Genomic DNA, 72089 nt, shown 5'->3' with positions numbered 1-72089 from the left:
CTCTGCCAACTCAGTATTTAACCAATAAGCCCTAGATCTCAAGCTGCACTGGCATCTACAAGGATGCTGAATCTCAAATGAAGATGTGAACAACAAAAACAACAACAACAAAAACAACAACAAAGTCATGTTGATTTCAAGCTCCATTAGAAACAACACAGGAACAAATCAATGCTTGGCAAACAGAAAAGGACAGAATCAGTTGGGAAGGATATTGCATTCAATAGCGAGTGGAAAGACGGAAGCTATAAAAAGATACCTCAGAGAGCTCTTTCAACACCCATTCCTTTTTTAGTTCCGGTAGAAGCTAATTCCCATTCAAGGGAAGGCTGGACAGCGCTGTAACAAAGCGGATTAGCCAAATACAAGGTTTGTTTGAAAATAATTAAGGTTATTGTGTAGTAATGAGGTTTAGCTAATAGATTTGTGGATTTCAAGGCCTGAAGGGACCATTATGATCAGCTAGTCTGACCTCCTCCATAGCACCTGCCAGAGAACGTCATCCAGTAATTTCTGCACCAAGCCCATATCTTCTGGCTGAGCTGCAGCGTATGTTTTAGAAAGATAACCAGTCTTGATTCAAAGAGAAGTGGTGGTGAGTGGACAGGTGATGGTAAGTTGTTCCAGTGGTTAACTACCTCACTGTTAAAAAGGTGTAGTCTGAATTTGTCTAGCTTCATCTTTTAACCATTGGATCTCATTTTGCCTTTTTCTGTTAAATTAAAGAGCTGTCTAGTGTCAAGTTCATGGAGGATAGGTCTATCAATGGCTATTAGCCAAGATGGTCATGGATGCCATCCTACCCCACAGGTGTCCCTAAGCCACTGACTGCCAGAAGTTTGGACTGGGTCACTTGAAAATGCCCAGTTCTGTTCATTCCCTATGAATCATCCAGCATTGGCCACTGTCGGAAGATAGGCTACTGAGCTAGATGGACCACTGGGCTGTCCCAGTATGGCTGTTCTTATGTTCTTAACTTGCTTCCCCATATAGATACTTGTAGACCGTGATCAAGTCACCTCACATTTCACAGCATTATAATTTAGATCTTCATAACATGACCCCTCCCCTTCTTTTTTACTTGCCTTGATGAGTAATAAAACGTTGATATTTAAAGTATTGTCCCTAGCATCTGAGTTAGCATCCATTGAGGTGACTGGGGCAGTCTAAACCTCAGAACTATTGTTTCAGGCTTTCTGCAAACTCAGGCAAGATGTCTCTGTGTTGGTGACATTCACTTCACGTTTTAAATATTTTTTTTTCCCCCAGCGGTGGCAGATAGAGGTTTACTTTTAAAAGATCAGTGAAGGCTGAGATTCTGCTGAACGATGGAAAAGGCTAGCCTTGCCTTCGTGTCTCCCAAGGGAGTATGCCACCCACTTGGTGAAGCATTGACTTCTAGCAAAGTGTGTTACCCAGTAATAATACTGCTGGAGGTTGAGCGCGATCCAGATCAGCCCCAACGCTTGCAAATGACATGAAACTCACCAATATTTCAAACTCGAACCTGAGACTCTGTTCACTGAAAGATTTGCTAAGGCTCATTAATATTTTGATCCACTCCTTTTAAACAATGCTGGGGCTGATTTACAGCTTTCCTTCCAAAGAAAGTGAAATGTGCCATGTTGGCCAAAACCCGGTGGGTGATACTCATCAGTTTCGCTCTGAGATTTGGGGTTCATTTGAATCCAAATAATCATGAATTGCGGGGGAGGGATTGGGATGTGAGCCAGTGTGTAAATAAACCAATGAAAATGTTTGGGTAAGAACCACTTCTGGGGCTCGCCATTGGTGAATTGAATCTGGGATCTTGCACTGCAAAAGCACGGACCTTGACCATATGAGAAAAAGGAGTAACTCCTTTAGGTGATAGCAGTAGTAGGATGGTATCTTCTTTGTGTGTCAGGCACTGAAATATTGAGCCCGAGTGTCCTGTTGTCATGATCCCAAGTTAAGAAAACCCCCTCAAATTTGGCACAGTTCTGCCTGTTAACTTTGACGATTTGTTACATGATTCATTGTGGCCCAATTCTGCATTTCTTGCACACCCCAGGTGTCCATGGAACATCGGGAGTTCTGCATGTGTGAGAAATGCAGGATCAGGGTATTTTGGTTTGACTGGGTATTTTTAAGTGCTGTGCCAGCAGGCTCTTTACAAGTTTAATTACATAATATTTATTTATTTGACAGCAGAGTTTGAGGGGGGGAAAGTTTGAAGTTCCTAAGCAGGCTGTTTTGCTGCTTTGATTTATCAGCTGTCTGAGTTAATTCATTATTTGTGGGATTTTTTTTTCTTTTTAATTTTATTTTGCCACTGGGTGTTTATCATTTGTGATTGTATGTCTAATTAATTGTTAGGGCGCTTAGAGATTTCTGTATGGGCCTTTAAAATTGTCATTGAAGTAAATAATGAAGTTTATTCCCAAGTAACACAAATATGGGCCTGGTTCTCAAGCGCTAGAGTGCACTCACAACTCCAGTAGAAGTCAGTGGGAGCAACAGGTGCTCAGCACCCTTGAAAATCCTGCCCTCTCTGCCCCTCTCTTTAATCTATCCAGGAGTTTATAAAGCATCCATCACACTTTAAGGTTAATGGCACAGAGATGAGGCACAGTTCATTGCTCATTGCAAGGAATTGGGGAGTGTGTCTATGATCCACTGCCCTCTGCAGGCATGGAATGAGAACTGCGTCACTGTGTGGCGTGGTTGCTGTACTGTTGACAGGCCTGTAGAGAGTCACCAGTCTTCCTTAGTTCAAGTGATTTTGGAGCTGGAGGAAGAGAATTCTATCCCGTGAAGGTCTGAATGGCCAGAGGAAAGTTTTATCTAGACTAGCAAAGGAGGTCAGAATTAGTTAACACATGCTAGCTAACCTCAATCTAACCAGGGCCTTTTCCCTAATGTAGATGCAGTTTAACCTACCCCCTGCCCCTTACTTCAATTTAGCTGACTGAGGTTGATTAGGCTGCGATAACCACACGTTACTGTTCTGGAACCATCATTGGCGACATGCCTAGCCTAGTGTAGTATTGTGTTAGTTAACTCAGGTTAAAAGAAGAGCACAAAACCCCAGCCTAGATAACCCCACGGCTCAGTCCCTATTCAGAAATAGCTCTGGGTACATGTCACTAAAAACAAAGAGAAAAATTAATCTGGGCTATCTGTGGTCTGAAACCTAGCAGGAATAAAAGCTCCGCACTTCCATCTGGAAGTGATCTTTGCCCCTTCTGAGTTTACAGGGACTTTACAGAGATGGTAGAAAGAGAGACTGACTCTTCTTAGATGGGAGCCACTCACCAAATCAGAGCTCTCCCTGTGACACCATTCCCCGCCGCCCCGCCTCCTTCCTTTGTGGGATCTGTCCTAGGCCCAGATACTAGCAATGCCGTAGTAACTTGGCCCACTCTTATATAAGTTGTCATGCTACTAAAGTTCTTGAAATGGCAATGAAAGCATGCAACAACCTTTGGCTGGGAACGGAAAGGCTGCCTGGAACACAGTGACAAATCGCCGGCCACACTTCAGCAGAGGGTGCAGCAAACCAGCCCGGGGCTTGTCCGTGGATGCTGACTCCGCAGACAGACATTTGCAATCAGATCCTGTTCTTGGCACCAGTTTCCAGGGTGGGAGCTGATGTAGTGGCCTAGATGGAGAACATACCTGGAAGTGGCTAAGGTCTGTTCTCGCAAGAGACCAGACACAAAGAGAGAGAGAGAGCAATCCAAAATGCCTGATGACTGATCACTTGGGGTCTTCTCTGCACCATAAGCTGAGAATAGCTGGTGGGGAAGTTAAAACGTGGTACCCAAGTTTATCATAACAACAGGGACAGACTCCAGCTCCGTAAGATCCTAAAGGTGTGACAGATCATCAATCCTTTAGTCAATCAGCAATACAGAGGGCTTCTGCACAGGCAGATAGCTGGATCTCAGTGGAGACAGCGCTACTCTGGGCCTCCATCACATACAGGGATGTTTGTGTGTCCGTTCTGAAGTGACTCAGCTTCGTAGGAACACACGTGTGAATCCTCACGGGTTAGATCCAGCTCTTTATCTCTCTGAAGCAGAGAAATGCGCCACCTTACAGTTGTGGGCATAGGGCAGGGGCGAAGAGGGGAGAAATCACTCAGCTACACCTTTGTAGACACTTAGCCCTTTTCTGCTCTGGGGAGACATTAGTCTGTGGAACTATGGGCTTGAACTAACCATAGGCCAAAAAAGGGTCAATTAGGATCTTCTACTCTGGCTTCCCGCCTAACACAGGCCAGACAATTTCACCCACTAATTCCCACCCATCCCCATCCACCCTGCACTGGATTATGTTTGCCATGGTCCACCCTAGAGGTGACAGCTTTCCAGCAGTTCCCCATGCATGTAGTTTGCAAAGCACCCTGCCGCAAAAGGCGCTATTGAAATGGATGATATTATATTATGCCGATGATTATCACCAGAGGGACAGAAAGGTGAAAAGAAATTGCTCTTTAAAGCATTTCTCACTGGGCTTTTGCAGCTGCTTTTGTTCTGTGAACAGCCCGCAGCAGAGCCCTGTCACTCTGCCTAGGGAGCACATTTGACACTCCTGTCACCGCACGTACGTGGGGTGTATTTGCTGCAGCAGTTGATTACATTACCTCCCGTGTTTATAAACATTTTGAATCAGTGCGGAGTGCAGCGCTGAACAGAATTTTTAAGCTGGCATTGGCTTTATTTTTGCTTTTTCATCTGTAAACACACATAATGTGTCTGCAATGCAGCCAACAGTGAAGGATCAGAGCTGCAAGTGCTTCTGCTCTTGGCTTCTAGCTAGCCTGTTGCAAGCTCTCCCTGTCTCTCTCTCACACACACACACACACACACAGCTTCAGCACCAGAGCCCTGAAAGGACCACACCTCCTGTAGGGAGAGGGCATTTCCATCTCCAGATTCCTTTGCAGCCTGTGGTACTCTAGATGGCTCCATCTAACGGAGCCAAAAGCAACCCTGGGGCGGCTCAAGCAATATTTTTCCTTTCATAACTGGCGTGGCAAGCCCAGAGGGGCCGGGGATCAGCCTGGGCAAGCCCTGGCACAAATTAAGCGCTGCCCAGGGCACACAGAGTTTGAGCCTCGCTGGGAGGGTACCCGGCTAGAAACTGGGAAGTTGGTGGGCCGATTCTGAAGGCAACGTCCCCATCGCTGAGGATGGGATGGTTTCTGAGGCAGAACAGGGGGCACCCAGGAAGCCGGCAGACTGGATGGGTACACTGGCTAGAAAAGGGGTAGGGCAGAGTTGCGGTTTCCCTCCCTCTAAAATCCCCCCACGTTCTTATGGAGAGAAGGCGAGAGCACAGCCACAAGAAGCACAACTGTCTAACGCCATCTAGTGACTGACGGGCAACATCTGTGCTGCTGGATTCACCCAGCCAGGCAGGGCTATCAGGGCTAGGGAGTCATTTATCACAGCAGGGGACAAGCTGCTGTTCACAGGGAGCCAGCAAGGAAGAGAACAGAGCGGCAGGTAATGGAGACGTCCAGAATATCAGGAAGAAATGCTGATTGACACCAGCGGAGGATCTGGCCCCGTCGCCCCCGGGAATGATCTCACTTCTCGGCCCCAAGTGAATTGCTTCTCAATAGTACGTGGCTGGAAGTGCCGAGGTGTGTGTGTTCCCTGTGGAGATGGCAGCTCTCTTCTTCCGGGCGTGCATTCGAACCCGACAAAAGAGTAACGACGTAGGGAATGTAGTTTAGCCGCCTGATGCAAAGAGCTAGTGTTGCCCTTGATGGAGCTGGCACCCCAAGAAAAAGAAGACTTATTTTGTGTGTGCGTGCACACACACACACACACACACACACCCCAGAGCCCTGTGTCAGGCAGAGAACTCAATCGGCTTCCACGGAGGCCCGGGGGACAGACAGAGAAAATATAGAAAGAGAAAACCAAAGAAAAGCTGCTCTCGCCTCGTTTCAAAGGGCATCTATTCCCACGGTAGCTAACAAGGTGCTGCAAAGAAAACACAGCCTTCTTCCCCGCAAGGGTACAGCCTTCAGACACGACACCGAGTCCCACACGCTCTCCAAAGCCAAGGCTTCCCATCCGGCGAGTGTGCAGGACTTAGCGGCGGTTGTACTAGCAAGGAGCATACATTATTGAAGAGCCACTGTATCACGGCCTTCCTGAGAGATTCAACACAACATGTGAGGCTTCAAGGATAGGACACAGAGTCCCTGTGTGGTACCCGGAATAGCCTGCAAGGCGAGAGTTTTTGAAGCTCGTGTGGGCTCACTCCTGTGAGAAAAGGAACTGAGGGTTTGTCTACACTTGGAAATTCACCAGAGTAGCTGTTCCAGAATAATTAGTAGCCTTCAGCTTTCCTCGGACATGAAAACAATCTTGTTTCCTCACAGAGGCTCTGTGATTGAGTGGCTGGATCAGGGGGGACCAGAAGATGGGAGTTGTATTCCCGGCTCATCTGCTGATTCCTTGAACTCAGTGGAGTCACAGGTGCAAAGCTGGAGTCACTGATGGAATCACTGGTGTGAACCTGGAGTGACCCCCATTGAAGTCAGTGGGGATAAATGCGGATTAACTCCAATGGTGTAACTGGTGTAAATCCGGAGTCATTGGAGTCACTGGGACCATTCTGGAGTAACGCCAAAGGAATCACTGCTGAATCTGGAGTAACTCGGGCGGGGTGGGAATGGGGGGGCCGGTCAGTGGAGTCACTGCAGTGAATCCATGGTAACTGCAGTGGGATCGATGCCTTTCCTGCAGCTCTGGGGTCTGGGAGAGCAGAATGCAGCCACGTTCTGTCACCTGCACAAAGCAAATCACCCCCTGCGATGTGCATGGAAATCACCACCCCTGCGGTACAACCAGCTTAACTGTAATCTGCCCACCACTTACTGCCGGGCCATCTCCACTGAGCTCCCTCCTTTCGCTCCCTCCTTCCCCACCCACCTCTTTCCAACAGATAATTAGTTTCTATTTGTCACAAACGAGCTGCCGCTCTGAAGCTTGCTCCGGAGACCCAGATCCCTCTGAGAACCAGGTGTCATCGTTGTCAGAAACTCCTTGATGGACCAAAGGAGGCAAAGCCCTCCCCAGTGAGGCTGATTTATCGTCCCCTCGGCTGTCAGCATAAATACTCGATAAATACAGACATTAATAAACCGGCCTGAGTTTTCCTCCCTGGTGCTAATGAATCTCCCTGTGCTGACGCGCGTGGGCACTGCCGGGCTGGATGGACAGCAGGGAGCGCAGTGGGATATTGTTCCACTGAGCCAGTGTCAGGAGGGATCCAGCGGGTGAGTTTCAGGTGTGTGAGAGCGCTGACCCCAAAGAGTTCAAGGGCCTACCAAGGCCGAGCTGGCCCTAAATTAACAGCATCCCGCAGGTGGCAAACCCATCTCTTCACTGGCTAGTTCCCTTCCCGTCTCTGAGGCCCTAGAGAGAGTGGAGATCTCCCTTCTCCATCCATGCACTTCTCTCCCCCTCCCTGAGATGCTGGTGGCTGGCTGAACTTCTGAGAAGTAGTGAATGAGCTCCTCTTTTAACCTCTATGGCACTGAGAGGATTAGGGACAATGCCGCTACTCTGGGGCACTCGTGGGACAGTTGCTGTCCTCAGTCAGTGGTTCTGTCCCTATCTGATCTACCTAAGGTCCCACGGACCATTCAACCAGCCACTGACCCGGATTCCACCCTCTTTGCACCCCATGCAGCCTTCCCAAGTGACTTCCATGGGCTTGTGCAGGTGTAGCCAGGAGCAGAATGTGGCCCAATCCCTGCAGCGAGAGGGTGACATCCCCAGGTTGTGTCTGCAGGGGCGGCACACCCCTTGTGGCTTGGCTAGAAGTGAAGAAGTTTTATTGTCAGAGAGTTGGGAATGAGACGCTCGGTTTTTCACCTAATCAACCTGCAATGCACCAAATTCAGCACAGAGGAGAGAGCGGCGCTCGCCAAAGGGCAGGTTTGTCATGCAGTAAGGGAGAAGGATGTTGTGGGCAGAGAAGGCAAAATGGTGGCAGTTTGCATGATGGTAAAACACATTGGACTGCATCTTCTGCTGGAGGAAGGCCTCAGCTTTGCAAACTTCCAACCGCAAGTAGGGGTGATTAGTGAGGAGAGTCCAATGGTTAGGGCACTAGCCTGAGATTGGGCAACCCTAGGTTCAGCTCCTTGCTCTGCCACAGACTTCCTGTGTGACCTTGGACAACTCACTTAGGCCCAGATCCTCAAAGGTACGTAGGCACCTGGGTCTCATTGAAATCAGTGGCATCTAAATAGCTCTGAGGATCTGGGCCTTAATTGCTCTGTGCCTCAGTTCCCCGTCTGTAGAACTGAGCTAATATCATTAGTATTATTTATTTGTACCACCTAGGAACCCTGTCATAGATTAGGCCCCCACTGTGCTAGGTGCTGTACAAACACCCAGAACAAAAAGACGGTCCCTGCAAGGCATTTACAATCTAGGACTGCCCTTCCTCCCAGGGTATTGGGGGGGAGGGGTAAATACATTAAAGACTGTGAGGTGTTGAAATAGTACAGTCACGGGGGCCAGACAGGAGCCTTAGATAGACTGACTTAGTGAATCATCTCTTGACAAGCAGGGAGAAAAACAACATATTACATTTTCCTTTGCAAATTTCTGAATGTGAAATTTTATTCCGACACAAAACGACTTCAGATCAAAAATTGTTTGAAAGCCTGAGATTTTAACAGGAGTATTTTTGGTGGAGGCTCTGTGACAGGTGACGTTTCTGGGTTGCAAAACACCCTGATCCAGAGTGACAGAGACACCCATGGCTTGTGTGGAATTTCACTGGGATGCTGTGGCTTTCACAGAGCCAAGAGTGAAGAAGTTCTTCTGAGAAGTTCGGAGCATCTTCCACTCCCATAGAGAAGCAGGGGTGGCCAGTCCATCGGGCACTGGATGGGAATCCAGGACACTGGGATTCTCTTCCTGCCTCTGCCACTGACCTGTGGTGTGACCTTGGGCACTTCCTCTTGCCCCCTTGTCTGTGTTAGATGACAAGCCTTTGGATTTGGAAGCTTTGTAGATTGCGAGCTTCTTGGGACAAAGAACCAAATTACTGTCAGTTAGTCCATCCTCTGCCTCAAAGGGGCCCTGGTCTCAGCTGGGCCTGCTTTGTGCTTGACATAAATAATGCTCACTAGAGCGGTAGGTGCACACCACTTTTTAGGACTTGGCTATCATTGTCTTCTGCAAGGAGTTGTCCTCAGTAAGGAGTGACTAAGCCCTCAGGGCTTGGCCTAGGGAAGTTACAGAGGGAAAAGCCCTGATGGGTCATTGCGGCCAGGCATAGCGCCCCCCGTGAACAAAGGGTTAACCTTAGCTCTCTTTTGCATAGATGCTCTGGGGAAGGGTCTAAGAGTGGCTGGTTGGCAGTGCTCGCTTTGGGGGAAGGCTCCATGCACAGGAGGCTGGGCGGAGCTGCTTCCCTTCCCTTCCCTTCCCGTTACCAAACATTATCCCACGACCACCTGAGCTCTGTGCAACCTTCTAGCCCAGCCCAGCACAAAGTCTCCCTGCCCTGCCCGTGCTCTGCAGCATGACCTTGGGCGAGCCGCTTTCCCTCCCTCTGCCTCGGTTTCCCCTTCTGCCTGGCCTCGTTAGTCTGTGGGCTTTCGGAGGCAGGGCCACCTCTCCTTCTGTTCCCGTGTGGAGCCTGGCCCAACGGGGCCCTGATCTCCCTTGGGGCCTCTCTGTGCCACCTTGAGACCACCCCTGCACTCCCAAAGCCGGGGCAGCTGATGCCACGCACTCCGAAGGCAGGCGAAGAAGCTAGGCTGGAGGCAAAGCGAAAATAAACCTGAGACGAATGGAGCCTGAATGGCCCATATGCGCCAAAACCCTCCGCTCTGTGGGAAGCAGCAGATAAAATTCACCACCGTGCTTCAAGGCAGTTATAAAAAAGGAAGCAAATAGAGTCATTGCGAGGCATAAACAGAGGGCAAGTCAAAGGTATTGCTGAGCATAAGGGCCGTGGCACATTGTAACTTCTCCAGCAGTCCCTGGGCAGGCAATTGTTGATCAGCTGGCTGCCAGCCCCTCCTGCATGTCTCATTGTCCACACACCGATCCCCTGGTCTTCCCTCCCAAGCCCTCTCCACTCCTCCCCACTCTCTGCCGCTTTCGACAGCGCCACCATCCTCCCTGTTGTGCAGGCCGCTGACTCAGGGGTCTCCTTTGATTCTGCCCTTTGTCCCCGCCCTTCACATCCAAATCCTGCTGCTGTTTCCTGCACAGCATCACTGGACTCTGCCCTGTATGCCCTCATCTGGTGGGAAAAAGCTCTCCTCCACGCCCGCCTGGATCACTACCACATGCCCTTCTCCAGCCATTGCCTAATGCTTCCTCCCTCTGGAGCGGGCAAAATGCTACTAAGACCATCATCTCCCTCCAAGTCACATCCTTGAATGGATTCCTCCAATTGCTCCTCCCTCATATCCAGTGCAAGTGCAATCTCCAGGGGAGTGCGTGTTCCAAGTCCCCCTGGGTGCCGGCTCTGCACAGGAGACGGGAGTGTTACAGAACCACCACGGCAGCTTGGTTCTTTAGTTCATGCTTTTAGTGCTGACGGTCCCAGGTCAAGCCCCAGTTTGTTGGCCAAGATGGCAGCCCTCACAGAAGCTTCTTGTCCTCACCTTCAATGCACTTTTCTGCTCTTATCTCCCTGACGCCAGCCTTGATACCCACTTTGTCTGCTTCTTCGAGAGCCATCATTCCAATTTCTTCCCTGCATACGGACCTAACCCCTGCACTAATCCACCAAGCTCTAACCCGCTTCTCCTTCAAATCCCTCCTCAGGAGCCAGTTCATCAGCCAGGCCTGTAATGAATTAGCCAACTAATAAGAGCTTGCTAGAGGAGCAGTTGGAGCTAATTGTGATTTCTGATTTTCAAAAGGGCAATTGCAGGGGGGGGCAGATCGTCCCCTGGTGGGAATTGGTGCAAACCGCAGTGGAAATTCTCAGTCAAATTGCAAAATTCAGAAAACTTGGTCAGCTGCTACCTGAAAGCAATGCACAGCCAAGCAGGGGGAGAAACCTGAGGGTGCAGTTGATGTCATGGCGGTGATATTATTGAACTTACCAAGCCTCAGGAAGCAGGTGAGTTTGGAGTTTATTCAAGGCCTGTAAGGAAGGTTGGTCTAGCGGGAGGTTGGGTGGCCTAGTGGACTCAGGAGTGGGGCTAAGGAAACCTGGGTTCTCTTCCTAGCTTTGCTACTGGCCTGCTGGGTGGCTATGGGCAAGTCACATCACTTCTTCGTGCATCAGTTTCCCCTCCTGTAAAATGGGGAATGACACCAACCTGCTTGGTAAAGTGCTTTGAGATCAACTGCTGGGAAGAGCTGGGTGCTAGAGCTGGTTCAATTCCTGGCTTTGCCTCACGCTCCTTGTGTGACAAGTCACCTGATCTCTCCATGCCTCGGTTTACATCTGTAAAAGGGGGATAATACCCCTGCCTAGCAGGGGTGCTGTGAGGCTAACATCCATCAGGTGCACAGATACTCTGCTGAGGGGGGCCAGAGGAGTAGACAGAGGGTTTCTACTCTGGAACGCTGGGGGAACGCCACACTCCTTTCCAGGTGGGGATCTATGAATCACATGATGGCAGGGGCAAGCCTTAAGAGCTTTCCTATTCCTCTGTGCGTCTCTGGCATTCCTCAGAGCATACAGGAGCAGGCACAATGAACTCACTCGGCTGGCTTGTCAGGTTGAAAAAAAAAATTATTTAAATACTTTTACAGTGTCTGTTAATGAAACTTCTGTGACCCTGCCACTCCTCGGAGAATCCATCTGCTTCTAAGTGATGGAAATGAACTCGTTAATGGCCAGGGTCCGTTCGGTCGCTATTGGAAATCGATTCAGAGTGACGAAGGGCTGCGGGAGAAGGGGCACATGTCCCCGGCAATAGCTAAGTGAATGTCATAGTGATGAATAGCGGGGTAGGGCGGCTGTAATTACTGAAGGAAGGTTGTAGAGCAGCTGGGAACATCCCTAGGCTTTTCTGTTGTCCCTCCCGCCTATCCCTCCCTTTAGTCTGCCTCCCCCTTCCCCCTGGCTCTGTAGTTCAGCACAGAAGATAAAGGATGCGCTAAAATGCAGCCTCTTACCCAGCGATCCAGCCGTCCCGGGGGGATCTGTAGGTAGCTTGTAAACTCTATAAGATTAGATCTCGACGGGAGGGACCATCTTTGCGTTCTGGGTTTGTACAGCACCTAGCACAATGGGGCCTGATCAGAGACTGAGACTCCTAGAGCTGATATGATAATGGAAATAACAATAGTGAAAAAGGCCAGGTGAGGATCCAGAGCTGGAGGAAAGCTGGCTGGCGCTCAATACAGCAGGCAGAGGGATGGCTGGAGGGGACAGATTCCCTGTCCCAAGTTTTAGAGCTCTTTGGAAAATGGCTCCTGCGGCAACTGGAAATTATTGTCTGATGGTTGTTTTGGTGGAAGAATTGGGCCTAGGGAGGCACTAGGGATTTGCAGCCTCATTATCATGAGGGAACATTCCCATCTGACTGCTCATACATCCCACCGGCTACATCCTGCCCTGCTGTACAGCAGTGGCGTGATGCCAGTTTACACCGGCTGAGGTTTTGGCCCCGCCTGCCCATATTACACGATTTGACGAAGCCTCTGCTCTTTCTTTTCATTTGCCCCTAGTCCCCGGAATCTGCTTCATTAACAAGGCTTCCCTAATCGCCACTCCTGAGCAGCTGCCCGTGTTGCCACCTAAGGTACGGCATGAAGCTTCTTCCTGCAGATTGTTTCAGTGAACACTGTGCGCTCCGGGAGCTTCTTTAGTGACTTCTCTCCTCCGCAAGTTGTCAGGGGGATACGGAGCAGCGGCTCTGCCGGGCTCGCTGAGCTGAGCATCTCACGTGGTCCTCTGGACCCTGTTGGTGGAGGTGTCTGAAAAACCTAGAAAGCGTCGTCCTGGTGCAGGAAAAAAGGGGAAACCCAGTTTTGCAAAGAGCAATAGGCAGGAGGCTGAGGTTAGGGCTGGAGGCCTATTGGAGGTGACGGTGGAGAGTTAGCGAACGTCTGAGCAACCTCAGCTCTGCATCAAAGAGCGGTGGCATCTCTCAGCTACCCAAACCTCTGGAGGATTTTGCAACGGCTTCCCGGAGACAGTTTCCTGACCTGGAATTGGTGCTGTCTGGGACACACAACGTGGCAGAGTTCCACCATAGGGACTCCTGCCTTTTGGTCAGAGCATCTGCGAGTAGATGCATCCCATCAGCTGGCGGATTTCTGCCTTGGGGCTTGGAGTGCTTGGTCCAATCCCTGGCAGAATTCTGCCTTGGGCGAAGTGAGGTGGGATTTTCGCGGTGGCTGGACGGCCTAATGACATCAGTGCCCCGCTCTGAGGGGGAGGAACTCAGAGCCCAGGCTCCAGTCCAAACAGGAATGTCTGCATGGCTGTTTTTAGCCCCCTAGCGCAAGCCTGGGCCAGTTGACCTGGGCCCTGAGACCCGCTGCTGTGGGTTTGGTTTGGTTTTTTACAGTGTAGATGTAGCCGGCGATTCAGCGGAAGCCTGTGGAGTTAATCTGGACTGACATCAACCCACCATCTTTTGTCTGTGGCCCCGGATCAGCATTCCCTCACTGAGCCCCTTCTGGGTCTGCCTTCCCACTTCCATAAACGTCTCCTGCGGCCAGTGTAATCCAGGTGGATGCCCTCTGCTCCATTAGTGTCTTTCTTTGCTGCTTCCAGGAATCCCAGCAGCTCCGGCAGGCTACCCGTCTCCTGCTCTCTCTGCCTATTGAGCCTGGGGTCTCTGCAGCTCAAACACCTGCTTGGTTGACCTCTATTCTTCATCACCGTTTCATTAATGTTTGTATGACGGCGGACCGAGAACATACCGCTCCTCCCATCCTGCTAGGTGCTGTGTGGTAATAGTCAGTCCCTGCCTTAAGGAGCTTGCAGTCTAAAATAGACAAGATAGACAAATGACAGGAGAGGAAATTGAGTCACAGAGAAGGAGATGGGGATAGAGCCCAGGACTCCTGAGTCCCAGTCCTGTTCTTAGAATTTAGAACTATCAGCTGGGGGAATCACCGGGGAGGGCGGGATGGGAGATAATATTTTTCTCCTGGCCTGAAGCTGCCTACCCCCATATTTCACTATCCAGGAATCCATTTAAGAAGCGAGAGTAGCCCTGGAGTTTCAATCACCATTAATCTGCAGCGCTTCCTTTCAACGCGTCCTCTCCAAGCCTAGATGCAAATCTATGTGCCAAGATTAATCCCAGCACTTAACTTTGTCTTGGAGGAAGCAAAGTCAAAATGAAATGTACCAGGGAGGGAGGGCGGGAGAGAGGAAATATACCAGGGGCTGAGGAGAAAGAGAATGAGAGAAGCAACTGAGAGAAAGAGCGAGGGGTGAGAATGGAGGGAACTAATGAAGGAAGAGGCTAGATTGGCAAGCGGAGAGGGGGTAGGAGTAGGAGACAGAGAGATGCTGCTGGAGAATGTGACAGCAGGAAAGTGCAGGCCGCGGGATTCTCTATCATTAATTATCATTGTGCTGAAGGCAGTTAGAGGAACAGGAATGAAATGTGTAGGGGAGAGGTTAGGGACAGAAACGTTAATTATGGGGAGCTGCTGCTTTCCCAGAGAGAACCCAAACAGGCTGCATAGCAGCCTAGAATGATTCCGCTTGCAACACACACACAGCTGCAAGCACCAGCCGTGAGAGGTCCTGGGCTTATTCACCAGCCCTGAGAGGTGCCGCCAGGGCAATGTCTTGCAACAGGGTTGCTTCCTGGGCAGACCCCTCGTCCCAGGGAATGCAGCTTCTCTCTGCGCTGCATCCCCCTCACTGACATGGAGGGGACCTGCGCCCTGGGAGGAGTGCATACCCTGGGCTATATTCATCCCAGTGAAGCCATCTGAATTAGGCCCTCCAGATTCATAAGATTCTCAGCTTCCTACCATGTGGCTCCAACAGTGACCACCCCACCCCAAGCCACCTGGATTCAGGGATGTGCTTCTCCCTTGTTGGGCCCTGGGCCGACCTGGTGGAACCAGTTTGTGCTGGGCTGAGAGAGGAATTCAATCCCCTTGTTTAAAAATGGCAAATCCTCCCCTTCCTTCCCCCCTTGACGGCCGATAACCCAGGAAAGCGGGCTTGGTGCGTGGGGATCCCACGGCCGGGGCACGGAGCACAGAACAGCGCTGGGGTTTCTCCCACCTTTTTCTTAAAGCCTCCAGCGTGCGGTGGCATCTGCGGAATATGTGCCAGGCCCTCCCCAATCCCCAGTTGTTCAGAGGCTGGTGGCTGCTGGCTCCACCTGGCTGCAAGGAGCACAGGCAAGACAGGACTAGTCCCAGGGTGCAGCACGGAGATTGCAGTTTGAGACATTCTATTCTGAGGCTGGCATTGTGCCATTTGTTCCAGTTCTAGGAATCCTCCTGCCCCCCTCCTACCCCTCCACCGGCAAGCAGCATTTTGCATTTTGCATTTGGTAGCTGAGCTCTTCACCCCTGTGCAGAAGGCTCAGCGGAGCTGTGAGGAGCTGCCCAGCCTGGCATTTCCAGTGGGTGGCTTGTTTTCCTCCCCCTCCCCCCCAGATGATGATGACTATTTTTTCTTACATGTGCAGAAATAGCTCACATTTGTCGTAAATCACCCAGGCTCCAGATGGTGAGTCACTGGTTGATCAAAGACAAGATTCTGTCCCAGGTCTGCAGGGAAGAGCTGCTATCTCACTAAACCATTAAGAATTGTTGGCAGAGAGAGAGTTTCCTATGAATTGAAACAGAAAATTCTCCTTTTCTCCCCCTTGGCCTGTCTGCTATAAATGGCAAAATCTAGTGACATTGGATGGGGTGATGCATGGTTTAGGGTCGCTGGCCCAGAAGTGCTAGTTCAGACCAGCTTCTTGGACTTCCCAAACAGCGGCAATGGAAGCGGTGGAAGGCAAGTGATTGTCTCAGCCCAACTCCACAGGATACACATGTGTGTCTTTTTTCAGTGACGGTGGGGCTTTCTGGTCACAGGTGGCTGGGTCATGTTGGGTGATGGTGTGTAAAGGTGTGAGTGTATATAAGGCTACGACTGGGTGGGTTTGCAAAATGAGAATACGAAGGACTCGAGAGGTAACATTGCTGCTTCCTCTGTGGTTTTATATTGTACCACTGGGCATGGAAAATAGGCTGGTGATCAATTGTTCTCCATGTCCACTGGCAATCTAAGGGTAGCTGAGCTCTGGAATAGGTTTCATGGAATAGGTTTCATCCCCATCACTGGAGGTTTTTTAGAACAGGTTGGACAAATCCCTGTCAGGGTCGATACAGGTTTACTTGGTCCTGCCTCAGCGCAGGGGGCTGGACTTGGGGACCTCTGCAGTTCACTTTCAGCAAGACGCTGCTATGATTTCGTGTGTTCAATGAATTTTGCACGTCCCTTTCAAACATACAGAAGAGGCAGCAGATGGAGGTGGGACCTGGAAGCCCACTGATCTATTCCAGCGTGTCTAGACTAGGGTGATGGGGTTAGACCTTGGACCCGTGGGTCTGCTCTAGTGGGACCGGAGGACCTGGGATACAGGACTAGACAGACCACAGGTGTGTGGTGATGCGGCACGCGTTGGGATGCAGGGTTGGGTGCTCCATGGGTTGGTTACAATGTGGCAGGAGCAAGGATGTGTGACTACACAGACTGTTCACCCGCTCCAGTGTGGTCAGAGCTGGGCTCTGGATTAACTAGATCGTTGGTCCATTCTGATATGGCAAGAGGCAGAATATCGCACTAGCTAGCCAGATCACCAGCGAGAGGATGAGAGAAAGAGCGAACCACACACGACAGGTGTTAGTCACGTGGCTTAATGCACAACTGGAAGCTGCTCAGATACCATGGTGAGGAGGGAGATGTAAGAGCCTGTATAAAATACGATAGAACTGCTCAGTTACAGGAGGCCGGCATCTCTATCTCTGCACCCCCACATGCCCCTGCAGATCCCCGGCTGGCCTATGTGGGGAGCAGATATCAATGGCTCTTGCGACCCAGCTGGGAGCAGAGCAGATGAAGGATTTACCATCTGAGAACAAGTGCGAGGATTGAATTAGGGAGCATTTAATATTTACAGATCATTAGAAACAGCTGCCCCTTCATTACAAAGGGGGCGAGGGAGAGCAGGGGAGCAGGAGCCTTTTGAAAGACGACATGAGCTACTTGACATGACAGCCAGGGGAGCTTTCCAAGGCGACTTCCACGCGCTCCCCAAGGCTTTGTGTTCATTACGTCCCAGGATCTCCGCCGCCAAGCCCCTCTGTGTGCTATGTGCGTCGCTTTCTTCCCCCCCCCCCCCATGATTCTCTGCAGCTCTCACATTTTAGTGCAGCCTGCTGCCTGCCATGGCGACTTTGGCTGGGCATCCTTTGTTCTGTAGTCAGATATCCAGACGTGGTGCAAGGAGGGGGAGCAGAAGATATGATCTCAGCAGCCAGCGGCTCGCAGCCCCATTCGCGATGCTTGAGTAGCCCACCACTTTAAGGGACGGGGGGGGAGGGGGGTGTTTGTCACACCTGCCCTGACTCGGTTCTCAGGCTAATTGAAGTCTGCAGGCTTCCACCGCCTGGTGTAAGATGTCTCTGCGCTGATGTCCGGGTCGCTGGATAGTAACACAATCGCTTCTGAGCTCTGTGGCATTTTAAGATTTCTCTCCGTGCACGTTGAGCGTAACATGCCTTCCGGAGACTGCATGTTCCGAATGTTAATTCGGGCCCAGGTGCCCCTCTCCCTTCTCCACAGCCAGCGGTGCAACCGGGAGGGGCTGCTGTAAGATACAGCGGGAAGAGAGAGAAAGGGGGGCTGGTTGGGTGTCAGACCCAGTGCTAGATTTCCTCTCCGTTGCAGGGATCTCCTGCAAAAGGCGCGGTGGGGTTTTCTGGTGGGGTTAAGCGTGGGGCTGCAGGCCTCTGGGAGCTTGCTCCGTGAGGGGACGCTCTCAAGCCGGATTCCTCCTGGCCCTGCCCCTTGTGCTGCCTTTCGCACTGGTGCAAAGTGGGTGTGAGGAGCCTGGGGGAGTAGCATCGCTAACCAACACTCCTGTCGTTCGGTGCAATCTGGCCCGTCCCCCGCGGTGCTCTCCAGAGTCAATGCTCACGTCTCCCACGCAACCTCAGGACCGTCTTGGCCCCGATCCTCAGCTGGTGTAAACCAGCTGGTCAACGGAGAGACGCTGATTTACACCAGTTGAGGGTCTGGCTCATCATCTTCACCTTTATCCCCCCTGCACCCTTCCCTGTGTTTGCCCTCTCCTCCGGCTGAGGTCCCCAGTTAGACTGGAAGCTCTCTGGGGCAGGGAACCCTTCTCCAGGTGTGTGCCCCTTTAAGAGGCCAACCACAGCTGTGCCATAATTAATTAGCTGATTCCCAGCCTGAGGGGGAGGGACTAAGGAAGTCAGGTGATGAGGGACATCTGAACCTTTTAAAAGGACTGAGCGTGAGCTCAGCCTATGTTGGAACTACAGGGAGCTGGCTGGTGGACAGACAGATGTGGAGGGGAAAGGGTACTCCAGGGGAACCAGCTAGGGACCAGTGCTCTAGTCCAAAATGGAGGAAGAGATTCTCAAAGGTAGTCCAGAAAGGGACTGGGAACATGGCCCAGAGAACAGGCAGAAGAGAAGTCCCAGAAGGAACTCTTCGTTTGTTTGGACTTCCTTAGCTGGATTTTTGCTATCCCGGAAGGGGTTAGGTTTGTTGGCGGCTTGGCCGAATCGCTCTACCACATCTCCAGCACAGACTGGCGTGGGGAGAGGTGAGAGCCACACCAGGGGAGGAAACTGAGGCAGGCAGTGCCCAGCTGTGCCATGCTTGACCTGCAAGGGTTGCTATGGGTGGCCATGCCTACCTACAACCTCTCTCTAGTGTACCCCGCACAGATGTGGTGCTAAGAAATAAGTGATAGCCGCCTGGCAGGGAAGGGCTGATTCTTATAGGGAAATCCTTCCTCTTGTAGGGTGCCAGAATGTGAACAAGGAAACAAGAACCCCCCTAAGAGTTCACTGTCATTGGCACCCTCCTCTCCTTCCCCATGATGCCTGGCTTTCCCGTAGAAATCCTGGCTATACTGACCCCAGCTTGCATCTGGTTTTTTGACAGCATTAAAAACCTGCTCCCTGGGTCTCCCTTGGACCGCCTGAAGCAAACTCTCCTTTGGCTGGATCTTTAGCTCATCTCCTTCAAGTGCCACCTAAAATAAAGGCCTTGTGACAGAGTGAGACTCTTTCCTCAAAGCGTCGCTGTGCTCCCACTCCATCAGGAAGCTGGTTGGTACAATAGGACAGATGTGTCGGGCTGGCCAGATGTGAACTTATGTCCCTAGGTCGTTCTGGCACCGAGCCGGCTTGGGTCAAACCCATTTGACATTCAGGAGCGAGGTCCCACTGTGGACAGCTCTGGCTTAATTAGAAGCTTTTGGCTGCAGTGGGGATCATTTGAATTCTTGTGTGCGTCAAAGGGAGCGGAGAAAAGACAGTGGCAGTGGTTCTCAGGGAGCCCCATGCTGGAAGGCATTCTGGAGAGCATCTTTGCTTCCTGGACCACAAGGAACCTGTCAGCGGGATGGGGCCCATTACCCCGAGTTCCCCATGCATTTGGGATACAGAAGTTAGAGCAGGGGACTGGTGCCCGGGGCTCTCTGCTCTAGAGAGGAAGGATCATCGGGCAATTTAAATGCTTTCCATCGACTCAGACCTAGGGTCAGTTCTCAGCTCTGCCACGGACCCCACCTGTGACCCTGGGCAAGTCCCTTAATCTCGCTGGGCCACAGCTCCCCCTCTTTAAAATGAGGCTAACAATTCTTTAGCTCGTCCAGGTAGTGGGCGTGCTCCCTGGAGCAGGGAGTGTGTGAACATCATCTAGCCGAGCGGGGCTCCAGGATCAGCTCAAGCCTCTGGGTGCTGCCCTACTCAAGAGTAAGCCTCTGCTAAGGCTATCGCTCTCTGCACTGATGTAAATTGCGGCACCTCTTTCTGTCAGCTGTGCAAGGGGCTAATGATACCGACCTAGGGACCAGCCAGCTCTGGGTGAGCTTCACAGGAAGAGGGGGTGAATTTGCATCAGTGACTGTCCTTGAGCTGTTCTGGATCAGGGGGTGGGCAGAGGGGGTGAAAGGTGCTAGAGAAACACTAACGGGTCACTTGACAGTGCTGAGAAATGGAGCTCGGTCCGGGGCTCTGTCTGTGGACAAGGCAGGGGCAAGGTAGGTATGGCCCATCACCGGTCATTACTGGGGCAGGCCAAGAAGTTTCTGTTGAGATGGTTGACAGAAAATTGCGTTTTCAAGTCAGTGCACTTTCTAGTGGAATGTGTCTAGGGATTTGTGCTCCTTATTCCCACGGGTGCTTTTGAACCTCATCTCCCTTCAGTCCTGCTGCATGTTAGGTGACTGATGGTAGGAAATAAAGTCCGGTCTCTTGTCCACACTCCCGTTGGTCACTCCATTATTGCAATCCTTGCCTACCTCTCAGGGTTGCTGAGAGGCGACTAAATGCATGATTGTGATTTGCTCCATAAATTCAGCACGATGGCCAGTTTCCCAATGGGGAAAAGCACAGAAGTGGGAAACCAATAGCATGTTGCTCACTGAGTCAGAGCCATTTATCTGGAATACCTTTCCTGCCTTCCTCCCCCTCAAACCTCGGCAGTTTGGATAAAGTGGGGCCTGGATCTGAGAGATCTGATTCACTTGGAGTGCATATGATGCTATTCTGATCCACAGCGGCTCTTTCTCCTTCATGTGACTTTGACCCAAGAAGTGATAGAGTGGAAGGGAAATAAACAGAACGTAGGTGTTTGCAGAAGTTGAAGTGTGAGCTCTGTTCATCACTCCAATGCAGCAAGACTCTGCTATTTGTGGACGGATGGTGGAAGCAAGAAGTATATATAGAGGAAAGCTTGATCAGTGTTGGCCACCTCCACTAAAGAACTGATCCTGCACCATTCAAATGGCTGAAAATCTTTCCGTTGATTTGAACAGGACCAGGATCAAGCCCTAAGTTGGAGGCAAATCAGCCTTTTACTTTAAGCACTAGAATGAATTACCACACTGTACACCTTCACTTCCTGTCCTAAACTATTTTGCAACATTGCTGTGTGGTGGTGGAACCAGGCAGCTGTTACACATGACAGGTGTAAAGGCCTTTCAGTGCTGGGAGAAGACTATTTCCTTTATAACTCTCCTTTGGGATGAGAAGTGCTTACAAATATCACACTGGTTGATTTTTTTGTTTTAATCAGAAACGTTTCTGACTAAAAATAGCTTTTTGAACAAAGTGAAAATTTTTACAGAAAAGTTTCACTTTGGTTCAACTTTCTCCCCAAAAAGTAGAAACTGAAACATTTTGGTTTTAAAAAGATCGAGTTTTGGTTAATTTTTTCTCTCTCTTTCTTTTGGTTTGGTATTTGGGTAAAAAAAAAACTTTTTAAAGGAAAGACATTTGCGAGGATCAGTGCTTTTTGATTAAAAACAAAAGATGGTGGGGGGAAATTAAAAAAAAAACAACCCCCCCCCAAATTTTCCCTGAAAAATAACTTGTGTGTAGCGGAGTTATAGACGTGTTGGTCCCAGGATATTAGAGAGATAAGGCAGATGAGGTAATATCTTATATGTGCTGGTGAGAGAGACATAATTTGGAGCTGAGGAAGAGCTGCATGTGTCTCTCACCAACAGAAGTTGGTCCAATGAAAAAAGATTACCTCACTCACCTTGTCTTTTGAATGATAACTGGCATTTTGACCAGCTCTCCCAGTGATTGCATTACAACAGTGGTAAAGAGTTACCAAGAGGTGAATTATTCATAAAGCTGCACTTATTTCCTGGGAAAAGTTGAATTTGATTTGCCAACTTGACCTCTGCCTCCAGGCTCCAGGATGACGTAGCAAAGATGGATCAGCTACTTTCAAGTCCCTGCCCAGTCCCCAGAGCTCTGCACCTGTTTCCACTGTGACACTGATGCAGATTGGACAGTAACCCCTCTGCCCCTGGCATCTGCTGCTCCTATGCCAGGTTATCCTCCCCCAGCTGAATGGAGAAACCTATCTGAGGGGTGCCAACACTGCTGCCCCTTCTTCCCTAGGAGCCCGTCAGCCTACAGCGCTGCCATCCCCTCCAGGGAATTGAGGGCATTTGTGCAACAGAGGTTAGGTTTCTGATAAATGGCAAAGAAACCACAGAGGGCTTCTGTCACTCTGATTTATGTTGGGAAGCACCGTTAGAAACGTGAGGCCACATTCATTCTTCTGCTGAGACCAGGGGAGGCAGCTCCCAGCAAGAGTGGTGCAGCTCCACGGGGCCTCTCCAGGGTCAAGGAGAAGGGAAATCTGGTGGAGGGGAATGGAAAGCAGTCTCCAGCAGCTTGAAGAACTGCACAGGGAGATGAGTCGAGAAGAGGCCATGGGAGAAGAGACTGCAGAGTCCTGGGAAGTGATTCTCACACCGGCCACCTCCTGGAGTCCAGCCCAGCTCCATCTAGGAGACAAGATCAGATACGATGGGTGGGTGATGCAAGTGTGAGGTGACCTGAATTTGGCATCTTCAGCTCCAGAGTCCGACCTGCAAAAAGCGTTTCTGCCCCTCAGAATCTGAATTTTTGGTCCCTCGCTTGGTGGTGGGGAATTGCGGGGCTGGATGAAGATTTCAAGCCAAATTCCTCTCTCAGCTTGGGAACCAGTAGCCTGTCCAGAGCAGAGGTGAGACCGGCCAGTGAAAGGGTGTGTTGTGTGGAGAAAGCTAATGTGTGGGGCTTGATTGGTCATAACTGAGGTGTCTACCCTCTCTCACAGGGGTGTTGTGAGAAGAAACACATTGAAGATCATGAGATGCTCTGACTCCACAGTTATGGGGGCCTTAGAATCCTTAGATGGATAGATGCCATTCAGCTTCCTAGTAATTCACCAGCAGAAAGAAACAGAGCTGATGTTAAAACAAATTTCCTATTGGAATCTGTGGTTTAATTGAAACTTTCCACAAGGAAAACATTTACTTAATGAAATTCTTAGATTTTTTTTCCAGTGGGGAGAACGGAAATGAAAAATCTCATTTCCTATTGAATCAGAGAATGTTTTGGTTAGAAATGTGAAGGGAAATGTGAAGGTCATGTTAACATACCAAATCATTCCATTGTGAGTGAAAACATTGAAATTTTCCATTTTGATGTTTCCAATTCAAAGCTTCTTGACATTTTTTATTTCAAGAATTTTTTTTGAGACGTCGCCTTTTTGTGCCAATTCAGAATGGAAAATAATATTGAAATACGAACATTTCCCATGAAAGGAGCATTCCATTTTTTCCCCTAACACTAAGGGTTCTAGAAATAAGAGCTGGCTGGATTTTTTTTGCTGCTGAAAAGTGTGAAAAAATGAAAAGTTTTGGCCAAAATATTTTGCTTTTTGGATTTTTGGCTTGCTGACAGAAAATCACATTTTCCCAGGAAAGCAGATGTTTTCCAGGAACACTTTTGCAGAGTCAGAAACCCAACTTCCCATTAAAAAAAAAAATGTGACCAGCCCCAATAAATAGCCCCAAATCAGATTAAACATCCTTCCTGTTTCTCTGGAAAGCACTTCTCATGTTGTGATGATACCATAAAATAATTAGAAATGAGGGGAATAGAAATCTTCTGGGCCATAAACCTTAAGTCTCCAGCCCAGAATAGAATGCTTAAGGCTGAAAGAATTCACCATCAGGTATCTTCCTCTGAGAAATAAATATAGGGGAACTGTTGCCCTATGAACGCACCTCAAACCCACACTTCACTGGGCCCTAATGGGCCCCCTTGGTGATGAACTCAGGAGATAAGGCCTGGAAGTGAACTATACAGATTGAACCTCTGTTGTCCTTGGAGGCTGCCATGCTATATGGAATCACATTCCTTAACCAAAAGGCATTTATTAAATGTAACCACAGTTACAAATACAAACAGGCTTCCACACAGCCCGTGTTCCAGCTTTGTGTCTCTTGTTTACCATGGGCCACACCTTGTCAAGCACTCTCTATGGCATCTAGAGACATCTGGTGTCAGATTAACCTAACTACAAGCACATGTTGCAAAGATGGATCCCTCCAGATCAAATGGTGAGGCAGGTTTAGTGGAGAGATGGGTTGTGGGGATGGGAGATGATGTGGGGTCCCTGTTCTGTGACTAAACAGAGGACTTTGGTCACCAGGGAGCATTGATCCTGGATCCTTCAGCGGTGCCAAAGTCACACAAAGGAAGGAAGGAAGGAAACTATCTGTGACCCAACAATGTTGTTTCTTGGAAAACGAGACTGGATGGGAAAGGGCCCTCCTCCGCTACACCTCTTTGGGGCTAACTTATCTCCATCCAGGGGGACACTAACAGCTGCCCCACTCTGCTGGAGAAGGAGCTTGTTTTTTTTAGCAGCGGCTGCACGTGCTCAGCTCTCAGCGGGAAGCGTGAGTAAATGCCTCGGAGGGAGTGTCAGACACAGTTACGGTGACGCATGATATTTATAACAAAGTGTGGGGGAAAGTGTCACATCACATTACACTGAAGCTCTGGCACAGGAGACTCAGGGACACACTGCAGGGTAGAGGTGTGTGTGCGTGGGGGGGCAGAGGGGAGGAAGTCTGCTCCAAAACTATTGATTTTTCTCCAGCGCCCTGGCAGCACTCCAGGAGAGACCGGGCTTCCCCTGGGGAAATGCCCTTGTGGAGCCCATCAGCGCGCTAGCACGGAAGACGGCCGAGCCATTGCCATCAGCCAATGCAGGACAATTGGCTCGCTCCGTCCGGGGCTGCTCCCCCACCACTGAGCGTGCCCTTTCCCTTCGCTCTGTTTCACAGAGGCCTTCCCAAGAGGTGGCACAGTCTAGCGGTTAGAGGAGGTGAGGGGGAGGCAGGGGTGGTGACACCAAATTGACCCATAGCATAAGCAACTCTCTGCACCAAATTCAGGGCTGATGGCAGGGGAACTTAACTGAGATCTCCTGGGTCCTTAACCATACGGCCATTCTTTCTCTCCAGTAGAGAGAGGAGTTTGCTGGACTTTAAATCTCCCTCAGTCCTTCCAGGTAGATCCAAGGAGGAAAAATCCACCTACGTCACACACTCCGTGTCTGTCTAGGATGCCAGTCCTCCTGCCCATCCCTTCTCTTTGAGGCAGTCGAGGCTGCTCTGAGCTCTGATTTCAGCCGTTGCAGCAGGATCATGCCTGAGCTCCCACCCACGCAGCCAGCGACCTGTCAGGGCAGATGAAGCGCCCCCAGAAACGAGGCAGCAGTGAGGAAAGCAGTCTGGAGAGGACCTCTCCTGTCTGGTCCCTGGGAGGTGGGGAAAGGACTGACTGCCACAACTCATGGATATTTCCTAATAGTGAATAATAAGCGGCAGGTGGGGCTGGCCGAGACAAGGAGATCTCCAGCCTCAGTGCTAACGCACTGTGGACCTGCAGTGATTCCTTCACTATCTAATTTATTACACGTGCAAACCTCACAAGCCTACCGAGCAGGGAAAGGTCTGCTCTCACAGGTTCATTGTCTTTTGATCTGATCAGCTTCTGAAGCATTAGAGAGTGCTTGTTCCCCAAGCTTTGTCTTCAGGAACATGAAGGCACAGATTCGCTCTCTCTCCAACCCCGCTGAATCTTTGAATGGAATTTCCACTAATTGGCCAGGTCAGCTGAAGCGTTCCCACAATCCAGCACCAAAGGATGGACTGAGAAACTGACACACACTGATCCCAGCCACACACTTGCAGTGTGCAGCCATGATGGTCCCAACCGTGGACCAAGAGCACGCGTGCCAGTCTCAGGGCAGACTGTTAAAAACCAGGGCACAACCCGCGAATTAGCTGTGAGTTCTAAACTTAGATGTCACCTCCCACGTGCAAGCTCCTCAAGCACTATAACTGCTTAAGCATTTAGCCCTTGGGTATCCTGATCTGTCTTGCCACGCAGGTGTGAGCGTATCTTTGGGATAGATGGCCCCTTACACCAAGAATCACAGCAATATTCTGGTTCCTCCTACTTCCAAAGGACCAGTCATTTACCCCAGGTCAGTTGGGTTTTAGCTCTCACACGGTTACACCAAAGACAATCCTATAGTAAACATTATGAAGATTTATTAAACAGGAAAAGAAAATCAGAGAGTTATTGACAAGGTTAAAGCAAGCAAACATAGACGCATGAATGAGTTACAGGTGTAGGTTTCAAAAAGTAACACCGACTTCTGTAATCGGCAAGCTCTATTTATCCTTTAGGGCTACCCCAGGCTAAGCAGCTAGGGAATCTCTTGCTTATCTGTAGAAACATCTTTGCTCTGCTGCCCCCTTGCCCTTCCCGAGAGGGCAAGCAACATAGGGATACCTAGTGGCTAGTGTCTTTGGGTTTTGTGCCCCTCCATGTGCTTTGAGTGGCAAACTTAGTTGATGGGAGAAGTCTGCTTGCATGACTCATCATTACAGGGAGGAGAGCAGAACAACCATAAAAATCTGGTCCTTTTGTTGCTGGTTTCTCAATCCAGATGTGTGGAGTTTCCAGCTGTAAGATTCAACCTGAGCCCGCCTGGTATCGATGAGTCTCCTCTTTTGAGAAAGGGAGGTAACAATTTTCTGTAGAAGTGCAGCTCTTTATGCTGATTAATGTTGCTCTCCTGTATTATGATTCATACAGTCACTGAGGCTCACAATACAACCACTCAGATATTACATTTCAATATGGAACACGGGTATTATTAGTAAGATTAATGCAGGCAGCAACTCACAAGCATTCAATAGAGACTAAACATTTTCTTACACTTCTAATACCTGTTTTATCAATATTAAGCCACCAGTGAGCCAGCTCGAGTCCAGCCACGTCTGTCAGTGACCTGGGCATGAGTTGGCACCTGGCCTGCCAGCATCGCAGCCGCCAAGAAAGCTCACCCGGAGCAGAGACACAGGCACGCCTGATGCAAACATACGTGTTACTGCCAGTCATGCATTAATAGGCGGGAGGTGGTGTTCACACACACACACGCTCATTCACTGGTAGACAGGGGAACGGTGATAGCTATGCAAACATACGTATGCATTGATAGACCTGGGAGTAGTGGGGGTGGAGAATGTGGGAAATGTCTGTTATTTCTATGGAAAGTATGTCTGCCTCAGTTTCCCCACTCACTTTTGTATTGTTGCTCAATGAGTGTGAAAGGGTTCCTTTATTTTCTGGGGCAGAGGAGAACCAAGGCGGTGAGGGGTGCCATGTCGGGTATGGGGGCGTGGTGGTTTACGAATGGTCTACCAGGAACCAACGTATCCGTCAGATACGATGGAGCCCAGTGACCAGCCACTAACTTTTAACAACTGCCAGCCAAGGGGGGCAGGCTAAGTGACTGGAACTGGAGACCAAGAACTGAGGTGTGAGGAGACGGCAATAAAATCCTGCTGTGCCAGGGGCAAGGCGGGCAGGTCGTGCTGCATGCAAACACCTGCACGTCGGCTTTGCGTCACCATTCTAGCCCGAGGACCGTAAACGCAGTATTCCAGCTGGCTTGTGAGTGAGAGCTCGTTTTGAGAAGTCTGTCTTGTGTCGCTGCAAACACCCGCTGGTTGCAACGCTCCCCAGAGGGGCCATTTCCAGCAGGGGCCCAAGCTCCTTTAGACCTGCTGCAAGAGAGCTGGTGAGAAGCGGAGGCGCTGAAGCCAGGGACCAAGTCTAGGAATAGTGGAGCCGCGAGGCTTCCTCTTACAAAAAGTGGTAGCCTAGGGCCAAGCATTCAGAAGGGTGCACTGCCAGGCAGACTGGAAGGGTTGGAGGCAGAGCACACCCTGTCAATCTGTGTGACGTACACATGCACGGACAGACATGGGAGTTGTGTATGCACACCCTCACAAATACAGATTGGAGTTGTGTGTGTGTATGCATGCTTGCATACATGCACAGATAGACATGGGAGTAGCACTCGTGTGTGCATGCAAACAAACACACACACACACACACTATACTCTCCTGCTCTTTCCCACTGCTCACGCATATCACTGCAGTCTCAGCTCAAAGCTGTGTGCTCATTAACCAGGCTCCCATGGCTAACCGCTCAGGACTAACTTTAGCCATTATTGACAACGTACAATCATCTCTTGGGAGGAGGGTGGGCACATGAGTTGATGCTGCGAGCTACAGCCCAGAGCCCTGCATTGCCCCTGTCCTGAAGTGCTGTTGAGGGGAATTCTCCCTGCAGCTGGAATTGGAAGGCTCCACGGACTGCACATCTCCTCCCAGGCCAGATCCCCATAGTGGTAAATGGAGCCTGCTCTGGGTTTGTATGCTTGTGTGTGCACAGATTGCAGCCTTGCTTTGTGTACGCTGCCGTGCTCTGTGCTTCAGTGTATCTTAGTGCCCTTCTTTCTCTCTCCCCGGCTGTTTTACCATCCCTCTGCCACCTCCTCCGTATGTGGCAAATACAGAAGGTGTCTCTGCCCATTTGGTCCCTTCAGCCCTTCCTGGGGCTGTGCCTGCAGCTCTTGCTGTCTCTACTCCTTGTTCCTCTGACCCCTTCTCTTTCTCCTCCCCGCCCCCCAAGAGATTCCTGCTGCTCCCCTTGTGCAACTTTCAGCTGCCCAGGCTCTGCAGGGACTGATGTCCTTTCGGAGAGCAGTTCCTGGCCGGATGTCAAGTCACAGCTCCATCCAGCAGTGCTTAGTGACTGGCTTTTATTCTCAGTTCTAGCTTCCTCAGTGCCAGCGTTTTGTTCTCCTGGGATCTCAGTGCTGCTGCCTCTTGTTCGCGTGCAGCCTTGGGCACGTGTGACCTTGACCCCATAGCTTGTCCAGACAAGGCAGCTTCCAATCCTCCCTAGCATGAACACATCACAGCATTGAGCAGCTCGAGCGGCAGCTGCTGCCGATGGAACGGGCAGGTTCTGCTGCCGCTCTTTTGGGGAAGGATCCCCTGAAATGGCATAAAATCCTGTCCCTTTCCAATGCCTGCAACCAGAATTTTCACAGGTCCATTACTGAGGGAAGAGACCATTCATTTTCATAGGGAAATAAATGCGGTTCACGTCAACTCCGGCCCCTCGCTGCCTCTCACCTCCCAGGGGGTCCACTTGCCAGCCAGCCTGCCCAGAATAATCGGCAAGCAAACTTGGACAATACCCTCCTTTAGGACAGTGGTCTTCAGCCGGTTTTTCATTTGCAGACCCTAACAAACATCGAATGGACGTGCGGACCCCTTTGGAAATCTTAGATGTAATCCGAGGACACGCAGGGGCCTGTGGACCACAGGTTGAAAACCACCGCTTTAAGATACTGCTAAGGACTGAGCTCACTAACTAAGGGCATGAAACGTGCCGTGCTTGGAAGAACAGAGGAGGGCAGAGGGCTGAGGGCACAGCCCCTCCATAGCTGGACTCTATCACATCCTGGAAAGATGCAGTGCTTTGTCAGCACGGCAGTAAATGCTGCTGAATCTCATGGCTGCTTTCTGAAGCAAAATGGGGTAGTAGGGAAGCTTGAAGCCTTGGCAAATCCAGCCCCATTTGTCCCAACACATTTGTCCCACCCTTGAGAGGTGGCTATGTGCTTCTAACCTGCTGGGTAGACACGTAACAGCGGCAGTGCAGTCCCATGACATCCGTGCGTGCCTGCCCGTGTTGGGGTCTCTCGCTGGCGTAGGTGACGCTTATGCACATGTTTAACGTGCGCATGCCTGGGTGTGATTTGATGTCGATGCATTTGTGTCTACCCGTGTGTGCGCTGTGCGTGTGCACATCCCTACTGGGAGTGCTTGAGATGCCTGCAGCATTCCTGTGTATATGTTTGTAATGGGGAGGTCAGCGTGAGTGGGTCATTGACGTGTTTAAGCGTGTGCATGGCTGGGCACTGGTGTGGCTTGTGTATGGGGGCGACAAACGTGCGCGTGCAAACATGCATGCTGCGATTCTTGCCCCATGTGCTGTGTCTATACACGTGTGTCATGTCTAGCTGTCTGTCTGTAATGTGTTTATGGATGTGTGTGGCTCTGTATTTGTGTCACCTCGAGGGAGGTGTGATATGTATATGAGGGATGAACGTGCATAAGTATGTGTGCATATATGCATGACATCATCATGCCTCGGTATATTATATCTGTGTGTGTGCTGTGTGACTGGCACTTCTGTCTTCTTCTGCATGGTCCTGTGTGTGGATGTGATTGAGTTTGTGTTATGTCTGGGTAGGTGTGTAATGTGTGTTGTGCACATGTGTCCCTGTGAGTGTCCATAAATGTGTGTGTTCTGTGTATTTGTGCATCTAATATATTTATGCATGCATGTGTCCATGTAACGTGTGATGTGTGTGCATGCATATGTGATGGGCATGTATATAGTATGTCTGTATGTACACGTGTGGTGTGAATGTTTGCCCAGTCTAGTGCTCTGTCTCTGTGTCATCTGTGGGCTAGTCTGTGTGCTGTGATGTCGGGTTATCTTGTCTGTAAGGTGGACACCTTTCCCCTGAATATGCAGGCAACTGAAAGAGGGCCTCTCTCCTCCATTTCAGTCTGTGACGCAGGCAGCGTGGCGCTTTCCCAGGATTCATTTGGAGCCACAGTATGCAATTTTTTTCATTTGACTTTCTACCCTTCTTGATTGCTCGGCTCCAGGGCATACAGCGGAGAAGGGACCAATTCTTATTCATTCCGGGGGAGGGAGGGATCGGAGAGAGGGCGGATTCAGGAGCAGATGAAGAAAGCTGGTGACATTCCATAGCGATGCATGAAATGCCTAGGAAACTAAGTGTCCTTTTAATGATTTCATTTGGCTCTTCACAGAGAGGTTTCTCTCTTTGCTCCCCACTGGTGCAGGGTTTCCAGTGTTCCAGTGGGATTGGAACAGCCCAGATTAACTGTGCATCCTCAGCCTCTGATTAGCTCTATTTGCTGTGTTGTTATTGACCTACGCAGGATAGAAAGTAGGTCAAGCCACACAGATGAGGCTGGGTCTGGCACTGTAATGTAAATCAGTATGAATGAGGGCGTCCATTCGCCGAGCCATCCGTGCATGCTCTGGGGCGGGTCGCCTCTCATGTGTCCAGGGGACGTAATTAGTCGGGCGCTTTCCCCTCGGCTGTCAGTTAGAAGAACACAGGGATTAGGAGGTTTTCTGGATTCTGTTCCATATAGGTTCTTTGCCCGGGCTCATCACTGGAGGTGCAGGGAACGCTTAGTGTCTATGGCCAGGGGCACTTTAGTACCGCACACCTAGCGCTTGGCTTCTGGGCGGGTGTTGGTTAGCAACGGCTCCCTACCTATCAGCAACCTCTGTACGAAGCAGAGGCCAGATCTGCCCCAGGCTGTGGGAACAACAGCAGGACCCCACTGGGTCGCAGCCTCTCAGCAACTCGTGCACTCGTTCATTGTCGCCGAACCTTGCTGACGTGGGGGCGGCTTTTGCTGTGCCTGTCTGAGGTCCCATGCAGCTGCCAGGGCCAGCCTTCGCCACCAACACAGCCCGTGGCCAGTTGGGATCCCTGGATCCCTTGCAAATGTTGCAGCTCATGGCTCAGTGGGACCAGAGCAGGAGGCAACTACTTGTGGTGGGATCCACTGCGGACAGCGCCGGGGCTGTGCTTTGGGGTGAAAGGAAGAGGGAGAGGCCTGTAAACTGCAAGCCCACCCTGGCTCCAGTCGCGCTACGAAAAGCTCTTTGCAGAGGCGTAGGCGTCTGGGGATAAAAGTTTCCAGGATGAGACGCAGGGAGCAGCCTCAGCTGGTCTTGTCGTCCGTGTGTCACATGCTCGGAGTGAGATGTCACATCGCATTAGCCTCACTTTCCAGCGGGGCGGACGCGGCAGGCGCTCTCAGCGTGACAGCTGAGGGGGCTGACGGCGCCATCCCAGGAGGAGGAGGATGACATGGAAATGCAAGCAGGGCTGACTTCCGAGCGTGGCGGGAGGGAGGCTGTGTGAGGGGCTGGAGGCAGATGGGGTTGGAGCCCTGAACACGCAGAGCGTGGTTGGCTGTCCAGGCTGATCACAGTCGCCCTAGGACTCGTTCGCATGCCACTGTCGGGTTGGTCGCCAGGCTGGCCAGAGCCACCTCTCTGCTGCATGGAGCGCGAGTCTCTGCTGAAGGGAATCTACAGCCAGCATCACGTGGGGCTTTCGTGCGCCCGGACGCCGCATCGCGGGAAGGGTAGCAGGGGTGGCTCTTGCCCCACTGTGGAAAAGCCCTACGACTCTGGCTGGGGCCACTTTCCAGGTGCCCCAGGTGTCTGGGGCATGGAGCGCTATGTAGGATAAAAGCAGCAAGAATTGGATGCTTTATATGAGCATCCATCAGCACAGAGGGAGTGAGAGCCTGATCCTGCACCACCCACGACGTGCAGAGAGCTCTCGGCCCCTGCCAAAGTCACTGGGGGCTGGGGGATAGTCAGCCCCTGCCGGGGCGTGCCAGGGTCAGGCCCAAATTGCACTGGCCCCTGCCCCCACCACCAGCAAATGATCCCCAAAATGTCCATGATTCCTCCCAACCCAAAGGATCCCAGAGCGGCCGACCCAGTGACGCCCTCTGAAGGGCAGGGCCACCTGCAGCTGACTTGAAGGATCACTAAGTCTGCCAGATGCTGATATGCACCCAGCTCGGGGGTGGTGAAGGAGTGGAGCACACGAATGCTGCCGACCGGGGAGACAAGGACACTCAGGAAACATCAGCTGTTCTGGAGAATGACAGAGCGCACGAAGCCCTGCTCTGCAGGCGACCGGGAAAGCCACAAGGCGAATTGTATGCAACCCAAACGGACGGACGGATGTACGGCTGAGTCAGCCTGGCTGGGCCGCACGCCTGCTGCCCTCGCCTGCAGAGCGCTGAGTTCCCTGTGCTCTCAGCAAGGGCAATGGGAATAGAGGGCGCTTAGCCCCTTGCAGGACAGGACCCCACGATGCACAATCCTGACCCCTCCTATGTCACCTCCAAGCTGGGAGTCCCAGAAAAGCCCCTGTGCAGCCCAGTGCAAAGCTGTGTCTCTGCCAACCGGGAGGCTGTGCGCAGTGGCAGCTCGTTATGAGTGATGGCCCTGGCTTCCCAGCCGCATTTGCATTCCTCTTGCATGCCTTTGTATGGCTGTGATTTACTGACGTCACAGGCGCTGCATCACGGCATTGAATTTACAGGAGGCTGAATTTCTGATTAGAGAAACGAACCCTTCGCCACTTCATGCTTCCCCCTTCCCTCAGCACTCCTCACCCTGCTTCATGATGACTTTGCTGTGCAGGGTGCGATGTGCTTTCCAGGCTCGTGGTCAATATTTTGCCTTTTCATGTTGGAAAGTTCTGAGGCACAGGACTGCAGAAAAAAAACAAAGCTTCCCAGTGAGAGGGTGCTATGCCACGGTTGGAGCAGAAGCCTGGGAGCCAGGATTCCTGAATTCTATTCACATGACTGTCAGGTAGTGTGGTCTAGCGGTTAAAACAGCAGAATGGTAGGCTGGACTCCTGACTTCCATGCCTGCCACTGCAAAGAAGCATGGGTTAGAACAGCAGTCAAGACCACTGGGCTGTAATCCCACCTCTGAGAGACAGCATGATCTAGTGGATAGGGCCTGGGAGCCAGACCACCTGGGTTCGGTATTTATGTCTGTGAAGTGCTTTGTGATGCTTGGATAAAAGAGGCCAGGAAAATGCAAAAGAGTGTTGTTATATTTTTCAAGCACACGAAAGCAAAGCAGGCCCTCTCCGCAACAAGCAGACAAAGAAAGGAAAACAACAGAGCTGGCAAGAATGAAGAGAATCCCCCCGCCCTGAGAAAGAGAGAATACACAATGGTCACTCAAGGTACATCTACTCTTCTGGCGGCACGCGGAGCACAGACACTGCATGCCCAGCTAGCACGTAAATGGCTTATGGGAGCACAGTAGGGTGCCCCACATGCCTGAAGCCCCAAGATACATGCCCTGCATGGCTCTCTACATCCCCAGACCATGCCTCTCATGTCTATACTGCTATGTTTAGCAGGGTAGTGTCTTGCTGCTGGGGCCTTTCCCCACCATTGTTAAAAGCTCTAAGCAGGAGGGAAGCACTGGAGAAAGGCTCTGGTAACAGGGATGCAGCAGGGAAAGGCTCTGGCTGTGTATCGATGCCGTGTGCAGCACCACATTGCAGTGACAAGCATGGAGGCAGCCACTCTTTCACTGTGGCATGTAGACAAGGGCTCAGCTGCAGCTCCTTTGAACTGACGGCTGCACTGCTTCCCAACAGACAAGCAGGGAGATTCATTTGCCCTGCTTCTTCTCCAGCTGGCCTTGATTTGTCCCTGGTGCAAGCTGATTGACTTCCACGGAGTTACTCCCGATTTACATTGGCACAGGTGAGCGCAGAATCAGGCCCATCTCTTTCTCTTGCTGAGGAATACCATTCCAGAGCGGGTGCACAGCCCTGCCCAACTGCAGACAGGACATTGGTTGCAAGTCAGCTGGTGGGTGCTGGACCGACTGGCCGGCACTGGGGTGGTGGTGGGAGAAAACGGAGGGCTTGGGCAGAAAGCCCATGTTGCTGCCGGAAGGAGCAGGGCCCAAACACCAGCCCCAGCGGGTGCCAGTTTTGGGACTCAGGCTGGGACAGCGGGATGCTTTGTAGGGTAAGAGGCTCTACGTTTAACGCTGGGGACTCAGTCCGTCGTGCTGGTGCTGAGCCGGGTGTGTGATGCTTCTAGGGCCCTCTGAACGGCCCCCTGTACTAACTGAGGTTTTGGTGATTTATATCTGAGCGCAGCAGTTGGCAGGGGGGTTAATTCTTGCCTCCCTGCAGGATGTGGAAGGGAAACAAGGGATTGGGGCCTAGTGGGTAGCAGGTGTGGAACCTGAGGACTAGGCTGCCCTCACCTCAGAAGCCAGGATCCAAGATGGGAAAAGGGAAAGTTTCCCCTACTACCAAAGACCTTCTGTGGTTTTTGACGATGCTCTGCCTCTGGTTACTTCACTCAGTGTGTTCCTGTGTTGCCCGTAGTATCTCCTGCAGATTCTCAGCTCTGCAGCCTGGGAATCTGCCATCAATGCCCAAGCCTGCAACATTTCCCCATCTCTCCCCTCTACTTTGAGGTCTCCCAGACTGTTCTCTTTTCCGAAAGGATGGTGGCAGCTGCCTGCCTTCCCTCTGTCTCCGAGGAGCACGCAATACCGTCAGCCAGATGAATATTCCCACAGGAGCTCAATAAAACATTGGTTCAGTCTATTCCCCATCCAAAGGGAAACACACACACATACAACCCAGAGAGAGCAGAGCCCATCCCCCTTTATAGCACTTTGCCTCTGGAGTTTGTGGAATGAGACTCCTCCGGTGCACCAGGAATAGACTGTGCAGGCTGGTGCCTGGGGGAGGAGGTGGGGGACATAGCCTGTTCCTCATAAACACAGGCTTTTGGGATCATCATCTGGTCAATATCCCTGCTGCAGACACCCCCTGCCTCCCGGGAGACCTGGCCTGTGGCCCACCAGGCTTTCTGCCCCGGCTCTTTGCTGCTGTCGGTTTCTGTATGTAAAACCTGCTACTTGGGTTCGAGCACAGGTGCCCAGGGAACCATAGGACTCAGTCCTAGTTTGTTCCTTCACAGGCGGTTCCCCGCTGATCTCTGGACACAGGTGAGCTGAGAGCAGCAGGCCCCAGGTGACTAGCCAGGTGTGACTACAATGTAGGGTGAAGTCTGCCTGGGCACCACAGGCAGGTAAAACAAAAATCCCACACAATCAGAAGCTTTGCATGTGGGGGTTTTGCTGCCGGTATCTGGAATCTGGTAATCTGCCTCCAGACTTTAAAATAAAACCCCCTCATCCATTCAGCACTTGATCCACCCACCCTGCCTCCTCCTCCGAGGCTGTGCTTCCAGACAAACGGGAGTGGAGATCATAACAGAAGGGGGGAAAGCATTTATAGCAGATATTTAGGGCCCACTTGGCATTTTTAAGCAACTGGACCAAATTATCCCAGGTGTAAGAAGACACAATGCCACCGGCTGCAGTGGAGGCCTGCCAGTTTACACCAGCTATGAGTTTGACTCTGGGAGTATTGAAATGTCCCCATCCTCTGGAGCTAATTTAGGATTTCCTCTGCTGTCTGCCTGATTGCCCTGGAGTGATCAAAGCCAGCGAGGAAGCGGTGCCTGTATAGAACACGTCTGGCCATGTCAGATCTTCTGTAAACAGCCTGATGGCTTAATGACTGACAACTCGAAGACATCTTTATCAGGTGTGCTTCAAAAAATCCCCAAGGGAAGGCTGTAGGACTGGCTTCTGTCATCAGAGAGCTGTAGGCTCTGCTTGACTGAGAACCCAGGCTGTTTCTAACAGGGGTTTGAACCAGGCTAGTCCCCAGGCTTGGTAGATGAGCAAGCGGGAGGGCTGTGCTCAAATCGCATTGCAGCACAGATCCAGCCTGTCTGAGCTGAGCAGCTTTGCAGGGGTATGACTGCGAAGGCCCCAGGTGTGTGATAAATAATGGAGGAGGGGAGTGGTCTGAGGGCAGGGGGTTAAGATTAAAGGGGCAGCAAATGTGCATCTTAAAGGGGGCGCTGGGTAGCGGGTTCAGGTGAATAGGGAGAAGTGAGTTAAAGGGGGAGGAAAAAGATGCAAGCCAGGCTTTGCAACCCCAAATGAAATGACTTATCTGTGCTCCAGTCTTTAGCCTGATCCCTGCCATTTGGGTGAGATCCTCTAAGAATCAGAATTTATTTATTTATTTATTTATTTTTGCAATGGGAACATTAGGGGAGAGAGTAACTTTGGAGGGCACCAGCGTTTCACCAGGGCTGTGCTCATTTCTCTCCTCAGACGAATCCAGCCTGCAGGGACAAAAGTCTCAGTTCCATTTGTCCTCCTCTGGAATATCCCAGGATCAGATTCTCCCAGGGATCTGGGCTTCTAACTCCCATTGATTTCAATAGCTTTGAGTCTGTGGGCCCCAGTCCCGCCCAAGATGCCCCAGCGCCCTCTAGCTGAGTGAAACAGACTGAACTAAGTAGGAAATGCACCCAGTGTAAAGGTCTCTGAAACCTAAGGAGCCCTTATTGCAATCATTCTACTTATTGACCTTCTATTCTGCTCCTTCGCAGCGCCGCCATCCCTGGAATAAAGTCTTAAGGAAGTGTAGCAGCACATTCTCAGTGACCGTGTCAGGGCCAAGGAAATCACTCTTTTATTTTCCCCTCCCGTGCGCTGAATTGCTGGTAGCAAAGTGCCGTGCAGGGGTGTGGGTTAGTGGCAACATGGCCTCAGATCCAACTGCCGCCTGGCCCCAGGCAGAGAGGGGAAGCCATGCTGGGAGATGCCCGTCCAGTCTGGTGTCCAAGGTGATGACGGAAGTGATGCTGGCTGGTTGTGAGAAGCAGTCAGGGAGCAGGGTGCACCTGGTGTCTCTTTGTGTGACAGAACTGTTTGCTTCTTAAGGTTATTCTTGAGGGCCCAATTGTTCATGGATTGCCACGTGATTTGAGGGCCAGGAGGGCTGCATTTGGGATCCTTCCTCTCTGATATGCCCCTGGCCTCAGTCACCCATGCTGTTGACATGTCCATGCGGGGTCATTGCAATGAACGATATACGTGGGGCTCTGAATCTTTCTCCAATGCGGTAGCTGGCGGTTAGTCTGCGTTGTGGCAATGGCTGGAGGGAACACATTACACTGGTGCTCTGATGCTTATTCAGGATCAGATTTAGCCTTTGAGCCTTAAAGCCCTACTTGTCCGTCTCTTACCGCTACTAGAGATGAATCAAAGGCCGCATGCAGTCCTGTGCAAGCTGTGAGGGGAGAGAGAAGCCAGGGTCACTATTATTAGTAGGGCTAGGTGCTGTACGTACACAGACTGACGTACACATCCCTGCCTCAGAGAGCTTAGATGCTAAATAGACAAAATGATGGGAGAAGAAACAGAAGTGAAGTGACTTGGCCAAGGTTACCCAGCAGATCAGTGGCAGAGTTGGGACTAGATCCCAAATCTGCAGACGCTCATGCCAGCACCTTAGCCACTAGACCACACTGCCTTCCATGTCCAACCAGAGTAGAGATCAGCCAGGGAGACCTGACATCATCCTGCCTGGCTAAACAAACAATACCAGTTGTTTCTTTGGCCCCGCAGCAAGCCCTGGTTCTTCCATTTTATTTCGACAACGAAGCCACAGCCTGAATTTAGTTTTGCTGACAGTAGGGCTGCGTGGCTGTCTAATTCAGGACAGCAGACAGCTCCATCTCAGCCTTGCTAGCTGGATGGGAAGGAGTGCACATTCCACTGATGTATCATCTCATACAGTTCCTTCCAATGCTTCACAAGTCTGCCCTGGGGGGACGGTAGTTAGGTATAAAACTCAGGGAGTGTTGGATTAAGTACTGTGTATACAATTTGTGCTGAGCTATGGTGATTGCCTTCTTCTGGGCTCTTTGCCACTTTCTGGGCTCTCAGACACCAGAGGGGTTTTCTTCTTCTTCTTTTTATTATTATTCTTTCTTTTTTTTTTTTTTTTTTTTTTTTTAAACACTTCTCACTGCAGCTCACAAGTGCTGTTCACAGAGGAGGGTGAATTGCAGCTTTCGGGCTATGAGAGTTTTCCATCTGCCCAGCCACAGTCCCCAGAGGGAGAACTCTCCATTTGTGCACTCGGGATTCAAATGTGCAAACATCACATTAGCCAAATGGCCCTTGTGGAAGGAGGACGGAGCTGGGAAAGGGTGGCTGAGGAGAGAGGATTTAGCTCCATGATTCACACGCAGAAGAAAACCACAAGCACAGCTACTACACTGGAGGAAGCTTTGCTAAATATTTACACAGAGGCACAGCAGCCTGACAGCAGAGGACGTGGGCCATGTCATCAGCCGTTCATTGTGTCTCCATTGAAAGCAGTGGGCCTAATATTTAATGGAGCTGTGGTGTTTCATACCAGCTGAGGATCAGGCTCACAGATTCCTGAGTTCTAATCCTGGCTCTGCCACTTAATCCATTGTGGCCTGGAGCCAGTCATGTCACCTTTCCGTGCCTCAGTTTCCCCACCTGTAAAACTGGGGTGATCAGAAGAATGGGCTTGATTACGCTCTCACTTATGCTGGTGTAAATCAGGACTAACTCCATTGACTCTCCCTGCCTTGCGCCTTGTGGAGTCATAGACAGCTGTGCAAATGGTCCTCCTCCCAGGTATAAATGCGGCTGTGAGGTGTGGTGGGGAATCATCGCTTAGAACCACGTGAGAATGGTGTAGGCGAGAGAAGAATCAGGCTGTAGCTCTCTGGGATTTTGTGCAGATTAATTAATTAGGGTTTGTACTGCTCCTTGAAGCTGCAAAGTCTGCACAAGTGCTAAGTATTATTATTAAATAGTGATCCATTAGTTTTAATCATTGGCGAAGGCCTCTTGGTGGTGGTTTCATTAGCAACGCATAGGTTCCTTTGGTTGTCCAAACACATTTATTAAGGCGACATGACAGCAAAAAGTTCCTTCCGCAGTTCTTGATTAAGTACTCAGTATTTTTGGGCTACAACTCTGCATTTAGCCGACACAGGGGCATTCAGAGAGATACATTTACAGAGCAGCATCGCCTACACTTGAGTGGGTTAGGAAACACCAGGCCTCATTCTCCTCTCTCTCTCTCTCTCTCTCTCTCTCTCTCTCTCTCTCTCTCTCTCGCACCCGTTTTGCGCCGCTGTAACTGCATTGATGTCACTGGGAATTATTCCCGTGTGACACAAGCATAACTTGGTTTAGGATCAGGCCCCTCCATGGTATGGGATGCTCATCCACTGCGCCATGATTCAAGTCGCCACTGAGCTCCGCTGAGCCCAATAAACCCTCCCTGCTGTGAGTTGTTTGTCTGATCCTCCTGTTACACCAGTTTTACACCAATATAACTCCGCTGGGCCAGAGGCTTGGGATCTGTAGATCCACACCTCTGACATCAACAGAGCTGTGTCAATTTAAACCAGCTGCAGACCTGGTTCATTTATTTCAGAGGGGTAGCTCTCGCTTTACACCAGTGTAAATCAGAACAGAATAAGGCTCATGATGTTGATGTATATACATCTGTGTGGATTTCTGTCTGTGACGGATGGTTTTATTTTTGTAAATGTATTATTTTTAAAAATACCACGGGCTGCAGAAATAGCATTACACAATAAAGCCATAAACATCACACTAAAGAGTAGAGGGAAAAAACCACCAAGAGAACAGAGCAGGCACATTTCACTGTATTTGGCCAATCAAAAACCCAGTGATGGCATCTCTGAAAAAATACAGGAAGCTCCTTCCATTGCAAATGTATTCCAATCAGAAGAAATATAATTTAAGATCTCATAAATTCTAAGTTGAGATTTTTGACATTCAGAAATCACTCATTCATTCATGACGTTTCCTGCTCATGGAACATATCGCACCTGCTTTGGATCACCCATTTCCAGAGAGGCCCGTCTCCTGCCAGAATTGCAGCCTGCTCTATATTAAGGTTGGAAGCCATTCCATTCCTCCAGCATATGCAAAGCCATTCATGAGGTCTTCTCCATCCAGCTTTTGTCGGATCAAACACACAAAGCTGGAGGACAGGTATGGACTCCGGCATACGGAGCAGATGCCCAAGCCACTCCAGCCAGCATTGAATCTCTTGGGAGGACAGAATCCAAAATTAGAAGGATAAAAATTCTTCCAAGTGGTCGTTCCTCAGTTAAAGTTTGAGGAGGGAGCTTTGAAAGCAGGCCCAGGGACTGTCTCTTAGTCGGTCTATAGAGTCCCCAGCACAACCAAACTTTGATCTTAGGGCCTCTGCATGCTACCATCATGCAAGTATAAAAGATCATACTGATACCTGGAGTTGCTTTCCAGATCCTCCCACTATGTCGCAATGCAGCACTGTCTGGTACTTGAATGGATCTGACACCATTGTAGAGCTATGTAAATCATAGAATCATAGAATATTAGAGTTGGAAGGGACCTCAGGAGGTCATCTAGTCCAACCCCCTGCTCAAAGCAGGACTAACCTCAGCTAAATCCAGCTTAATTGGATCTTGATCCTTAGTGATATTGTTTGAATTCTTTCCAAGCCAGTCTACTGAAATGTCTAGCTCTGGAAGTTTAGGAGAACGGTTATCCAACAGTTGATCCATTTTCCTGATAAGATTATAGAAAGAGCTTTTATGTGATATCTTCTTCTTCTGATGCTGAAGAAGTCCAATTTCCAGATAAGAGAACACACCATGTGTATGTGTGTGTGAGAGAGAGATCACTACCTCAGATTACGTGTGTGTGTGTGTGTGTGTGTGTGTTTTCATGAATGCACGTAAGAGCTGAGGACCTGGCCCAGTATGATGCTGTTATTAATTGCATTACAGTAGCACCCAGCCCCCTGTTGAGTTTAGGTACAGTACCGACACATAGTAAGAGACAGTCCCTGTCTCAGGGGGCATACAGTCTAAGTAGCTAAGACAGGGAAAAGATGAGAGAAAGGAACTGCTATTCCCTCCATTGTACAGACGGGTAGCTAAGGTACAGAGGGATTAAATTACATGCCCAAGGTCATGAAGGAGGTCTGCAACAGAGCTGGGAACCGACCTAAACCAATGCCTTCCTTCCTCCCTATGCTGACCCACCCCTCTAGTAGTGCTGACCGGTTTGTGTGTGGATGGAAGAGGGATTTGGTCTCAAACCTGAGTCAGAGCCCTGGTTTTGTGTGCAATGTGGACATATCTCTGTGCTGGCTTTACAGGGGCATTTATCATGGCTGACAAGCTGATCTAGTACATTGATGATTAGGAGTCAGATCCTCCACTGGTGTAAATCAGTGTAGCACAATGCCGACTTACACGATCTGAAGATCTGTCTCTGTACAGGTATCTTGTGTCTTCGTACTGTCAGCTATGTGTTTACAAGTGGGTAGGGGATTGCAGTCTTTCTAGACAGGTTCACACACACATGTGCTTGCAGAGATGTTTGTTAAGCCCATTGCTGGAAACAAGATCTCCTTTGGCTGTGCTCCTGGAGATGCCCTCTGTGCTGGCATGCCAGGCCTCCAATGTAAATACAGGCTGCAGTGAAGTTTACGTTATTTGTCTGAGGAGAAGAGGAATGAATGCACCTCCACCCTCATGTGGAGAGTTAATTCCCTTCTTCTGACTCCCAATCACTGCGTATGCGAGCTTTAATCATTCTGCTCTTTGTACTAAGCAGGGCCCTTATGATCAGTCAGAACTTTGAAGTTTGGTTATAAAAATGTAAATGAATGTATTTCTGAATGAATCCTTTCTTCTCCCTCTAACTCCGTCCATTCCTCCACACATGCACGCGCAGGCACACAAAAAGCACAACACTGGCTGATAAGGCTCCAGATTCCGAGCTGTTTTGTGAACAAGCCGCATGTTTGCCTCCCCTCCACCCCCCGAAATCTGATTGCTGCTTCCGCTCTTCTGCTTTTTTTAAAGCAGCACTGCCCTGGTACATTCCCAGACACTCTGATCGGATCGGCAGACGGAATGTTCTCTTGATTGCGGCTCTAAAAATAAAGATGGAACTCGTGGTGAAAACATTGTTCTCCTGTGGGTTGCATCTCTCTCTCTCTCTCTCTCTTTTTTTTTCCTTTCACAAGTTAATTCTTGGGATATGTCCACGTTGCACACTAAACGTGGGCTCTGACTCAGGTCTGAGACCAAATCCCTCTTCCATCCACACACAAACCGATCAGCAACTTTGCACTCAGGACCTGGGGTCCTAGGACCTACTAGGGGGGTGTGCCGGGAGAACAGGGCACTTGCTATTTGTACAGCACAGAGCTCAATAGTCATAACGAAAGCACGGCGGGGTTACTGGGATGTCTCCGTCTGTCAGACGGGCCGGGAAATCTCAGTAGAGCAAACGCTCCCATGTTATTTCAGCACCTCCCCACTGCAAACCAGTGAAATCCCCACTGCCTTAATCCAGCGTGAGTCCAGTGGAGGAAAGCCATGGTGCATCTGGCCACAGAAGTGGAAGCAACACCCCTTTCAGAGCTTCGCGAGGATTCGTCTGTAGAAAGGAGTAAGGCTTGAGGAGCAGTAGTGGTTGCCACGGGTAGTGGGGGAGAAGAAGAAAGGGTTGTCATTTAATTTCAATCTGTTTCACCCACTTTTGCTTTAAATGTTCCTGTTAGTAACTTCCTGGGAAGCAAGAGCAGCCAAATCCAACAGATGTCTCGAGGAAGCTGACAGCTTTATTAGTCCTTAAACGCTTGCTGTATTTTTTTTTATTTGCATGTGGTGTTTTGCTGATGATTCACTAAAATGCTCCAGTGTCAGAGCTCCTGCGTCTTAGTCACTTCCCCAGCCTGCTTGCCAAGGGCATGAGTGTGCTGCAAGGCACCTCAGTACTACAATGCAAGGCCCCAAGGGACCCCACGGGCTCATGGGAGAGAAACCTGTGGAGTGAGGGAAGCCTGGGGCAGGCTTCCCATAGCACTCGTGCCGCTGGGGTGTGAGGCAGCACTGCATCTGGAACCTGATCCAAAGTCTCCCATGGCCTTCGTTTCAGGCCCAGAGAGAGCGACATCCTGCCCTGACCTAGTGGGGAGTCTCTTCTCCCTCCAGTGCAGTGCAGGGGTAGATTGATCACTAGGTTAAGGGCCCAGTTAACATGCTCTGTGGCTCCACTGCCCCACAGATGTGCATGAGCAGGCTCACAGCCCCATAGGCAGCAGGCAGAAGCAGAGGCTAGGGGTGGGGGACACGCATTTTCCAAGACACTGTAGACCCAATTGCCTCCAGCCTCCTGAGCCCGCCTGCCTAGGCCTGGTGGGATGGCTCCGGGGCTCTCCATTCAGACTAGCAATCTGTCCCTTTGCCTGCCTCTTTGCTGAGCGAGGACCGGTGCATCGGAGGCAAAGACATGGTCCTGAGAGTTCCAGTAGAGCCCACAGCTGGGGGAATTTCCCTCGTGTTACTGAATAAAATGTAATCTGCTGCATGCAGCTACACACAGAATGCACACACGCACTTGCATATGTTCACATTCCTTCCAGACGCACACAGGCCAAATGCACGCACACACACGCTCCCCTGCCATCTTCACACGTACGAACACAGGCATGCACAGCTATGTAAACCTTCCTCACGCTCGCTCTCCTTGTGCTGTCCTGGGCAGTGGGATGCAGTCAACCCCTTTGTGCAATCTCCTTTCAGAAGCTCCTGACCCCATTTGTTCAGACATGCCTGCAATGAGCCCTTGGTGGTAGGAGTCAGCTGCAGGAACCCAGATGCTAGGCAGAAGAACAAGACAAAGATCCTCTCTGAATTTCACTCACCACTGTGCTTTTCCAAAGGGCTAGCGCGACGTCAGGTCAAGTCCCCTGGATTGGACAACGGCAATGCACGGCCTGATGTCTGATCTTTTGCTTAAGCACAAGACACTCCTTTTCTAGCAGAGAGAGCAGCAGGCCGGCTCAATCTTCTGCAAGATGGTTAGGGAAACTAATTGCACCTGTAAAAGTGCTGACAGAGAGAACCTCTGTTCCCCTCACTTGTAATTGGAATTGAGTCAGCACTCCACAACCCGGAGGTGCTCAGCCTCCAAACACAGGATATGTGGTTTCAATTCTGGCCCGGTTTGTCGGCTGCCTGGAGGCAATTTATATTGACGGTTCTTGCCCTCCGCAGAAGCTGTGCTGCTCCCATCAAGGTCTCACCCAGGGTTTTCCTAAGCCATTATCGAAGCGCAAGGAGATGCTGGGGATTAAGTCCAAAGCGTCTGCATTGCAGGGAGCCATTCGCAGGGCTGGGGTAGGTAGAAGGTTTACACGTTAAGCAGTTTCATGAAGAGATAGCGGGGGACTCATAACTTTTTTTTTGCTGTCTCAGCTTTGCTCGTGGTTTAGTGTTGTCTATGCTTCAGGAGCCTGCCGGGTTTTATACGGTGTACAGTATTCTAGAGCTGTACTCAAATTTCCAACAGTGATGTAGGCTGCTCAATGATGTTTGAAAATGGGACTTAGGCACCTTAGTCATTTACACCCAACTGGAATTTTTATCTTTGATCATATACTGGAAGCAGGGTGATGTGACCCATGATGGGTTGGGAGTTGAGCACTTCAGTAGAATCTGGACCAGATCCTAGCTGAGGCTAGTTTGCCATGTTCTAGGACAAGTTATTTGACTGTGTGTTAGATCTGGTTCTTTGTATTCTAGATCAATAGATTAGTACATTCTGCGATGGGTAGTGGAGCACACTCTTGATCAGCCTTCTGCTTTCTAGATCAGATGATTTGTTTTAGAATGCGTACCGTGTGTGTGAGAGCTCTGGTGGTTCACGGATTCTAGATTCTGTAGCGCAGTGGTTTCTGGTCTGTACAATAGATTCTTTTAGATTATAGCTGGTAGTCTATAATTAATAAAACCTAGCTTTTATAAAGTGCTTTTCATCAGTAGATCTTAAAGTACCTCACCAAGGAGGTGGTCATCATCATCCCTATTTTACAGATGGGAAACTGAGGTGCAGAGAGGTGAAATGCTTGACAAGTAACCCAACAGGCTGACGGCAGAGCTCAAACCCTGATCTCTTGAGCCGTAGGCCAGTGCGCCTCATGCTCTGTCTAAAAGGATATGCTTGGGACTAAGCAATTCATTCGCTGGTCGGCTTATGTGGCTTAGTGGTTTATAGCTACGACAGTCAGCATATTCTAAACTAACATCATACTCTACCACAGAGAGTGGGTTGTTTTAGCAGATCCTAGATTAGATTTCTTAGATGCTTATCAGGGTTCTTTGCTGCCACTGCCCCTCCACTTTGGCCACCCCAATCTGATCAACCGGAGGCCTCCTCTCTTTCCAAGTTCACGTCAGTTTCATTAATGGCCAGTTTTTGTTCCCTTTTTTTATTCCCTTCATCCTCTGTATAAATATGCCTGCCTTAGCCTGCACCTCCCCGGCACTCCAAACCAGGTTTCTCTGCACCCCCCCACAACCTGCCTTTCTGTGGAAAGCTCAGGAAAAAGTGCCGCAGATCTGTCAGCAAGATAAGTGTGCTCTAAAGAACGGTGATATCAGTCAACGCGATGGCAGCTGCACAGTAATTCATTTCCATCCTTCCTCCTGCTACGCCCCAGAGAAGCTGAGACAGCACTTTCCCTCTGTGCCCTTGTTTCCTGCGTATTTCATGACACGTCTGTGAGCTACTCCGAGTGAGGGCTAAATGGACGCCCGGGCTACTTGTGTGTTAAAAGACCGGGACCGTAGCGGAGGGCTACGCTGCGATTAAAAACCCATGGCTGGCCTGTGCCAGCTGACTCGGCTCGTGGGGATCGTAGGAAGGCGTAAGCACCCTGCAGCAGGCAGATATGGGAGAGCAGCTAGGCAGTGGGTGTTGGAGGTAGCGGGTGGAAAGAGTTTAGTCGGGGAATCAAAGAAATAACCACCATCACAGGGTCTGCTACCAGCGGCACGCCTCAGGCATTTGTATTCAACGTCTCACCTGTCTCAGGCATTTGTATTCAGTGGCATGGGGATGGTTAAGCAGGAGACTCCCTGAAGGCTGCACCTGTGGAGGCTCTTCCTTGAGCGCCATGGAAACCAACCGGGGGTCACTGATAGGCCAGTCTCAAAGGGCCCATTTCTGGTTATGCAGTTCCTGCTCACCCTCTAAAGGGCCCTGCGGGTTTTCATGAAATCATAGAAATATAGGCCCAGAAGGATCATCGAGTCCAGGCCCCTGTATTCAAGGTAGGACTAAGTATTATCTAGACCATCCCTGACAGGTGTTGGTCTAACTTGTTCTTAAAAACCTTCCATGAGGGAGATTCCACGGCCTCCCTAGGTAACTAGTGCTTAACTAAATCTACATCTCCCTTGCTGCAATTTAAGCACATTACTTCTTGTCCTGTCCTCGGTGGATAAGGAAAACAATTTATTACCCTCCTCTTTATAGCAGCCTTTTATGTACTTGAAGTTTATCACACCCTCCCCCCTCCCTCTTCTCTTCTCCAGAGTAAACAAACCCAGTTTTTTCAATCTCTCCTCATAGGTCATCTTTTCTAGAACTTTAATCATTTTTTGCTGCTCTCTTCTGGACCTTCTCCAATTTGTCCGCATCTTTCCTGAAATGCGGTGCCCAGAACTGGACACAATACTCCAGCTGAAGCCTCATCAGCGCTGAGTAGAGTGGAAGAATTACTTCTTATGTTTTGCTTACAGCACTGCTTCTAATGCACTCCAGACTGATGTTCACTTTTATTGAAACAGGATTACCTTGTTGGCTCATATTTAGTTTGTGATCCACTGTCATTACTGCAGTATTCTTTCCTAAGTAGTCATTTCCTTTTTGTATTTGTGCAATTGTTTATTTTTTCCGAAGTGTAGCATTTTCCCTTAATGAATTTTGTCCTATTTACTTCGGACCTTTTCTCTAGTTTGTTGAGATCATTTTGAATTCTAATCCTGTCCTCCAAAGCACTCGCAACCCCTCCCAGCTTGGTATCGTCCGCAAACTTTACATGTACTCTGTATGCCAGTATCATTTACAAAGCTATTGAATAGAACTGGACGCAGGACAGATCGCTCTGGGACCCCACTTGATATGACCTTCCAGCTTGACTGCGATCCACTGATAATTACTTTCTGAATATGGTTTTACATCCAGTTTCGCACCCACCATATAGTAGGTTCATCTAGGATGTATTTCCCTGGTTGGCTGATGAGAAGCTCAAGTGAGACATTATCAAAAGGCTGACTAAAGTTGAGGTATATCACACCTACTGCTTCCCCTCAAGGCCTGTTACCCTGTCAAAGAAGGATATTAGGATGCTTCGACATGATTTGTTCTTGACAAATTCATGTTGACTGTTACTTGTCACCTTATTATCTTCTAGGTGTTTACAAATTGATTGTTTCATTATTTGCTCCATTATCTGTATAGGTACCGAAGTCAAACTGGCTGGTCTGTAATTCCCTGGGTTGTCCTTATTCCTCGTTTTATAGATAGATATCATATTGGCCCTTTTCCAGTCCTCTGGGATCTCTCCCATCCTCTGTGAGTTCTCAGAGATAATCACTAATGGCTCAGAGATCTCTTCAGCCAGTTCCTTAAGTATTCTAGGATGTATTTTGTCAGGGCCTATCAATGCGAAGATCTAACTCGTGTTTTGCTCAGTCAAATGTAGCGGGATCCTGTGGAACTTCAGTGTGCCCCAGAATCCTTTGCAGGAGCCACTTTCGGGTGCGATAGATTCCCACTGAGTAGAAACCAGCAGCCTGCTGTAGAGGAAATGAATGGCTCAGAGGAGGGGTCATCATGGGGGTAAACAGGTAGAGTTGGTCAGGAATTTTTCGACAATTTTTTTTTTGGGCAGAAAATGCTGATTTGTTGAAACTGCAACTGTTTGCAGGAAAGAGTGGGTTTCTTGTTTCAAAGGGATTGAAACGAGATGTATTGACATTGTCTAAATGAAAAATTCTGGGGGGTTTTCTCAGTTCCAAGTGAACTGAAACATGAGCTAAATATAACCCTCCCGCCCTCCCCCCAAAAAAGAGTCAAACTCAAAACAGAGTTAAGAAAATGTTGACACAAAACATTTTGATTGATGGGAACCAATTCTTTTTTTTTTCAGATTGTTGGTTAATTCCTGCCCCCCCCCCCCCCTTCTCCCCCAAAGATTTGGACTTTTCATCCTGATTTGGGATGGGAATTATTTTCAAAATCACAAGAGAAATCTCTTTCCTGCTCCGCTCTATTAACGCCTGAGTTTCATGGGACAAAAGGGATCTGGGAGGAGGTTCCAAAACCAGCCCTCGCCTGAGAGGCCAAATGCACTTGAAGAATGACCCTGTCCACTACAATGGCTCCCCCAGCTTCCCCCCACACACCTATGGTCATGCATACTCTCCCTGCTTCCACTGCTCTGCAGACTCTGTTAGTACCTGAGCTCCCCCTCAGCACCTCATCCTCCCTGACTTCCCAGCCCTGCTGGCCTCTGGGCTCTCTCGTTTTGACACCAGACTGCAGCAGCAGCAGCCTGGCGCCTGGGTGTTGGCTATTCAGTAGGTGGTGCTGTTCACTCAGCGTCATTGCTAACCCAGCCTTCCAGCCTGCTGATGTGGGGCCCACATGGAACCAGCTGCAGTCATTAAAGATCCCACTGTGCTTTTTGTAGGACTGGCCCCTGTACTCCTGGTTCCCTGGCCAAATGCTAGGTGGGTTAATTGCCTTTTGTCTACCTGAGCATCGCTGTCCTTCCTAGGGGGCACTGAGTTCTTCACTCCCCATCCTACACTGCTGAGTAACATTTCCGTGCACTGCTCAGCGGCTGCCATGATCTCCCTAGAGGTGGCTGCACTTCTGTGCTAGGTAAAGCAACCACTACAGAGAAAAATTCGATGCTGCTTCATTGCTCAAAACTCCCTGAAGGAGCCTGGATTTTGTTCTTTGAAGCAAGACAGTTAAAGTTATTTACAAGCAGGTGCTTTTTCTTTTCTTTTTTTTTATTTTAACAGCTTCAGTACACATCGCTTTAATGCAGGGAGCAGTGATTAAAAGCGGCAGGCTGAATGCATATTTTGACACTGTGTACTTTTTCTGAGTTACCTCTCTTTCCCCACCGTTGCGGGTTGCCAAGATTCAAGGTTCATTGTTCTCAGTCTTTGCTAAAGAAGCTTTCAAGTGTTCTTTTTGCTGGCACTGATGGGGGGAAAAAGGTAAAGAGGGTGAAAAAAACCAAACCTGCCAGCTGCGGCTATGCAGTAGAAATTCACTTGGTGCTTCTTTTTTCATTTAAAAGTCTTTTCTTTCAGCACCTGTCTTTTAGTTTACGCTACCATATACAGTCAATCATCCTGCCGCCTCTCCTCACGGTGCAAACAACATACATCATATGACGGGAAGTTACAGGCACGCTTCGTTACCTGTTCCAAATCATTTGCAATCCACACTAACAGTGGTGATGGTAATGAATCCACTTAGGGGTGTGAGCAGGGCAGGTTTACCCAGATATGACTTCGCAATTATTATTTATCTGTGAGTGTGTCATTTTTAATTACTTTTAGTGTCTTGGAATGGTGACAGGTTAAAGGTCAGCTTCTCCGCTGGTGTAAAGCCGTGTAACTCCTTGGGATTCAGGGTAAACACACTCATTGGTGTTACTGGCTTTATGCTGACTCACGCTGCCTGTAAAACTCTGCTTAAAGCCTCATAATCCACTTTCAGCACCACTACAAGAGGGAGATTTATTTGAGCTGTTTGAAAAATGCGCCCCATTATTGTTACCGTGGGAACTTTTTTTCATAAAAATTGAGGGGGTGGTTGAAAATTTCCAATTAAATTTTTGTTTTCGTGGGGAAAAATTGAATAAAAAAAAATGGTTTTGGGTTTTACTGACACTTTGACTCAAAGGTTTTTGGTTTGGGGTTTTTGGTTTGTTTGGAAAAAAATGAAAATTTTAACTGAAATGGAAATCTTGTATTTTGATTGAAAGGCAGGTTCACTGCAAAAATTCCAGCTCTCTGTAGCATTTATTATCCCGGTTTTTCAAATTGAGCCCCAGAAAGGGGAGCTTAGACTCATAGACTCTAAGGTCTGAAGGGACAATTATGATCATCTAGTCTGACCTCCTGCACAATGCAGGCCACAGAACCTCACCCTCCACTCCTGTAATAGACCCCTAACCTAGGACTGAGTTTTTAAAGTCCTCAGAACATGGTTTAAAGACTATAAGGTACAGATAACCCACGAGCAAGTGAGCCATGCCCCATGCTAGAGGAAGGTGAAAAATCCCCAGAGCCTTTGCCAATCTGCCCTGGGGGAAAATTCCTTCCCAACCCCAAATATGGCGATCAGTTGAACCCTGAACATGTGGGCAAGACTCACCAGCCAGACACCCAAGAAAGAATTCTCTGTAGTAACTCAAAACATACCTCATCAAATGTCCCATCACAGGCCATTGGCATGTCTACCAACAGTAGTCAAAGATCAGTCAATTGCCAAACTAGGCTGTCCCATCATACCATCCACTCCATAAATGCATCAAGCTCAGTTTTGAAGCCAGCTAGTTTTTTTGCCCCCACTGCTCCCCTTGGAAGGCTACTCCAGAACTTCACTCCTCTGATGGTTGGAAACCCACATCTAATTTCAAGTCTAAGCTTGCTGATGGCCAGTTTATATCGATTTGTTCTTATGTCCACATTGGCGCTGAACTTAAATACCTCCTCTCCCTCCCTGGTATTTATCCCTCTGATGTATTTATAGAAAGCAATCATATCTCCCCTCAGCATTCTTTTGGTTAGGCTAAACAAGCCAAGCTCTTTGAGTCTCCCCTCATAAGGCAGGTTTTCCATTCCACGGATCATCCTAGTAGCCCTTCTCTGCACCTGTTCCAGTTTGAATTCATCTTTCTTAAACATGGGGGACCAGAACTGCACACAGTATTCCAGATGAGGTCCGACCAGCACCTTGTATAACTCCCTATCTCTACTGGAAATTCCTCGTCTGATGCATCCTAGGACCGCATTAGCTTTTTTCACGGCCACATCACATTGGCGACTCATAGTCATCCTGTGATCAACCAATATGCCCAGGTCCTTCTCCTCCTCTGTCACTGCCAACTGCCTCCCCAGCTTATATAAAAAAAATTTATTAGTCTCTAAAAGCATGATCTTGCACTTTCCACTATTAAATTCCATCCTATTTCTATTACTCCAGTTTACAAGGTCATCCAGATCTTCCTGTAGGATATCCCGATCCTTCTCTATATTGGCAATACCTCCCAACTTTGTATCATCCACACACTTGATTAGCACATTCCCATTTTTTGTGCCAAGGTCAGTAATAAAAAGGTGAAATAAGATTGTTCCCAAGACCGATCCCTGAGGAACTCCACTAGTAACCTCCTTCCAGCCTGACCGTTCACCTTTCATTATGACCCATTGTAGTCTCCCCTTTAACCAGTTCCTTATCCACCTTTCAATTTTCATATTAATCCCCATCTTTTCCAATTTAACTAATAATTCTCCATGTGGGACTGTATCAAATGCCTTACTGAAATCTAGGTAAATTAAATCCACTGCATTCCCTTTGTCTAAAAAGTTTGTTATCTTTTCAAAAAAGGCGATCAGGTTGGTCTGGCACGATTTACCTTTTGTAAAGCTATGTTGTATTTTGTCCCAATTACCGTTAACCTTGATGTCCTTAACTACTTTCTCTTTCAAATTTTTTTCCAAGATCTTGCATACTACTGAGGTCCAAATAACAGGTCTGTAGTTACCTGGATCACTTTTCTTCCCTTTCTTAAAAATAGAAGCTATGTTAGCAATTCTCCAGTTATACAGTATGGCCCCTGAGTTTACAAATTCATTAAAAATCCTTGCTAATGGGCTTGCAATTTCATGTGCTAGTTTCTTTAATATTCTTGGATGGAGATTATCCAACCTCCCCGAATTACTCCCATTATGCTGTTCGAATTTGGCTTCTACCTCAGATGTGGTAATTTCTACCTCCATATCCTCATTCCCATTAGCCACCGTACCGCTATCCCCAAGCTCATCATTAGCCTCATTAAAAATGGAGAAAAAGTATTTGTTTAGATATTGGGCCATGCCTAGATTATCCTTAACCTCCACCCCATCCTCAGTGCTTAGTAGTTCCACTTCTTCTTTCTTTGTTTTCTTCCTATAATAGAACTTTATAATTAAACCTTTTACTATTGGTTTTAATTCACTTTGCAAGGTCCAACTCTACTTGGCTTTTGTCTTTTATCACTTTCTCTCTACATGTTCTGACCTCCAAGAGGTAGCTTTCCTTGCTGATCCCTCCCATCTTCCACTCCTTGTAGGCTTTCTGCTTTCTCTTATTCACCTGTCTGAGATGCTTACTCATCCAGCTTGGTTTACAACTCTTGCCTATGAATTTTTTCCCCTTCTTTGGGATGCAGACTTCAGATAGTTCCTGCAACTTTGACTTGAAGTAATTCCAAGCCTCCTTTACCTATCTTTTCACTAGTAATTCAAGCCTCCTTTACCTACCTTTTCACTAGGGGTGAAATCCTGGCTTCATTGAAGTCAATGGCAACACTCCCACTGACTTCAACGAGGCCAGGATTGCACTCCAAGGATAGATACAGACAGAGGCGACAAGTGATGGTGGGGCACACAAGGTCATGTGTTCCCCCAGATTTCTGCCATGGTTTATATGCCCTGCCCTAAAGCCCACTGCATACCACCAGAACCTTTAAATTGTGCCCAGCCCCCAACTATCAGGAGTTTCACGGTGTCTTTGGTTATAGTCCAGGGACTGCTAGCAGACAAAATGGTTGGGCACTTGTGCCTGCCTTCATGCACTGGCCACTGAACACGGGGAAAATGGGGAAAAACTATGAACATTTTCCAACTTGGGAAGCTGTTTCCCCTTCACAGGCTTCCAAACAGGCCCATTTTTCATTTATTAAAACATTTGTCATTATATTTTTAATCCAAATTTCATTGAGACGATTATAGGAATGTTTTTTTTTTTTAAAAAAACCCTGAAAATGGTGTGGGGTTTTTTCCCACTCAGTAATCAAGAAGTTAGAGTTTACCAACAAATCCTGTTTTCGGCAAATAGAAAAAAAAATGTTTAACAACCTCACTAATTATTTTGAACCTGTTTTTATTTTTATCATACATGTTGCAATAAATGAGAAATTTGGGGGGGAAAGTCCAACTTTCTCACCCAAATGATTAGTTTTCGAACAAAGGCAATTTGTTTCCCAGTGGAAAAAGCTTTGTTGCAATGTTCCAAGCAGCTCCAATGGTAACAGCTTTAACTAGCATCCTGGAATTTAACTGCAGACTCTTTATCCCTGGAAACCTGTCTGGGTATTCCCCTTCTGGTTAAAAGCAAACTCAATATACAGGAATGGACTGTAAGAGCCTGCATAGCTGGCCTGTTATAGCTCATTGCACATGTAAAGTACAATGCCTAATTCTTGCTTCTCATTTTTCAGGCAGACTATTTATGGGAAAAACAGGAGAAGAAAGAAAAATAGAAAAAATGACAAAGAAAGAGGTATTTATCCAAGTTGTCAAGTAAAATGAGAGTTGATGGGGTCTGTAATGTCGCATGCCTTGTACAAAGCAGATTCCTCATTCTGCTGCTCATCTCGGTGTTTGACAATCCTCCATGCATCTCTATTGTGCTCGCTATGCACTCCGGCTCCAGGACCGCCCTGCTGTTGAGGGAGAAGTGGGGTCTTTCTACAGCTGTCCCCTTTCCTGCAAAAATGTGCCAGGAAAGGACTTTGGGTTGACAATAGAGCATTCAGCACATCAAAGGCAAACAAAATTAAGCCATTAAATCCTGAGTTTTATTCCCATCTCTGCCACTGAATCATGCTGAGTTTCCTTAGCCGAGGCTGACGTTGTTTGTGCCTGTTTCCCCAGATGGAGAGAACAATCCCAAGCTCCATGAAGAATGGTGAGAAATCATGGATTAACCTAGAGCTTTGAAAATATAGGGGCAGACCCCAGCTGAGGGCCTGGCTGTGTCGAAGCTGGTGCTGATTGACACCAGCTGGGGATCTGGCTGTAAATGTAAGTACTAAGTATCGTTATCTCTATTATTTCGATCAGCTGGGTCCAAACTTTCCCACAGTTCAGGACTGTTTGGATCTGGAGTTGCAGATCAGGCTTGTGTCTGCTCAGAACTAGACTGACAATGCAAGGGCCCTGACTCCAGACATCAGCGGGATTTGGTGTCTGGATCCAAAGTGTGACGCACCATTTGGCAGCTGAGGTGCGTCTTGATCCATAACCCACATTAAGTACTCTCCTGACACAGCTGGGATTGGAGGGACAGGACAGACTCCCCTTGCCATGGCATGGAAATCGCAGGGACCCCCAGGTGCCCGTGGGGATGACAGATCGGGGCACAGTGACAAGGTGAGTAGAAGAACGGGGTCACATTGGGCAGCTTTTGTGTCCCCAGCCCCTCTCACTGCTGAAGAGTTTAAAGCGCCAGTCTTGTGCTCAGTGCGACCAGTGGCAAAACTTGCATTGACCTCAAAGGTGTCCCTAAAGTTGCTGAGGTGGAAGGCTGGGTTTTGGGCTGACACCCTGGGGTTGTTTGGCTCCAAGTTGATTTGTCTGGGGGTGGGGTTTGGATAAAATGGCTCCGTCCCACACACAGGGTTGGCTGAGCTGGTCCTGCAAAAGCAACCCCTGTGGCGTCTATGATCCAGCTTCCATTTCATCTGCGCCACTGAAGGTCAGGGGAGAAGGGAGAAGGGCGGAGGAAAGGTTCTGGTTTGGGCCTGTTTCTGGATCGACCAAAGAAACAGTGGGGACAGGGGCTGCTTATTCTCTCTGGTCAGTATAGCTCCGTGTGTGTTAAGGCAGGCAGTTGCAGCATTAGGATGGCTAATTCTCCCTTGCCACTCAGGGCTGGATCCAAAGGCCACTAAAATCAACAAGAATCTTTCCAGAGATTTCAAGGAAGTTTTTGGATCAGGCCCTTAAAACACATTTATCTATCTATCCATCCATCCACTTAAATAGCTCCCCTATCACTGTAATATCTGAGCCGTGCGTTCCCTGGCTGCTGCTTCCATGGGTTTCTATGTTGGCTGAGTACCATGTATAAAAAATTAGCCACTCACACATCTGTTTCTCATACAGTAGCATGACTCTCCTGTCATGTTTTCAGTGTTTTCCCCTTGTACTTGATCTTTGCAAGCCTCCTTGCTTTGAGATGTGTCAGCTACAATTGGGTCTGAAACTCTGAATAGCTGCAATTTTCTCTCTCTCTCTCCCTCTCTTTCCTTTGCTTGGGTTTTTAATTTTCTCCGGACCTTGCTTGAGCAGTTTTTGAAGAGTTCAGTTTATATCTGCAAATAAGCAGAGCACATAGGCTAAGAAGCTCTGAAGATAGATCAGCACATTCCAGGTACATGCAGCTCCTGATAAAATCATTCAGGGTCGTTTCTGGGCTCCGCTACCCCTGGTGCCATGACCACGGTTCAGACTCCGCTCTGAGCTGTGTGCAAATATATTACTCAAGGACAAATTCGCCGTTTGATACACTAGTGTAAATCAGGAATAATCCCATTGGCATCAGTGTGTTGATTTGGATTTACACCCACATAATAAGGAGCAGAATTGGCCTGTGGCTCTAGATATATTACTGATGTGCAAATATTAGTTGTCCCAGACATCCGTGTCATTGTTTTACAAATATTTACATTTCTGCAGTGGAACTGTGGCACATGTCTATTCCGGCCAGGTACCTAAATCTGCTTCCTCTCTGCAGGAAAGGAAGAGAAATCATAGTCATTCTTAGGGCTTTTCTACATGGGGAAATTAACCAGAATAGCAGTTGTGGAATAAACTATTCCAGAATAGCTCCTCATATGGATACTCTATTCTGGAATACAAGTGATTTTATTCGAGAATGATTACTCCATTTTGGAAGTGCACTAATCAAAGTGGGTTTTATTCCAGAATACTGTCCACTTGGGATGCTATTCTGGAATAGTTTATAGCTATTGCAGTCAATTTCCCCATCCAGACAAAGCTGTGCTCTTGGTAGGTGCTCTGATTCTATGGTGATGGGCTCTTTGTAAGAACCTGGATGTAGAAATCAATAGAATTTGGGGTATTATTAACAATAATAGTCAGTATAATATCGTACTTTGCATCCTAGGAAGAACTGGGCAAAATTTTTAAAATTTTGCCATTGTTTTTGTTGAAATTTGAAAAAGGTCAGCCACATTGAATCTTCAAACACTTTCCAAGCCTCACAGATCCAATAATTTGTCTACTCAATTTTTCTACTGCAATGCCACTAGCTGTGGGGTGGGTTTTGTATGGTTTTCACCCAAACCCCATGGAGGCTATCCCAGGCTCTTTCGTGACGATCTCATTCGAGAGACAGACCTTTTGCAGATTCACTCTTGGGTGGGAGAATTCAACCAGCTGCACGTTAAAGAAGATCTGGGCTGCTCTGGACCCTGAAATGGAATCAGAGGGCATCTCAGGACACCAGAACTACTTAAAAAACCTGTTACAGCTCTGGGAAACCAAAGAGAATTTGATTACTGGTCCCTAACTAGACACCAAACGAGATCTTTTCTGAGGCCTCTGCACTCTCACACTTGCATGTATGATGGAAAAAAATTTCCAATCTTGTGGAGAGCTGCTCCACTTAGAGATGGAGAGAGAAATTTTTAATCTTTCCAGGTATGCAGACATTCTGCTTCCACATCTGCAGCTCACCTTGTCACACTGGGCCCTTCTGGTCTTTGCCAATGATTCCAGCCCCTGCCACTCATCCTGGGAAGAGATTTGAGGAGAGAGGAACTCTCTCATTATGAGTAACTGACACGATGCATTGTGCACCGGTGTCCAAAGATGGTGCACTGTCTTGTGCCGCTGTAGGGTGTGGAGTAACGTTAACACGAAGTGAGGCTACTTTAGTCACCCCGCAGTGTGATGCAGCCTGTTGCCAGCATGCAAAGCACAGGTCAAAGGCCATGGGAGCTCATTTCCTGGGACAGACAGATCCACGGGGCTGAATGGTTTCTGATGCAGAGCCAGATTCTCATGTACCATCCAGCTGAGTGCAAAGGAGCCAGAGCCCGGCTTACCTAGCCAGTGGAGAATTCTCCCAGCAGGGAGAGCTCTCAGCTGGTATAAAGCCAGAGGAGAGGGGTCCTGCTTCTTCCCCCCAGCGTACGTGACTAGTTGGAAGCAGGAGGGGGCCAGCCAGAGGCAATGCAGAGCTCTGCTCTCTGATTCTCTTGCATATGGTCATTTCCCATCGCTGATGTAAGATAGAGCAGCACCAACACGGCTCTAACTCACCAGGGTAGAAGTTGGGGCCAGTGCGGGACAGATCAAGGATTCAAGGAGCCATAGCTGACTTCCTTATGTCTCCCCTTGTGTGCCAAGTGGCTCTGAGATATAGGACAGAATTGAGCCTCCGGATTTTGAAGGGAACAGAAAAAAGATGCAGGGCTTATTCCTAGCCAACAACCATTAGAAAAGTGGGCCGAGGAAAGGCGCAATGCAAATTGGCCCAGGGAGCGTGATTTTGTCGAGTCCGCCGCCTTCTAACTGCTTCTGAATGGTGTTCTTTCCAGGGAACAGTGACAGGCAAATACATGGCTTTGGAAGCGCTGGCTCACTCCACACACTCTGGGATGCGTTCCCAGCTCGGGGCACAGCGGGGATCTGCGTGTGTCAATATTGGAAAGCAAACCCCACGCACAGAGAAATATTGAAGAGCTGGTTGCCCTCCTTGCTTTGTGTTTTTATTTGTCAGCCCTTATTTTTGTTTCCTGACACAATGCGCAAACATTTGGTCAGGCAGCAAATGTTCTCATTAGACACAGCAGTCTGGGATGTCATTCTCTTTGCAATAATGCTTTGAGTGCCTCTAGCCCCTTTCACGCCAGGCTCTTGACATGTTTTTCTTGTAAACCACACATCACATTCCACTCCAGTGGCTCAACTACATAGTGGATAACAACTTTCTACTGCTAGAATGTAGTGGAGTTACTCCGTTAGCCGAAATGGCAGCTGTCTGTGCTTTGGTGCTGATGTTCATGGGATTAAACCCAGTTGAAGATGCGTAGCAGTGAGGATGTTTCGAAAGCACTCATTGGTGGCTTGCTAAGACTCATAATTCCCTAGTGTATTAGGTAAGGTGGTAAACTCATTTTATAGAGTAGGTAAATTGAGTTTTATACAGGTAAAATAACTTGCCCAAGTTGATACATGGTGGTCCATACCCTTGGCTAGTGTAAGCCATCGTGACTTTAATGAAGTCATGCTGACTTATACCAGCTGAGAATCTGGCCCAGTAAATCAGCAGCAGAATCGGTCCGAATTCTTGCTTGGTGTAACTCTGTTGAGTAGATACCCAGGAATGTTGCATGCGTTAAAGCCGCTAATTCTTTACCTTCGTACTGAGTGCTAGGGAATGTCTATGCTTTGAGCTGGGGGGAGACATGCACATGCTAGCTCTGACTGAGATAGCCTGCTAAAAATAGAGCAGAGCTGCCACGGTGCAAGGGACAGGATAGGCCAGCTGACCTCAGTACGTCTTGTATCTTAGATAGGTACGTACTCAGGGCGGCTAACCCCTTCTGCCACTTGTGCTGCTGCAGCCGCTTTATTTTTAGTATGCTCACTCGTGCAGAGCTAGCTCAGGTACGTCTCCTCAAGCTGGGAATCACCCCTCCAACTCAAAATGGAGACATACCCAAAATCAGATGCTGATGGTATCTTTACATCATTGCTTTCAGTTGATCGATTTCCATCAGTTTAAGTGAGATAAGAATGAGGACCTTTGCATATTAAAGAGCATCTTTCAGGAACCTGGGACCCAGTAGCTCCTTCACCTTTGTACCATGGTGCATTAACTGGCTGTATTGTTAAGTGAAAAACACTAGATTGCTATTATGTTGTTTTTGTCGTGGGGGTGTGCATTGAGATAAGGATGGTTTATAGAAGGGAGGGTTTTATCTTGTGGCTAAAGTCCAGGAGGCATTTCCTCAGCTGATATAACTTAGACTGCTCTACCTCATCAACCCAGAGCCTGTGGATGAAGAGGTCTGTGTTCTATTTCCAGCTCTATCGCAGACGTCTCAGGGAAGCCACTTTATTTTTCTATGCCTAACTTTCCCCGTCTCTAAAAGGGACATAATAATTGTTCCGTACGTTACAGAGTCTGTGCAGTGTATAATTCACGAGGGCGTGCAATATGGTTGGAGATCCCGAGATGGAAAAGTAAGCTATATATAACATTACATCCAAAAAGGAGAGACATTTAAAGACTCTTAAGGGCACTAAATCAAACACGTAGGAAATGACAGGATTAAGGATTAATGCAACTGTAATTTGCCCCCTCCCCCCTGTGTATGTGCATTGTGATAGTCTTTATGATCACATGCCATTTTTTCCTCATTCAGTGCACAGGATGGGTGTTGGTAACCGGATGGGCAGCTATTCAATACTTGTGTTATCCTCAGCATTCAGTGTGTGGCCCCATGCATTATTTACTACACAACATCCAAACCCTGCACCGAAGACAGAATTATTAATTTCCACATGGGCTTTTCTATAGTATTCATAGTATCTTCAGTCCAGCTGCTCCAAGGGGTTTTGGTGCCTAATTCCCACTAATTTCAGTGGGAATTAGGTGCCTAAATACCTTTGGGCCATCATGCTTTACAACCGCTGAAAGATTCATCTTTATAACACTATTGTGAGGTTCGGTGCTGCTCTTACTCCCATTTTACACCTGGGGAACCGACACACGAAGATCAAGGCCAAAATGGTCCAAAGTGTGACATAATTTTGGGTGCCCAATTTGAGTAGCCGGGGCCTGTTTCTTTCAGAGTCCTTAACATTTTATAGCACTTCATGTTTTCATTGCAAAGCTGCCCTGTGAATGCTCAGCACTTCTGCAAAGCAGATCCCTTGCGTCTCATGTTGGGTACCCAGACAAACATGACGGGTGTCACCGTTAGTAAATCCGGGGAAGCAAACGAAGCCTGGATCAGGACTTGGCCTGAAAACAACATGAGATGCAAAGCCTGGAGGTGATGTCCCTCCGGCATCTGTGGTCAACGGGTAAAACCCACCACATCTTCCGAGTGTGTATTTGTACTTGGGCACATGTTTGCAGAATTGATTTCTTGCGGCAGCGTCACACAGACGGCAAGCTGTGCATGTGAGCGGATGCTGACAGGGGAAATTGGAAGCTCACTGTTGTTTGACAGGTATATTATTCCAACTGCCCTCGATTTATTTACAAAACAAGGAGCTCAGATCCCTCAAATGATGTGAGTCAAAGCTGTGAGAGGCCTGGCCTCAATTGCTTGACATTTCAAATGGGTGAAGGGGGAAGGAAAAAAAACCCCTGCCTTTGCTTCACAGCCTTTTCCCTCAAGCAGACAGGCTCATGGGGACTAGTGCATCACAGGCCCCGTTTCACAGGTCAGGCACAAGAGAGGGCAAATAACTTGCCCACAGATATGCAAGAATGGTATTTAGAACCAAGGTCCGAGGGGTTACACTGAGCATGAATTTGGCCTACTACGTTATTTACTATTCGTATTACAGCCCTACTTAGACCTCCCCGTTACAATTAGGGCCCCCTTTGTCAGGTACAGTCCGTGCGCTTAGCAAGAGACAGCCCAGAGAGTTTATAATCTCAACTGACTGACAAGGGGGGAGAGGGGAAAGAGAGGCACAGGAAGAGTAAGAGATTTGCCCGAGGTTACCCAGCAGGTCCATGGCTCAGCTGGGAAGAGACCCTACATCTGACTCCCAAACCAGTGCGCTACCTTCTGGGCCACACTGCCTACCTGAGAGTCACCCTGTTGGACCTTTTCCTGCCCAATTTGGGGTAATCCCTCAGTGGCTTCCCTGACAAGCTCCTGCTTTACACCTGGAGCTGGTTGGACCGTGGTAAGGATTTGCTGTGGTGCTGTAAGGGCTATGCAGTGGGATGCCGTGAATGCATGAGATTCCAGCACCATCAAATCCAAACCCAGACCTTCACCCTGGAGGGAGCCCTGAACTCCCCACAGGACTGAAACAGATAGATAGTCTCCTCAGCTTAGGGAGCGTTACAAGTGGAAATAAATTCATCCTTAGCCCGGGGAGGGAGGAATGGGTGCTCACAGGCAGCTTAGCCCTGGCTTTACCTGAGCCGTCCAAACTTCCAGCTGTCATTACTCAAGGTTGGCCCAGCTTAGACGCGCAGTCGCCCCTTTGCCCAGAAAGCTGAGCAGGAGTGCGCCAGGGTCGGAAGAGATGGCCACCAGGGTTAGTTGTTTTATTCAAAGACCTGAAAGGCCCTGCTGTTTTCTCAGCCGTGATTAGATGAAAGAATATATAGACACACACGCAGGGCCCTCGCCTTCGATCCCTAGGGCAGCGCAGTGCTGTTTGAGATGAGAGACCGGAGAAATAAAAAATCATATGTTGTTGATGTTGCAAATTGATTGTGCCCTTAGGTTTGATTTTTCCACTCTTCTCCCCGCCTCTTCCTAATCTTTTTGGGTTTTTTACTATCGGTATATTGAAGTCACTTAGCCGTCGAAGGCAAGAACGCAGCTGCTATTGGAATGATTCTCCCATGCTGCAATCTCCACCGTTCCTTGTGTGTGTGTCCCCAGCGGTACCTTCTCCCAGTTAATGACTCAGCAGGGAATACAGCTTTGAAATGAATTAAAAAAAAAAAAAACCCGGACCAAAAGGAGTTCAAAGCTGCTGAGGAATCGGTTTACATGCTTCCTTCTGTGCCCTGTTGCCCACGCAGGGAAAATCCTCCTTCAGCGTTTGTACTGTGAAGGTGAACGGAACAGATCCCAAACCATTAGAAAGGCTTATCCAGAAGTAGTACCTGATGTCTTCTGCTCTCATTTGAAGTCAATGGATGTGGCAATTGCTCCCTAACCCTCAGAATGAGGTTTTCAGGGAATATAATATGGGTGTGCTGTGAATAAAAAGCAAAGGTAGGAAATCAACTCCTCGTGTCCTCACCTGTCAAGCCCTGAATTATTTGATTCCTTTTAGAGTTTTATAAACACAATCCAGTGGAAAGGACCTGAAAGTGGGAGTCTTCCCACCTCTGCCACTGACTTCCCGTCTGACCATGGGCACATCACATAGGCAACAAGCACAAACTTAGGTGCCTCACGTTAGACACCTACATTACTGTGCTAAGTGGCCTGATTCTCAGAGACGCAGCACACCCACAGCTCCCATTGATTTTCATAGAGGTTGCGGAGGTCCCTGTACATCTCCAGATTACACCCATGATTATCTAGCTAGCTAGGTTATCATATTGTTGCTTCTCTTTATAATATCCAAACACTTCATATGTTTTGTCTTCAAATGTATTAATTAAGGGACAGGAGAATCTGTTTGGATAAATCAAGTCCTGACCAGAACCTTTGCTCCAAACTTTTAATATAGAATCTAAAATTGGCAGGTACTTCCTGTGCCCACAAGTATTCTTCGTGGCGGCTTCTGTTTTTCTGAGTCCTCGCTGGTATGTAAAGCAGAAAAGTATCACGAGGAAGGCTGGTACCGTAGATCTGACTGAAAATCTTAGGAGACAGCCTTATCTCCTGTGATTTCCATCCCATGTTTGCAAGTCTAAGAGGGTCAACAAGTGACTTTTGGCTTTTGTATGAACGTTTGGCTGCTCATTTGAATGGAATTACCTGAGCTTTACTGGCCATGAGCGTACTGGCTGTACGACATGGTGTCTTGCCCGCCCATAGACAAGAACATAATCCAAATAATGACTGAAAGGCCTGAAAATTCATGAACCATCAAAATGAGAAAAGGCTGCTGTAACACACTGGAGAGCTTTCAGGGGCAGTTTAGCATTGCTAGCTACTGAATTTGAAATGGTCACTGGTGCCTCAGACAGGATAAAAATACAAGCTGTTTTTCATACATGGCCGGATGTTTTGAGCTGGGTGGGAAATGGTTTTCCCATCCAGCAAAAAATTTTCAAGATTTCAGAAATTTTTCCCACCCCAAATTGTGACAAAATGTTGAAATTTCAACCTCCCCCCCAAAAAAAAATTGCAAACAGAAAAACAAACAAATATTTGGTTTGAGTGAATCAAAATGTCTCACGTGGATAATTTTAAAAGTTTTGTTTTATTTCTGAGCATTTTAATTTTTTTTTTTGTTTAAAAAGGAGAATAATTACCTTAAATTCCTAAACACAAAATGTCATTTTGAACCAGAATTTTATTTTTTGTTTGCATTTGGGAAATGACAAAAATCTCCCATTTTGACAATTCCAAAATATTTTCTTTTCCTTACATTTTTCTTTTTAAAGATGAGAAATTCCTTAGACTTGTTCCTTTCCAGTGAAAACTTTCCATCTAGATGAACCAGCAGTTTTCAACAAAGAAAAACCTTTCCCCAAAGAGCTCTGGTTTTCAGCATCCTGAGCCAGCCTGTCCTCTCCGCTGGCATTTTAGTGGTAATTTCTAGGTTGGCAGATAACTCCACATACTAATTTGGGATCTGAAACTATTTGTGTGTGTGTGTATGGTGCTTTTAAGCTCACCTTTAAAGTTGCTTCAAAAAGCAGAGTGGAACAGGCTCAAAGGCAGTGCGCAGGGGCAAGAGATGATAGCATCCTATGTGTCAAAAATAGCGGGCGCAAAGAGATTTTTTTTCTCCTGCTGCTTTCAGCTACATTATGCCCATGGACTCCTGACCTTTAACTTCACAATGCAATGTTATCCCCTCCACCATCCTCTCCCCCTATCCACCCCAGCCGGCTTCAGGACACATCCCTTCTTCTCGCTCCAAACATCACAGGAAGTGAACGCTGAGGCTACAGAGTCCAGGGCTGCCAGATCAAATACCCTTTAATGAATGTTGAAGCAGTGGCTTCGTTAGTCACAGCCGTATGTGTCTTTAAAAAGCTGCTGCGCAGCATGAAGCAGCGTGAGGCGGAAGAGTGGAAGTCACTCAGGGGTGGATAAAAGCAGGGAGAGTTCTGCCCGGTGGCTGGCTGCTTAGCTTGGTCCTCTTGCTGGCATTCCTGCTGCAAATGCATCTTGTTAGTTTCTCTCCATTACGAGGTCTGATCTGTGGCTGCTTGGTTTGAAATGGGCCCAGACCAAAAGCCCCCAACCCCCTTAGCTTAGTGGGTGTGCAAAAGCCCGACCTGAATTTTGAAAATAACCCCTCTCGTTAGAATGGGTCTGAACCAAAGGCCAGGTTTACAAAGGTATTTAGGTACCCAAAGACGGAGAGAAGCATCAAAAGTGCCTAAGCAGGTTTGATATCTAACTCCCATTGATTTCGGTGCCCAGCCTGGTTAGGAGCTTTTGAAAATCCCTCTAGATGCCTCTCTGTATTTAGAGATACACCAACACCTTTGAAAATCTGGCCTTGAGTGTCCAGGCTCCAACCACCTTGGAAATCTGGGGCACGGCAACCCCAGCCCAGGATCTGCATTTTGCACCGTGAGCTAATGTCTGGCACTTCCAGCTCACCAGCCTCTTTTCAGGAGACAGCCATGCAGTCTGCTTGCCTCTTCAGTGGAAGATAAAACCTTGTTCCTTCTCTTCTTTTTATGCAGTTATAGACTCTTGTCTCTTACCCCAAGAGGTCCCCTTGTCTGAGACTTCTCTATGGGTCCCTTCATCTGGCCCAGGCAGCAAACATAACCTGTCTCCACAGATGTCCATTGTTCTGTATGCTGATTGAGTTAGTCCTATGGCTTTCCTTGACTTGCTTTCCTTTGTCAGCCTTGGAACCTAATCTTTTACATTGGCCATATCCCTTAAACTATTTCCCATGCAACCACCTTGCAACAATCACGAGGAAATGTTATGTCAGAGCAGACTCAGGGGATCCCTGTAAAACCCTGCACACCTCCTGTGCCCACTGCAAGTAGGCAGCTACACTCCCCTGTTTCTTTGTACACTCCCATCCAACTCCAGCCAACACCCTCTTCCCTCTAGACTAGAGCTGTTTTCCAGGCCCAGAGCAGATACCAGAGATGGAAACTGAGAACTTCCTCGCCGTGTTCACCCACCTGGTAGCGGTCCTCCACCACACCGCAACTGCAAGTTCAACTTCTCCCCGGTAGAAGCTGGCATGCAACTTGAGCCTACAAGTGCTTTAGTGGCAGTCTGAGTCACGTCCTGACCACAGCAGATCCTCAGAGCTGCCACATTGCACCCCCACCCTCCATCTACAGCAATAAGAGGCTATAAAACAGGGAATATCTTGATATTCCTGAGTTTGTTTTTTAGCATTCCTCTTTGCATCAAGCAGCCGTTCCCTGATTGTGACTAGGCCAGGGATGAGAAGCATTCAAGCCTTTTACTTCTCGATTGTTAGTCTGAATCCAGTACAGGCTGGTGGCAACTGGAAGCTGAGCCCATCTGATAAGTTCTTTGAGTCCCATGAAAATAAGCGGCACAGTCAGGTTTCTAGGCAGTGGGTCTACACCACTCTGCAGTGCGGCCCCATAGTCAGATCCCAGACCTACGAGTCATCTGGGGATAGAACCCCGCTCTCCTCTGCCCCTGACCTGGGACTTTGGACACTTCCCTGTGTCTCTAGTTTCCCCTTCTGTGAAATGTGAATAATGGTACTGAGTCTCCTTTCTGAAGCATACTGAGCTCTGTGCTTGGGGAAGGTATTGATCTTCACCTGGCACCTTTGGCAACTTGGTAGCCTCAACAGAGAGGCCATGAGACGAATGAGCTAAAGAGACCGAGTTCCATAGAGATTGGATCTTCAGCTCAGTGTGGAGGCCCGTCATGTAGGAAGCCTATGTAGCCCCTGCTGTACATACTCTGAGACTAAAGAGAGGATTCCAGGGCTGTCAAGCACCTCCCACCACCTTGTAATTCACTAACACAACGAGAAGGCCAGGACCCACAAAGCCAGACCGGTCAGAAACATCTGGCTGCTGTGATAATTTCTGCCTGGCATTGAGAACTGTCTCTTTGCCTGTGTCCCTAACACACCAAGGTCATACGTGCACTTTGCAAGCCGAACCTGTGTGGCAGCCAGGGGCAGGTGAGAACATCTGAGCATCCTGGATTCCGGGAGCGTTTTTGGGGGCCGCCTGGCATTGATTGATGCTTTGATTTAAGATGGCGAGGGCTGCAGGCTGATCAATACTCTAATCAACACCGCATGCATCACAGCTGCTTCACCGCTCACCTCAGCTGGGAAGAAAACGAGGGAGCAAGAGATTAACTCAAGTGCTTAGAACTCCTCTTGATGAATAATTGAATCAATGAGCCAGGGAGGGGCCCAAAATGCAACCAGGGAGGAAGGAGGGACACCAGGCAGAAAAAACACTTTCCAGCCAAAGAGGAACTACTTTCATGTTGGAAGGTGCAATGCAACTGCCTCTGATCTGATGAAGGGAGAGGAAAAACATGGTTCCAGCTAATTGGTGGAACTTGTGTGCATTGTACTGTTGTGTTCCCTCCACCCCGCTTTGTAGTATTCCCTTTTAACTGGTGTTAAAATGCTGCCCACGCTACTGAGAGCAGTTGCAGAAAGCTCTTCTTCTGAATCACAATGAAAGCCCTCGGAGTGTTGATGGCTTTTTACAGGGTGTGTGTGTAGGGTTTTTGTAATTAAATAAAGTAATAATAATAATAATAATAATAATAATTAATAAAAAATGGGCATAGCTGTCCACAATGTTCCAGACACAGAATAGATCTAAGGGGGAATGCAAGGTTCACGTAGCCCTTGAAATCAGTCTGATAGCTATCCAGTTCCAAGACCTTTTTGAAGTGGGAACACGCACATGCACACACACAAAAAGGAAATCTGTTTGGTGATGCGGCTGGCGAGGGGTGGGATGGGTCAGATGCAACAACGGGAGAAAGGGACCAGATGAGGAGCGTAAAGCAGAGGAGGAGGAAGAGGTTTGCCATGGTGGATCAGAGAAGCACTGTTTGGGTTAGGAGAGAAGGAAACCAAGAATTGTTTGAAAATAAAAACTAGATCCCTTGTACTGTTAAGGCCTGTTAATGGAGCAAAGACATTCAGGACTGAGTGTGCGCAGGTCCTAATTTGAATCCAGATTGGAGCTGAAGTTCTTAACAGGAAACACAGCTGGGTGACCTGCATTACCTAATTACATTTGTCTCTTCTGTGGCTGTAGAATAAGCTTTGGACTCCACCGTTGGTCTGTACCTCTCTGCTCTGTGCTCTGCCTTAGAGTTGATGAAAGGGGCAGGGTTGTCCACACTGGAGAATGATGTTCAGATGAGAAGGTACAATACCGCGGTGCACCAACTCCTTCCACACTGCCCACTCATAGGACTCCATTCCATTCTGGAGGGGCCGCTCTGAGTGTTTCATTTTCCATAGCCGATTCACTCTTCCCACTGCGTCTGGAATAATGGTGACAGTGGTGGAGCTTTCAGAGCGGTGGACAATGCTCCACGAAGATCTGGATTGAAACCCATCAAGTCATTTCACATTGGCCATCAGCCGGTAATGACTTACACCCCACTGCCAACGTGAGCTAGATTCAAACAGGCATCACAGAGACGTAAGACCCTGCATCCCGTTTCCAATCCCCTGCGCCTCTTTTTGAAGCAATATTTGGAGCATTCAGCTTTGATTTGCCTCCCATTCACATCTCCCATCTGCTCCACGCAGTCCATCATCTATACATTTCTCTTCAACCCCAAAATATATCAGCCTTCAATTCAATTCCTATTGCCTTGCAGATCATCCAGATGAAATAGCTGCTTCCTGGTTTAAATGGGTTCCCTTTTTGGTTGTCATACGAGGAAGATGGAGTTTTCTTTTTTAAAAGCTTCATGCAGATGTTTGCATTTGCTACTGTTCAATAAAGTTGATCATTTTGCTCAGGAGGTATCAATGCAATTTTCCACGCCACTGGCTTAAAGATTGCATCTTGGTTTAAAAAAAACAAGCCCTATCCCCCTGCAAAACCAACAGCAGCCATTCTTTTCCTCTATATTTGTATTGCAAAGGAATAAACAAAAGAAGGGAAAAAAATCTTGTGTTGTCTCAACGACAAATATATTGGTAGTTTATTTAAATCACAGGGCGTTAGCCCAGAGTAGATACCTCCAGCACATTTTTGTGACTCCTTATTTCATCTGTGTCACGGCTAGCATAGTGATAGCATAGCTGGGAAATGTCTTTCCACACCATTACATTTCCCAGTGAAATATGTGTGAATTACCGCCGATGGTGGTTGGAAGCTATCTGGACATAAAACATGCAGAAAATGAAATATTAACTTTCCTATCCAACCCGGTAGTGGCTGTTATGTTTTGTATTATAACATGTTAAGGTGAAGTCCTGGAATAAAAAATAAAAATAAAACTCCCAGACTCCCATCTTGGCAGTATTGTGCATAAATGACATTGGATGTGGATGATAAAATCGGAAAGTTGGGAGGGAAAATATATTCACAGTTTAGTTGACGGTGAATATAAATAGGGACTGAGCCAAATGCAGGTTGCAAAGAATCCTCTAGAAACTTTATTTCTTCCAGATTACTACAAATTGCTTTGATAAATAGAAAAAACCAAAACAGAACAAAAAAAGCCTTATAGATTCAATGGCCAAGGCTCACCCTCAATCTTACAGTTTTCATTTCAATGAGTTTATATTTGGGGTGAATTTTGTTCATTATCTGTAATTGCCTCATTTTGTTCCCTGTATGTTGAATTGGACCCCGATTCAGTGAGATATTTGAACATGTAAGTAACTTTAAGCACAGGAGGCGATGTGATCTGGGGGTTTGGGAGTCAGCACACATGAGGTCTATTACCAGTTCTGCCACTGATAAGCCGTGCGACCCTGGAAAAGTCACTTCCTCTCTCTGTGCCACTGTTTCCCCTCTCACCGCCTGTCTATTTAGATTGTAAGTAAGTAGGGACAGGGAATGTCTCTTGACATGTGTATGTACAGCACCTAGCACCATCAGATCCTGAACTCAGTTGGGGTTCCTGGATGCTACTTTAATAGTAATAGTCCTTTCAGATTAATAGATTTTAAGGCCAGAAGGGGTCACTATGAGAACTCCAACTCTAACTGTATTTATACAATGGCTTAAATGGGGGTTAAAGTTATGTGCATGATTAAGTCTCTTGCTGAGTTTGGCACCAAGGGCCTGACTCAGCACCCACCAATGAAAATGGAAAAACTCCCATTGACTTCAGTAGTCTTTGGATCAATCTCTAGGGGCCAGATCAATGGGAATCAGGCGCCTAAATCTGGGCTGAAATGACCTATGACTGCTAATTTATGCATTCGCACTTGTTTAATGTCACCTTTTCTTCCACTCCCTTCGCTCCACGTTCCTGCTTCTTCACCGATTGCGTACTGCCTAAATCCCTGATTCTCAGATCTCTGGGTGCGGTTGTGAGTTCTCTCATTCTGTTATTCGTTTGTACTGAGGGGGTCCTAGTCTCGCTTTGAGATCCCTTGGCAATAAAGCGATAGAAAAAATAATAATAATTCATAATGACAATGATATCCTGGGCTCTGTGCAGCCACAGACACTGGGCAAAATTCATCCTTCATATCCAGGAATGATTTGGCCTGTGTTGTGTTAGTATGTTTGTCACATATGATACTTAGAATCTTTTATTAGGGGCTCTCAAAACTCCATTCAGGAAGCCCGCAAAAAAGCCCTGGGTGATAAGTCTGTATCATTAGCGCCAATGGGGAGACAAAGGCACAGAAAGGTTAATCAACTTGAACCAGATCACACAATGAGTCACTGACAGAGCTGAGAATAGAACCCAGGAGTCCTGGCTTCCACATAGACTCTTAGAAGGCTACATATACTTCTCTCATCCCAGGAGCCGGATAATGGAGAGCCACTTATTGTAAGACATATCATTCTCTTAGGCATGGTCTGATGCCTGTGTTCCCAGTCCTGGGTGTGCAGAAGACAGGTAGACAGATAGATGAACAACACACAGGATTGCTAGCTGGGCAAAGAGTTCAATTTCCTCGAGGAAGAGCCTTTTCTCCATTCTCTGCCTCTGGAGAAGATGGGGTCCGGTGCCTGGCAATTGGACAAGCTGGAAGTTCCAGCGAGTTGCGAGAGGAACAGGTGATAATGGAACTGATGATAATTGGGAGCTAAAATGAGCTTCAGTTAGGGACCAGGTGTGCTGAGCTATGTAAATGCAGGAGTGTAAGAGTAGTGGGAGACAGTTGACTCAAGGAGTCGGCAGGAATTGGAACCAGTCATGAAACCTCCTTTTGCTTTGGTAAAGTTGTACATTTTTCACGTACCCTGGAGCAAGGGCTTACCCTGTGCCACGCTGCAGGGCCTGGCATGGCAGAAGTAGGGGTGACTAAACCAGATTGAACAGACCCCCTCCTCCTGAACCCGTTTCATTCAGCTGCCGTCAGCCCACTTAACTTTGCAGGCTGGCTCTTCCACAGGGTGGGAAGTCCATCATTGTGCATGAGTGGAAGGGCGGTTCTGAAAGCTTTTTCACCTGGGGATGGAGCATTTTGCTTGCAGTTTCAACAAGATGTTTAAAATCAGGCTCTATTTTTGTATTCAAGCCCCATTCAATTTGGTTCTTACAGCTTGGCAGGCCTGGACCATCAATTGGGCTGGCCTTGAGATGGATGGATCCTTCCTTCCTTCAAAAAATAACCCCCCATGTTGCAGTTGGAGGTAGATCAAGCAATGGATCATGTGCTAGTGCTTGCAGAGACGGAGGGGGTCTGATGGCGATCTGAGAGCTAGAGAGGGAAAGTACCTCCTCCATGATCCGTCTCCCTGCAAATTCAGGATGGTTTTCTGCATGCTGTCTAGAGCGATTATCTTCTTCTGGGGTTTCACTGCTGCAGAAAGAGCTGGGCAGGGTCTGTAAATTGCAGGGGCTGGCCCACTCAAGTGGCTCTTTTGCAGCCATTTGTTCTTGTTGGCCCCGACTGTAAGCAAAAGCCAGCTCAAGATGCGGGAGCCGTTCTTTGCTGGGCGCACTGTGCATCTCACTTGTCACAAGAATGCAGGGAACTTGCCGCTTTGGCCACCTGTTCCTTTCATATAAAGGCCTTTCATACAGCAGATGGCAAATCTCTGCGACCTCCTGCTGTAAGGAAGCCCAGTTAGAGCAGGGAAAGGGTGGGTGGCTGTGGAGGTAGGCAGCCTCCCCAAACCAGGGCATGCACTGAACCAGTGCCCCACTGCTTCCTGAAGCATTGATTCGGGAAAGCCTGTAAATGAAGCCTGGCTAAATGGAGTAATTAAGTGGAATAAGTGAAGTGGAGAAAGTAAGCGGAGTAAATCTTCAGTCTGGTTCATTCTGGGTGAGCATCCTTCTTCCGGCTGGGCATGAATAAAAAGCATGCTGTAGAGGAAGGTGGAAAAACCCCAGGGTCTCTGCCAATCTGACCTGGGGGGAAATTCCTTCCTGACCCCAAATATGATAATCAGGCCCCAAGCATGTGGGCGAGACCCACCAGCCAGACACCTGGGAAAGAATTCACCCTCCCCATCTAGGGTCCCATCTCCAGACGTTGGAGATATTTGCTACTAGCCGTGTCAGCTGGGCCACATGCCATTGCAGGCAACCTCATCCTACCATACATTTATCAAGCTCAGTCTGGAAACCAATTAGGTTTCTTGTCCCTACTGCGCCCCGTGGGAGGCTGTTCCAGAACTTCACTCCA

The sequence above is a fragment of the Emydura macquarii genome, unplaced genomic scaffold (genome assembly GCF_026122565.2).
Source record: "Emydura macquarii macquarii isolate MOO-44397 ecotype Brisbane River unplaced genomic scaffold, CSIRO-AGI_Emac_v2 contig_312, whole genome shotgun sequence".
Classification (NCBI taxonomy): domain Eukaryota; kingdom Metazoa; phylum Chordata; order Testudines; family Chelidae; genus Emydura; species Emydura macquarii.
Note: the sequence above shows the minus strand (reverse complement) of the source record.